The 70,729-nt window shown below is 44.7% G+C and overlaps 4 protein-coding genes, 2 long non-coding RNA genes and 1 pseudogene across 25 annotated transcripts; 3 read left to right on the forward strand and 4 right to left on the reverse strand.

Annotated features, from left to right (window-relative positions):
* Positions 1-17,532: 17,532 nt before the first annotated feature.
* Positions 17,533-21,877, reverse strand: LOC117860803 (sister chromatid cohesion 1 protein 1-like; annotated as a pseudogene).
* Positions 21,710-31,474, reverse strand: LOC117860760 (ubiquitin carboxyl-terminal hydrolase 2). Of its 4 annotated transcripts, XM_034744134.2 has the most exons (12): positions 30,939-31,474; positions 30,542-30,580; positions 30,369-30,460; positions 28,630-30,026; positions 27,707-27,920; positions 26,503-27,587; positions 26,001-26,226; positions 25,632-25,858; positions 25,390-25,545; positions 23,233-23,397; positions 22,074-23,102; positions 21,710-22,005 (listed from the first exon to the last, which is right to left on the reverse strand). In XM_034744134.2, exons 4-12 carry the CDS (start codon positions 29,976-29,978, stop codon positions 21,936-21,938), a joined length of 4,521 nt encoding a protein of 1,506 aa, XP_034600025.1. In that variant the 5' UTR covers positions 29,979-30,026; positions 30,369-30,460; positions 30,542-30,580; positions 30,939-31,474; the 3' UTR covers positions 21,710-21,935. The 4 variants fall into 4 exon arrangements, with proteins under 4 accessions (XP_034600025.1, XP_034600026.1, XP_034600027.1 ...); XM_034744135.2 differs by lacking the exon at positions 30,369-30,460 and having other exon boundaries at positions 25,632-25,852; XM_034744136.2 differs by lacking the exon at positions 30,369-30,460 and having other exon boundaries at positions 21,710-21,994.
* Positions 31,475-40,365: 8,891 nt separating this feature from the next.
* Positions 40,366-43,599, forward strand: LOC117861074 (uncharacterized). The gene is made up of 2 exons (XM_034744539.2): positions 40,366-41,747; positions 43,092-43,599. Exons 1-2 carry the CDS (start codon positions 40,474-40,476, stop codon positions 43,192-43,194), a joined length of 1,377 nt encoding a protein of 458 aa, XP_034600430.1. The 5' UTR covers positions 40,366-40,473; the 3' UTR covers positions 43,195-43,599.
* Positions 43,600-48,076: 4,477 nt separating this feature from the next.
* LOC117860919 (uncharacterized) lies at positions 48,077-51,584 on the forward strand. Of its 9 annotated transcripts, none has more exons than XR_004641594.2 (4): positions 48,077-48,515; positions 48,605-48,619; positions 48,836-49,591; positions 49,683-51,584. It is a non-coding gene; the product is annotated as an uncharacterized lncRNA (long non-coding RNA). The 9 variants fall into 9 exon arrangements; XR_004641598.2 differs by lacking the exon at positions 48,605-48,619 and having other exon boundaries at positions 48,836-49,171; positions 49,497-49,591; XR_004641596.2 differs by lacking the exon at positions 48,605-48,619 and having other exon boundaries at positions 48,078-48,515; positions 48,836-48,985; positions 49,087-49,591.
* Positions 51,585-57,833: 6,249 nt separating this feature from the next.
* On the reverse strand, positions 57,834-59,279 carry LOC117860925 (uncharacterized). Of its 4 annotated transcripts, none has more exons than XR_004641602.2 (3): positions 58,943-59,279; positions 58,386-58,834; positions 57,834-58,297 (listed from the first exon to the last, which is right to left on the reverse strand). XR_004641602.2 is itself a non-coding variant. In XM_034744358.2 (3 exons), exons 1-3 carry the CDS (start codon positions 59,036-59,038, stop codon positions 58,283-58,285), a joined length of 555 nt encoding a protein of 184 aa, XP_034600249.1. In that variant the 5' UTR covers positions 59,039-59,277; the 3' UTR covers positions 57,834-58,282. The 4 variants fall into 4 exon arrangements, 1 of the variants encoding a protein (XP_034600249.1); XR_004641601.2 differs by having other exon boundaries at positions 58,921-59,279; XR_011898443.1 differs by having other exon boundaries at positions 58,386-58,829; positions 58,921-59,278.
* A 191-nt stretch (positions 59,280-59,470) lies between these two features.
* On the forward strand, positions 59,471-63,155 carry LOC117860927 (auxin-responsive protein IAA16). Of its 6 annotated transcripts, none has more exons than XR_011898446.1 (5): positions 59,471-60,012; positions 60,110-60,263; positions 61,003-61,153; positions 62,286-62,304; positions 62,913-63,155. XR_011898446.1 is itself a non-coding variant. In XM_034744361.2 (3 exons), the coding sequence occupies exons 1-3, from the start codon at positions 59,910-59,912 to the stop codon at positions 61,004-61,006; spliced, it is 261 nt and encodes an 86-aa protein (XP_034600252.1). In that variant the 5' UTR covers positions 59,472-59,909; the 3' UTR covers positions 61,007-63,155. The 6 variants fall into 6 exon arrangements, 1 of the variants encoding a protein (XP_034600252.1); XR_011898448.1 differs by having other exon boundaries at positions 62,920-63,155; XR_011898444.1 differs by having other exon boundaries at positions 59,472-60,012; positions 62,286-62,398.
* Positions 63,156-64,526: 1,371 nt separating this feature from the next.
* On the reverse strand, positions 64,527-68,002 carry LOC117862109 (uncharacterized). Its single transcript, XR_004641891.2, has 4 exons — positions 67,537-68,002; positions 66,521-66,934; positions 64,963-65,057; positions 64,527-64,869 (listed from the first exon to the last, which is right to left on the reverse strand). It is a non-coding gene; the product is annotated as an uncharacterized lncRNA (long non-coding RNA).
* Positions 68,003-70,729: the final 2,727 nt, after the last annotated feature.

A 70,729-nucleotide genomic window follows, 5' to 3' on the forward strand; every position in this document is an offset into this window, starting at 1 on the left:
GCCCCTCCGCGTCGCGCCGGGCCGACGACGATGGCACGCCGCTTCACGAAGAGATCATCCTCTTCATCTTCGCCACCTTCCTTGACATCGCCGACCTCGTCCGCTGCGCCGCCACGTGCAGGCGCTGGCGCCGCCTGGTCTCCGGTGATGCCGCCTTCATCTGCCGCGGCTTGCAACGACCAGGTCCTGGCGGCAAGTTCATACCACCGCTCGCCGTCGGCTACTTCCGCCAGCATGATGCTGACACAATACACTTTGTCCCCATGGCTCCTGCGCTGCGGCGGTTCCCTCTCCTCCGGGAGCCAACGTCGCCGTCGGTCATGCTCGTTGGCGATGTGCGGTTCGATACCTCCCGCATCGTGACCTCAAGGAACGGCCTCATCGTCATCGAGCTCCGGCGCGGCAAGCACAGTAGGACCCTCAAGCTCTGCGTCTGCAACCCCATGACCGGCGAGGTGCGCGCCCTGCCGCCCCTGACCGGCAAGGACGGCGTCGGGTACTACGCGTGCACGGTGCTCACCGCCGACGACTACCAGTACCAGGTCCAGAACAGCGACGCCGGCACGCCGCCGCCATCCGCCTCCCACTACCGCCTGCTCATGGTGTACAACCGGCGCGACTTCACCGCGTTCCGGAGCTACTCGTCAGAGGACGGCGGCGGCTGGGGCCCGGAGCGCAAGGTGACCGGCGCCCGGCTCGGCAAGCGGCATATGCGCCTGACCCACGGCGGCGTCGTGGCCTGCGGCGGAAGGGCGGCGTACTGGAAAACAAGCGGCGGCGGCGTGTTCGGGCTGCGCCTCGACACGCTGGAGGCGACGAAGGTGAGCCTGCTGGAGGTGGTGGGAGGCGGCGAGGCGCCGGCCTTCAACGTGCTGAACACCTTGCTGGGCATGGCGCCGGATGGGAGGCTCTGCGCCGTCCAGCTAAGCTTGCCGTTTCTCCAAACGCAGCAGGGTAAGTCGTCGGTAGATACAATTACGATACGTGTTACCAGCTGCGGCGGCGGCCATGGCGGCGTCGTCGACAACGGTATCCTGCAACAGGGCAATTGCTTGTGGATGAAGGAGAGCAGCATCAAGATAATGCATTCCTTTCCTGGTAATGTGCATTCGACCAAGGTGAAGCTGCAGTGGTTTTGTGAGAAGAGTGGGCTCGTCTTCTTCACCGCCGGCAAGAACGACGGTGACCAGAGAGGCGACCTGTATACGCTCAGCCTGAGCACTCGTGTGGTTGAGAAGGTGGCGAGCAACGCCTGGGACGGTAACATGTGGGACAACCTTTATGGGTACGAGATGGATCAGGCGGCATACCTGGCATCCCTTGCTGGGACAGAAAAGGAGGATTAGTAATCGATGCTCCTGTTACTTTGAGTTGCATTGTAGGGTATGCTGGTATCTTTGTTTTTCGTATCAAGACTGAATGTAGTTTGTTTTTCGTGTTAAGACTGAATGTCGTAAGTCTTTGATTTTCGTATTATGATTGATGTAGTGTGATCAGTCCATGATTAAAGTAGATGAACAAAACTCTTTTTGTGTCATTTGAATCTGGCAGTCAGAGTCATGTAGTATTTTCTGGTTTGAAATTTGACAGAGTGAATCATTTTTTTGTTTGATATGATGTTGATTTTTATATGTGATGATGTTGATGTGAATGTTTGACTGCATCTGAACATTTGAAAACATCTACTGCTGTTAATCTTTGAATTTGATCGCCATCTGCTATGAGTCGACTACATCTGAACCCTTTGGCTAATCCTAACCTTCTGGCAATCTGGCTACTCCTCACCTGATGGTTGTTATGAGACATCTCAGTAGTCCAATGTCTAGTTATCTGTTAAGTAGCATATCTGAATAACATGGAGGATATATATCATATTTATGAGTATGCAACTATCTGTTAACTTGCATATGACTCAACATTGGAAGCAGGTATGTATATATATGAGATCGTAATTTAGACCTTGAATCACCTGTTTCTGCAGTTCCACATGTGACATCAACCATAATCAGGGTTGCAAATAGGGTGTATAGTGGCGCGTAGTGGCAAGGATTCTGCTTAGAAATTAGCAATATAGCGTGTGTATGAATGTTTACTTGCTTGCTTATCATGGTTGTGCATGGTCTAGCTTACTAAGAATAGCTTACTAAGAAACACCATGAAACTTTCGTCACAAATAGAAACACCATGAAACCTTTAAGCAATGGTTTGGCCAAAAAGATCCCTACATTTTTTTTATATATTTGTTGAGTTCATTGAATGTTTTCTCAAGCATTTTCATCAGAAAAAAATTACCCCATCAAGCATACCACATTTGCATGAAACTCTGCAGTTATTTCAATGCTATGGTGTTTTCAGCTCATCATCCTGTCTCTTGTCATTTATTTTCCGAAAATATAACTTAAATTGCTTCTTGGGGAAATTCCATCCGTATCTATATAACCACACAAAAATTTCTTGCTTTGCATCTGTCACATCACCATACATAAATCTTCCATCAAACCGTCATGTTGAAATCTAGTAGCATATCTTCTTGACGTATACTAGTGATGTACTGTTTCAGCGACATATATTGTTAGCCAGCAATAAATCAACAAAATACATAAGGTGTTATATTCCTAAACAATTTTAGCGACGGCCAATATTTTCACGCTATAGTTTCATATCACCACTCTTAGGCAACTTTGCTCATAGTCCATGAAACTTGTTCCGACGGCTTATTCTGTAACTAGGGGTGGTAAAGGACCCTCTAATTTAGTCTAGCAAATTTAAGTAGTGGGCTCAATAAGGGTCAGGCTACACTACTAGAAAATGACCTCTCGTCTCGAGCCTTTGTACTGATCCACTTTAGGCCCGGTACAAATGTAGCATTACCGGGCCTAACGGATAGTGCCTGGAGCGTGTCCCGTGAACCCCTTTAGTATCGGTTGGGGGCATCAACCGGTACTAAAGGGTGCCCATTAGTACCGGTTGATGCCTAATACGCCACCCACCCTCTAGTACCGGTTAGTGGCAACAACTGGTACTAAAGGGGTACCCTCTAGTATCAGTTGCTGCCCCAACTTGGTACTAATGTGGCACTGTGTCGGAACCGCCCAACTTAAACTGGTTTAAATGCGCCTAATTGCCGTCGGAACAGCAATTATCCGAAACGCACTTAAAATAGTATAAGTCCGGTAGTCCGTCGAGTGTCCCTAGGACTCCTCGAAAGATCCACGTTACGTCTCATAGCCATACACCAGGATCACTTCCACGATAGGAAAGCATCAACAAATATTACATTTTACATACATACAAGAGGTACGAGTTATTACAGAACATAGTTTGAAATAAACTTAACAGTGCAGGTCAGAGAGATTCTAGGAGTTTAAAACATAAACTGGTCTAGGTGAGAGATGAACATTTAAGTTTTTCTTCTGAGGGTATTGTGAGACTCGTAACAATACCCTAGTTTTTCGGGGCTTCCTCCTCTGCGGACTCCTGCGGTGCTTCTGAAATAGCCACAAGGGATAACCCTGAGTACGGGGTACTCAGCAAGGCTTACCCGACCAACCAATATAATAGTTTTTTTTGGAACTGTATGATAGTTGTTTGGTGTACTGGCTGACTCACCTTTTATCGAAAGAGCTTACTAAAAAGTGAGACCTTAGCTTTATCTTTTAACTCAATTAAGTTATTACCTAACCAATCTAAATGATGATAAAAAGATACTTTTGCAAGCAGTAAGAAATTAAGTCATACAACAAATTAATATGGGAAATACATTGCATTCATGAGGTTATACTACGATGCTCAACAGTGATCAAGTGCATTCATGACCGAGAATTGCGGCGATCCGGATCAATTTACATCCTGCAGGAAAGCACCCTGATCACCAGCAAACTCAAGGATTGGGAATAAGACTACCCAAACCTAGGGACGCACCCCCACATGGGACCCCATGTCTGGCCCGATCTCCATGTGAGTTTCAGGCTACGCCCCTGCCAATCTCCAGCACGTCAAGTACGGGTACGAAATATTCCCGATCAGAGAGTCTACTAACCTACCGGGTTTTACTGGTCCCATACCCAGTAAGCAACCAGGTGACAATCACTTGATCGAAGGTTAAGACAACGATCGGACCTTAACCAAATTAAACCGACAGACAGAACTAACATCTCTAGCTTCTGTCTGCCTTTTTAAACTTCCAAGCTACCTTTCCATAATTAGCATGTATGACCCAACATTTCACCTTAAGGTTCGGTAACCAAGTTACTTTAAGCATCTAAGCATTTCTAAACTTGGGTTACTTACTAATTGTTTGAACAAGTGGCAAAGATGTCCTTAAACAAGGTATGATTATGCACAAGAATGGGTTTCAATCAACTCCTAGACTTAATACATTCAAAATAGGAATTAACCAATAATTGGACACATGACATAATAATTCCAAAGTAGATAGGTATAAATGCACCGGGGCTTGCCTTGATCTATAAAAATGTTAGTACTGTCCGACGGATTGGCTTTGCAGGGGATCAATTCAACGATCTCTTCAAACTCCGAAGATCCTTCTGATAATTCCAAGAATTCCTCTTCAGGTGCTTCGGTGTCTATGATACAGCATATGCATGGGTTAGCGATGCAACTTTTTGAATACAAGACTATACAACTTTCCTTCATGACAAAGTTGCAAGCCAACAAGTGACTACACAATTTATCATGATAAAGTTGCAAGCCAACACACAAAAACCCGAAAAGATTATCCCATCATATTTATTTTCTTTACTAATCCTACCTTAGGCTTTTTCTTTTATTTTTAGAAAATATGATAATTATTTTCTAGCCTCAAAACCTAATTTCCTATGGGTTAATACTAATTTGTGAATATGAAAACATTATTCCATATTTTATGCATTTAATAAAGGTTAAGTATTTATTTAAATACCTTAATAAAAAGGCATTAAACAAATACCTAAGTTTTTATTATTTTTCCTCAGGTATAAGAATTTTAATGCATAAAGGAAAATAAAACAATCCTAACAAAATTGGTTTCACTAATTTTGGACACTCCTAGAAATTTCTGTGATTTAAATGGTGATATACGAATTTAATCTATTATTCTAACAAAAGAAAATCTAAATTTTATCCAAAAACCCCTGGCCCAACTTTTCTCACTCGCCCCCTCTCTACCCTCTCTCACTCGCGCTGAGCTCGCGACTCGGGTCCACTTCCTCCTCCTATTCCTTTTACCCGCCGGCCACTCCTCTTCTGCCGGGCCCCCTGGGCCGATTCTTCTTCTCTCCTCCTTTCTTTACTCCCTGCCGGCCCAACGGCCCACCCTTCTCCCTTTCTCTTTTTCGCGGCACCTGGCCTGCCAAAATGGCCCGTTGGCCTTTTTCCGCACCGGCGCTTGGGCCTACTGGACCCCGGCCCACCTACTCCGTCGCCTGGCTGGCCCTCTTCCTTTCCCTTCTCCTCTGACGCGCGGGGCCTGCTGACACCAGCATCTTCTTCCTTCTCACGCCAAAACCGAGCGCGGCAGGGGGCGGCGCGGCTCGCCGGCCGGCGCCCCACCGGCGATGGGGCTGGGCTGGGGAGGCACCCCCAAGCCACAACGCACCCGTGGGCGGCGGTGGTTCCCCGGGAGATGGCCGGAGCTACCCTCTCCACGGCGGCGGGCGACTTCACCGACGGCCGGCCGTGGCCAAGCACGGCAACGGCGTAACTCGCCTCTCTAACTACCCCTACAGCTTCATAGTACCCCAAAAGCTTACCTACGGCTTACCACAAAGAAGGAAAGCGACGGCAAGGTGAAGCTCACCGTGAGCAGGAGGTCTGACGGCGGCGGACGGGAACGGCGGCGGTTAAGGGCTTGCCGACGGAGAAGATGGGAAACAAGTTGACACGGTTGTAGGCGAGGTATTAGCGGAGGTGTGGGCGAGAGGAATCAACAGGGGAGGCATCGTGGTGGTGGAATTTGATCGGCGGCCAGAGCAAGCTTGCGGTGGTAAAAAAATGGTGGCGCGGTGAAACAGACGAGCGCGGCGGCGGGAGAAGTAATTATATGAAAGATTCACTGTGCGCATGGGTGACACCGTGGCCTAGCGGTAGGCTGGCGTGGTGAAGAGGTGGCCTTAGGTGTTGAGCTGGCGGACGAGCGAGCTGCCGGTGGTGACACGTCTCGCCACCTCTGTTTTCCTTCCCCCCCCCCCTCTTTCTTTCTTCAGAAAGTTCAGATCCTCCCCACGGCCGATTTTGCATCCGACGGTCCCAAAGTCCCTTAGGCAATCTTGGAGATAAACTCGAACCCTTCAATTTATATTTTGGCTCTTACTTGAGATAATCATCCCCACACCGACATTTTTGAGCTTCTAGCTCGGGCAAACTGGAAAGTTCTGAATTTATGATTCAGTTCGACAGTCACTCGAGCATGGTCATTGACCCTTCTTTTGATTCATTTTCAGTGGCCCAAACTCATTCTTCTTAGTCCAACTACTAACCATTCATGCTCTACAACTATCAGAGATCCCATTTTGCTCATAAACACCTATACCTTTTGCACTCCATTCTTCTGAATTTTGCTCCAAACATAGGCACTTGCTGTTGTTTCAAACTTAGCGAAAAAGACAGTTTCAGCAGCTAGGCCGAAAATGGCAAGGTGCTGACTTTGAGCCTTCATTTGAATTTGATCCCTTTACTATTCTTGACCAACAACACCCTATTATTCTTGTCCAAAGATCATACTTCATTGCTGTGTAGTTATCTTTATCCACTTACTTGGAAAATTTGGCAGAAATTGATTTCCAAGTTGGATACTTGCACTGCTTTTCTGAAGTTGCTATTTTTGGACAATGAATAGTACTTCCATGTTTTTATTTTTCAATTGCATTTCTTGAGAGGTTTAGGACTAGGATTAGTCTCCAATATTCATCCCTGAAGTTTTAAACACTCCCAGGCCTTCATTTCATATTTTTGCCAAATTTTTCCGAATTTAAATTCAACAATACAAATTTTGGTCAAATTTGACTTGAATTTGACTTTTAGTCAATTTTTTCTCTTTTTTCTCCACAATGCAGCTTTAACTTTTCTTAGTCACCTTTGATTATTGAAACACCAGGTGTTACAGCACCCCCCTCTAATACCAGTTGCAGGAAACAACCGGTACTAGAGGCCAACCGATACTAATTTCCTTTCTATAAATACCCCTCCTTCTTCCTCCAGCCCGAGCCAGATCCTCCAACTTGAGCTTCACCCTGTCCATGGCAAAATAGGGGGAGGTTTTGCCATATTTGTGACCATCTTTTAGGGATTTCACTCATTCAAGTGTTCTAAAGGTTAAAAACTTCATCCTCCCTTGATACATAGTATAAATACCCATCCTTCTTCCTCTAGCCCGAGCCATAGCTTGAGCTTCACCCTGTCCATGGCGAAATAGGGGGAGGTTTTGTTGGATTTGTGACCATTTGTTGGATATTTCACTCATTCAAGTGTTCTAAAGGTTAAAAACTTCATCCACCCTTGATACATAGTTAGTATACCAAGTTTTATGCTTTAGGGCTAGAGTAATTTGTGACTTTTAGAATAAGGTACAATGGGGAAATTTTTTATTTATATGAATGTGTTTTTAGAGCTCATATTTGTGATTTGTAGAATAAGCTACTAATTTTTGGATGCTATGATTCGTACTAGTCAAAGAAATTGATATGCGGTTAGAGGAATAATTTCATAGTTTAGTACTTTTCAAATATGAGGTAAATAAATCATGGCAAATGTGAGTGAGAAAAATTGTGGTACATAGAGATAATTTGTGAATTTCAAAAACCAATCCATCTATATATACTTAGAAAAATTAGATTAAGTATTTCAATTCATATGCTTACACTTGAAAAACCAATTCATGTGTATATACTTAGAAAAATTAGATTAAATATTTCAATTTATTTGCTTGTACTTTAAAAACCAATTCATGTGTATATACCTAGAAAAATTACATTAAGTATTTCAATTCATTTGCTTGTACTTCAAAAACCACTTCATGTGTATATACTTAGAAAAATTAGATTAAGTATTTCAATTCTTCTGCTTGTACTTCAAGAACCAATCCATGTGTATATACTTAGAAAAATTAGATTAAGTATTTCAATTCATATGCTTCTACTTCAAAAACCAATTCATATGTATATACTTAGAAATATTAGATTAAGTATTTCAATTCATTTTCTTGTACTTCAAAAACCAATTTATGTGTATATACTTAGAAAAATTACATAAAGTATTAGGGTTCATATGCTTATAATTGTATGGATGATTAGAATATCTTTGGTTCGGTAATATTTTGTAGATGGATCGGCAATGGATGTACAAAGCAGACAAATATTCCATGGAGTATATTAATAGTTTGCGTGGTTTTCTCGACCAAGCAGAATCTAAAAATTAGATTAAGTATTTCAATTCATATGCTTGTACTTCAAAAACAACTTCATGTGTATATACTTAGAAAAATTAGATTAATTATTTCAATTCATGTGCTTGTACTTCAAAAACCAATCCATGTGTATATATATAGAAAAATTAGATTAAGTATTTCAATTCTTCTGCTTGTACTTCAAAAACCAATCCAGGTGCATATACTTAGAAAAATTAAATTAAATATTTCAATTCATATGCTTATACTTCAAAAACCAATTCATGTGTATATTCTTAGAAAGATTAGATTAAGTATTTCAATTCATTTGCTTGTACTTCAAAAACCAATTCATGTGTATACTTCAAAAATCAATTCAAGTGTATATACTTAGAAAAAATAGATTAAGTATTTCAATTCATTTGCTTGTACTTCAAAAATCACTTCATGTGTATATACTTAGAAAAAGTAGATTAAGTATTTCAATTCTTGTACTTGTACTTCAAAAACCAACCAATGTGTATATACTTAGAAAAATTATATTAAGTATTTCAATTCATTTGCTTGTGCTTCAAAAACCACTTTATGTGTATATACTTAGAAAAATTAGATTAACTATTTCAATTCTACTGCTTGTACATCAAAAACCAATCCATGTGTATATACTTAGAAAAAATTAGATTAAGTATTTCAATTCATTTGCTTGTACTTCAAAAACCAATTCAAGTGTATATACATAGAAAAAATAGATTAAGTATTTCAATTCATTTGCTTATACTTCAAAAACCACTTCATGTGTATATACTTAGAAAAATTAGATTAAGTATTTCAATTCATTTGCTTATACTTCAAAAATCAATTCAAGTGTATATTCGCCGGTCCTCTCCTCAGGGGCTGGGCGCCTATATCTACTCGGCGCGCCTCCACAGCCTTCGCCAGTCTTCCCCTTGGGGGCTGGGCGCCTAATCCTACTCGGCTAACTTACGCAGTGCAATGAACCAAGGGAGGAAACACCAAAGTTCCAATAACAACCCGCCTCGACGGCACAATGGGCACAAGAAACATATAACAATGTAAGCTTTCATTGAGCTAAAAATAGAAGCCCCAGGCTTTTACAATATCACGCAAAGCGTGTGTGAACAACCCCGGGACTGCTCTACACCTCGGAGCAAGAAGCGTCTAGGTGAAAGAAGTAAAAAAAAGAGCGAGGACAAGACAGCTGCGCTCCTATCCTCTCCCATCCAGCATCCGGCTGGGACAAGACTCGAAATGCACGGTGCTTTCTCCTTATGAGAATTCTTCTAGCATCGTGGCCCCCGGACATGCCCGAAGAGACTGTGGAGGGAAGGAGCATCTGGGCACCTATTACGAGAAATCTTCTAGCATCAGGAAGTATAGCCGAAGCTACCCCTGGCAAAGAGCAAAAGCCTCAAACCAACTACTGCTATAACTCGAGCCATGAGAACTCCAGATGCAGAAGCAGTCCTATTTATAGCTAGGTCGCTGGCTACTATCCAGGAGTGCTACAGCACGCACCCGTGACTACGAAGTAAAGGTACCTGAGCACAAGATGACGGTACAATATCCACGTGAAGCTTATCCTCATCGTTAGGAATCCGGAGCCAGTGCTCACATGCGGCTCATCCTTTTTGCAACAAGACAAGGACAAACAGTACTCCCGTGCGTCCCTCCTGACAAAGCGGCGACCTGTCAATCGAAACTCAATAGCCCCTTCATGGATTCAAAAAAGCCCAAAGGGGCTTGGGGGCTGCTGACAGATCCATAGAACGGGGTCCCCAATGGGCTCGCTTTTCCACAACACTCGGCCCAGCAAGTGGTGCAGCAACGATGCGCGCCTGGGCCGGCCCAGATACGCGATGCTAGGCCAAGACCATGATCCAACTAGCAACTGGCGCCTCTGACCAGGAGGCCTAGTTAGCGCCCCAACCAGTAGGCCTGGTCGGGGCTGGGACCACAGTCCAACTCCGACCGAGTTCCCCTAACCGGGGATATGCCGGACCGATGCAAAACGCTCCTTCCTGACCGACACGATCGGGACCGAACAGGACTACTGATCGGGGACGCCCACTCAGTATGGGCCCGGGGAGTAGGTGAAGCGGATAACGAAAGACACTCAGGTCAACTGCCGTACAGAGCACTGTACCTCACCATGCCCTGCGCACGCAACGCACAGTGCCACCCCGCCATGCCAAGCGGACACTGTGCAACCTACCCGTCATAATGGAGCGGCCGCACGAGATGAACAGGGATGGAGGGTGATGGCCATCACATCCCGTACCCGATGACGTGGGCACTGACAAGATTAGGTAGCACCCATGCACCTTCTCTCTCTCTGACTTGTAAGGTTGTCCCCCTTGAACTATAAAAGGGGGCGCGCCCTCCCTCTCTCGAGACACGAGAAACCTTTTGACTCTCTCTAGCACTTAGCGCACGCTCGAGCCCCCGTCACTCTCTTCCACTCGGACCAGAGCACAACTGGGCCTCGAACACCCCATTCTCCACTCCTCAATCGTTTGTAACCCCACTGCAAACTTCGAGCACCTGGGCTCAGGAATACAATCGACTGACCAACCTCAAACTGGACGTAGGGCACATTGCCCGAACCAGTACAAATCCTCTATTATTGTGTGTTAGGCTATATCCGATCTTACGCGCGGCAAAAACTACGTATATTTACTTGTAGGCCAGATTCTGCACCGACAAAACTACTAATTATGGCTTTAGAATCTCATCGTCCCTTGTTTTTCATTGACAAAAGGAATAGCGACGGAATTATGTATTCGGAAAACCTAGATGAACCTAAATTCTGGGAAAGAATTATGTATTCGGCAAACTGAGCATAACTCACCTGGTAAAATTTCTTGTGGTGTAACCTGTCCAACCGGATTCGAGCTCTCGACTCGGCACAAGTGCTCTCATATTCTAGAAATTATTTGAGTAGTAGATGAAGTGTTCATTGACAACCAGGCACATGTGGCGGCTTCTGCATTTGTGCTGTATTTTGCAAAAAGAAATGATGTATTTGGGGGTGGCCCCTAGCTTGGGATAGCTAGGTAAAGCTGACGCTATGAAAAAAGTTGTAGACACAATCTATGGTCGATTAGGGAAAAAATAATCAAAGATATTAGATTCCACTAGTCCATCAACCGGTGCTCTCGCACGGTTCATATTTTAAAAATTTATTGTATTTAAAAATTATTTAGAAATTAGACTCGAGCTAATAATTAAAATGTTTACCTACTATTCTCTCATTTATTTAATATTACAATACTCATATAGATCTATACCGAAATACTCATGTAGATACCGACGAACGGTTACTCGGTACTTTCCAACTTATAACGACCAACATCTGACGGTACGGAGGGGTTGTGGTATAGTGTATACGGCATTGCACAAATTCCGCAAATAATGCATCAGGATCAGCGCAAAACACTCAGGAATCGTGAGAAAGGAGAGGAAATCTCAAGTCTCAACACCTTGTTACTTACGATTCGAACCCACAGCCCTTCAGCCAGTAAATTAATCCATGGACACCGACTTAAACTAAGTAAACACAGAAATCTATGTTTCACCGATACGCGATACCGTGCGCTGATACGGCAAAATCCCAAAAAACCTGATACGCCGATACGTGTAGTATATATATAAATAAATCATTTTTTCATATTTCCTTCGAAATAAAAATAAACAAAATATGCAAAACAGTGATATATAGTAGATACAAGGTAGATAGATAAAACAGCATTACATCAAGCAGTTCATACATTGATATGCAAAACAGTGATATCCAAAACAGAGCCGCCGCCGTGCTCAGCTCAGCTGCCCAAAATCACAGCCACCGCCACGATCTATCCGCGCAAGGAATGACAGCGAACCTGTCCTGTTCAGCATGACGACTCGAACAGGCAACGACGGCGACGGCAGTGGCGGTGACGGCTACGGCAGGGACGACGGCGGTGACGGTGGGGACGACGGCGGTGACGGTGGGGACGACGGCGGCGCGGCGAGATCGAGGCGGAGGCAGGCGCCCAGTCCCAGCCGCCGGCGCAAGGGACGGCTGACCATGGTGTACCAAACATGTAGGAACATATGCATGATACCTAGGAGTGAATAACCACCACTTTTTGTAGTTTGTATGCACCTCTCTATCACAACAAGTTCCTTTTTCCTGAGAGAAATCTAGCACGATTTTTCCTGAAATTGTACAGCATTAAGGGCCTTTTTGGAAAAGAAGAGACCGGGTTTCCCCAGAAATTTAATGATTTAACTCTAGTTTGTATTGAATCTCAGGGCTTTGTATCCAAAAACCCAGTTTCAAACAATGGTTCAACGGTAAATAGCAAAATCTTATAATACAATTTGCGCAGATCTCATGAAAAATATCTTCTCACATAAAAGTTCTGGTACAGGTATTTTATGTACAGACCCTTAACATTTCTGTTCTTTTCTAAAAGGAAAAACAGGGAGGATGATTGCATATTAATATCAACAATATAATATAATATAATGTTTGTCCTTGTAAACTCAATTCCATGGACATATCCACATCATGTCAGACCTATCTTCCTCAAAAAAGAAAAAAAAGAAAGACATGTTAGTGGTGTTATACCACTTCTTTGCCGGCTCACATGGAGCAATATTGAATTGACAATTTGCTAGTCAAAACATAAACAAAAGCGCACGTACATGTTGTATCACCCTGATTGGACCGTACAACGTATAATTCTTCTGCCAGCCTTCTTTTTCCTTAGGAAAAGTTTATTCAATTTCTTTTCAATCAAAATTGAGGAGCCCCTTGGCCATAGTGATCCTGCAGATGGATCATGGATGCGCAATTGCACATGGTTGTCTTAGTCGAACCAAAAAAAGAAAAAAAAAGGCACATGCTTCTCTTCAGCCTGCACTTGTTCTTCAGTTTCAAGAACATCAACACAGGGTCACCTTACCTTCCTGAATCAAACCGTTAGCTGTCTTGGATTAGCAACTCTCACGTAGTACTGTGGCGGAACCGTCCAAATTAACTTGGCTAAAATACACTTAAGTCGCCTAACACACGATCATGCACTTTAGACAAGCCAACTGGGTCGTCCGTCGGATTTCATCCGATAAACCACATACTCAGGATCGAGAAAGCATTGCTCACACGAAGGTGAGTGGTTACAGAGATTACAACATTCCCATCTCATTAACATAGTTAACAATTATTACATCAGAGTTTTGCGAAATTCACATAGTTTGCACGGTTTCAAACAACGAAGATAAAGCTCAGCGAAAGTCTAAACGTCGATACATAATACCATGGCGAAGCCGACCATGATATCAATTCCCACGATCCACGTTGTCTGAGGACAGTTTCCACTCGACCGTCCAACCCGGAGGGAGTTGGGTTGGCCAAATCAAACTGGCAACCATTTACTCAAAATCAGCACTACCTGAAAACATAGCCACAAGCAAGGCTGAGTATACTAATACTCAGCAAGACTTAACCGTCAGGTGGTAACTACTCCACCGACTTCTAGACATGCAAGGCTTTTTGGCTGGGAGATTTGTTTTGCCAAAAACTTCTAAAGTAGATCCTTACTTTCAAGTTTTAGTAGTAGATTCTAGTTGGTTTAACCATTCTAAGTAAGCACCCATTCTAAGCAAGCATGTGACCAAGCAATTTAATCAAGCATAAGTATTAATCATCATGCTTTGTTCCACTTCTTACTCAGTGCAGCATAGTGATCAAGCAGTCTCAAACTGTGAGAGGCAGATGATTCGAATCGAGTTTTTAAACCTTCCAAGGTGAACCTAACCCCACGACATCCGTGTACCACACCGGGTTCACTTCACTTGTCAGTCATCCCCATCAATCCTCAGGCATGTGGCTGGACCCACTTCCCTTGGCATACAATGCCCCACGGTCCTGGACGACCTCGTACCGTGACTGCACTTGTACCCACATGCGGTCGCAGGGGAACCGAGTTCCAGAGACAGTGGGGAGGTACGTCCACGTCCCGGTTCAATCAGGTACTAAGCTTCCCTATCCCATACTAGGTATGAGATTAGTACTTTCAAATACTTGACCACAATCACCGTCACGGTTTGACCTTAGCATATTTTTCCACTAGACAGACAGAGCAATCCACCAATCCAGAATCATATAGCCCAGCCCCACCCGTCAATCCTTATGATTCCAACAGAAGTAAACAGGCAACTCCTATAACTCGCGAGTGATAGGAAATCACTCGACTTTTACCGTGTTCCTATTTAGCATAGCAACTACATGACTTATCATACTAGTATTCAGCACATAGGTACCTAGGATCATGCAACTAAGGTTTCAAGCAACTCCTATGAACTTAAATGCACAAACATAAGTAATCATAAGTAGTGCATAAATTTAGAAAAATGGGTTATGCTCCGAGGCTTGCCTTCCTGAACTAGGTTAGTGAGAGAGTCGCTGGCAGGTTCTGGGATCTCCTGTTCAGCCTCGATGTGGTGCAGTTCTGCAGATCCTTCCTCGACAGCAGGCGTCAACTCGTAGGTTTCGTCTGCAAGGTTTGCTTCTACACGAGATGCATATGCAATGTTCAAGCTTCACGAGTTTGCGAGCAAGATGAATTTCAAGTTAAATAGACGCATTAAGTGCAACAACCACTACACTTAGATAAACATCAAACTTTATATACTAGATGAGTAATTTCATGTTTTAAAACCTTGGGTGTATTTGATGGTGATTGTGTACATATTTAATGTTTTACAACTTAGACTTCACAAGAAAGGTGGGGGTATACTTAGGTTTGCTCAAGGTTCATTTGGAAAGTTAGCTTCTGAATGTTTTTCTGTACCTCCTCCAAAATTGCCATTTTACCCTTACTATTACCTAATAGTTTTTATTCATTCCCTTTTTGGGTTTAAATTCCATAAATGGTTCCGGTAGCTTCTGATAAGGTATGGCTCTGAAAATTTTACAGAGGCTTCCTAATCACATCAGTGAGCTACCGTAAAATTTTAGGATGCATTGAACTTATATAAAATTAATTAAAATTAAAACAGTACCCTACAGTAGATTGTAAGGATCTATTTTTAACTCAAGTTCCAGTAGCATTTTGGCTATGTTATTTTTACAGGAGGTTACACTAGTGTGACAGAGGCTTCTGTGATTTTTCCATGATTTATGGTGAAGGACATCTATTAACCATATTTTCCTTACTTTAAACTTGTGCAAAAAGTTAAGCATGTTTCATCAAGTTTCATTCAGTCTTTAATAATTTTCCTAGAAAGTATGTCTCATAAGTGATTTAACCCAGGTGGTTTCATATTTTTCTCTGATAGATTACATTACTTATGCAAAAAGAAAGATTTGTCCCTAGTTTTCAAGGATAAAACTAAAACAGTGACATAAACATCTAGTATTATACTAGGGTCCAAAGTATTTTTATAAGCACAAGTTCACGGAAAAAAAGCTAACAAAAGTGGTTTTGCTATTTTACCATTTTTTGTGATTTATTAGATATTTAATGGCTTAAACAAGAAATAAAACTTAGAGAAATACATTTAACAGTGACATGTGCAAAAATATTTTTCTGTGAAACTACACGACTCAAGGATTTCGCGGGTTGGGCGACGGCGAGCTCACTGGTGGGGCGAAGCCACGCGACGGGTGGTGCTCTGGGCAACGCTGGGCGCGCTCTAGGCAACCATGTGCTGTGCGGTGCACGCGAAAGGGCCGGGTTTTGAGGGCGTTTTGTTTGAAAATTTTCAAATGAACTTACAAAACTCCAAAATTAAAACATGTAGCCCTGATGTCACACTTAAATTGTTAGAAAGGGATTTGGGTAAAATTTGTTACAGAATTAGAGATACGAGGCCCCAAGGTTCGGGGGAACGCCGGGCTCTGAGACTTAGCTGATTCTACACTTTGGGGCAAAAATGATGGTTTTGGCTAACTTGGGCTTGAATTTTGAAGGACTTCTCTTAGGAATTTGGCAAAGGTATAAAAGATGAAGTTGTTGTAGAAACTTAAACCTCAAACTCTTATAAAGGGTTTTGCTTAAGTTCTGTGCAAGTTTTGTTAGTAAACTGCATTCCAAGATACATACTTGAACCGCTTTCAGACTTAGCACCATTTCGTAGTTTTAGGCTGAGTTGACTGTTTTGGCCAACTTTGACCTACATTTTGAAAGGTTTTTGTTGAGAATTGGCCCTGGGACCAATAAGTGAAAACTAGTAGAAATGCCCGTGCATTGCTACGGGTCCTTACTTGCTCTCACGTTATTATTCGTTTGTTCCTAATACGTGGCTTCTTTTCACAATTTGTTGGTGCATTGTCGTAGTAGTCCTCTCTTTGCAAGTATAGTAGTAGAAAACATTTATGGGTGGTTTGATGCCATCTGTTTATTACGTGGGACCCACATATGAAAATAAAAAAATTCACCACTTAACCTTTGCTCTATCCATATTCGTCCTCGCCGTTGTCCAGGCAAGCGTTCGTCCTTCCCGTGCCTAGCCTCATTCCCGCTTCGAGCGCTAGGCCACAGCGCCTCTAGCCGCCATGAGCAGGAGTGCGTCCACCTCTTCTTCTCATTTCTATCCACCTCCCTTCTATAATGCACTCCAAATCATTCCAATCAAGTGCAAAATCGGACCGCCAATTGCTAGATATGGAGGCCTTAGTTCCGGATCTAGAGGGGATCGACATCATTGAGGTGGGTGTTCCCAACCAGATGGTGGCCAAGGTGCTGGGGTCATCGACAAAGACGATGATGCAGGAGGAAGTGGTGCTTCCCATCGGCATTGAAGTGGCCACCTCACGCGAGGGCAGCTCAGGAGGATTAACGACGACGACGGATCCGTTGGGCAACGATGCACGAAAACGGGAGCTTTTCTCTTCACCGTGCGATCACCCCGACTGCAGCAACACCGACCGTGCTGCTCGGTGGCCAGCACCCAAGGGGCCATGATCGGCATGGCTAGACGTAGCGCACGGCCCCGTGATGGCCGGCGCAGCGTACAGGAGTGCAGGAGTTGATGCGACCAGGCACAACCTCTTTTCTCGATGGCCAAGCCTAAAATAATTAACTCCCATGACTGCATGTTGATTAGGAAAAAGTTGAGATTTTTTTTCAAAATAATCATAATGGTTGGTAGAAAAAACTACACTTTAATATTAAAACAAATAGTCGGATCATAGTTTAGTTTTTAGACCTAACGTGACATAAGTGAATTTAACTGCGCACCCAGAGAATCAGACATTCAAAGCGCACCAACAACAGCCGCAGGCATGGAGCAATCCATCCACCTTGCCTCTGCTCCTCCTCGGCACCCTGCTCTCACTTATTGACTCGCTCCTCTTCTTGCTTCGCCACGCCCATGGCCGCAAGAACCCAACGCGAGCATGCAAGGGGAAGCTCCCTCCCGGGCCACCGGCGCTTGTCTTTGTCACCAATTTCTTGGTCCTCCGGGAGCTGCGCGCGCCACAGCCCCGTCATCTCCACCCGCCTCTTCCGCACCGCACGCTGGTCTTCATCGCCGACCGCCGGCTAGCTTGTAATCCTATAACTTCCTTGGGCGGATTTTTCCTTTTGCTCCTCAGCCTACAGCTTCCTATCAACATAGCTTAGAACATTCCTGTGACCTAACACAAATCTACTGCCTTATAACTTTGCTTCCTTTCCTTCTCTTCAACATAAGCAATAATAATATAACCTACAAGACCTCCTGTGCAAAATGTAACTGCTGTATAATATTAACACGGATGTGGGCACTGCAAGAACCTCCACAGCAAAACTGTTCACAACATTGCAGCACCAGTTCACATCTTCACTCCCCTGGAGATCAAGATGTCCCCGTACGGTTCCAGCTGAGTAACCTTGATGCAATCTAAAGTTGCCAAAACTGCAGAACAAACATTCCTCAGTAAATAATATGTTCCATTCTAGCAATACAGTAAAATTGAATGAGTGCTATGATAAACTTCCGATTAGCCATTCCTCGTGTAGAACATTTCAAGCAAACTCAGTAAGCACAAGTTATCTGGCCGGCATAGTGTAGGATAGTGTGAAACTTGTCAACAAACATTCCTCAGTAAATAATATGTTCCATTCTAGCAATACAGTAAAATTGAATGGGTGCTATGATAAACTTCCGATTAGCCATTCCTCGTGTAGAACATTTCAAGCAAACTCAGTAAGCACAAGTTATCTGGCCGACATAGTGTAGGATAGTGTGAAACTTGTCAGAACTATTACTTGCCAAGATTATTAGAAAACTGTGGAGCCATAAACTTATAGGTTCAAAGAAAGGGTGCTGAATTTTGTGCCATATATCAGCTGAGTAACCTTGATGTAACGCATGCTTGCATAGCGTCCAAAGTGTAAAGCCAAACTAATTACAAAAACATTGAATAGGCATTAAGCCAACAATGCTAGCATAACTTTTAAAAATCATGTCAGTGCAACCACTATTTACTCGATCAACCACACTATTTGTTTTCTGGTATAAGCAAAATAGAGGAATAAATACCAGTCATTTGATAGAATAGTCGAGCTGGCCTGGCTGTGGTCATCCCTGAAGCTAGCAGATTTAGTGACTCAGATTGCGGTCCACCTGGGGTATTCAAAATGTAGTTTGAGGTGCCTGCATGAATATGGCTCTAGCATCAGACAATGTATGCGCATCTGTTGTACTTCACTTCAACAAACTTAAGTTACCCAGGCTACTTACGACTGGATTGATTCTGCGACCTTGTCGATAGGATCAGAGCGCTTCTCACATGGGGTTTGAGTCGGTTCGGTTTCTTCCAGAACAGAAGGTCTGAAACGAATGTTAACTGTTTAATTCTATGTTGGTTCAAAAAGTTTCACATGCTCGAGAAAACAGTTTCACATGTTTATAATAACAGAGCGAATAAAGGAAAGAAACACAACCAACCAGGAGTTGGCCCAAATCTGAAAGCCTTCTCATCTTGAAGTCCCTCACTTCTTGCTCCAATGGAAAGTCTTCATCAACTGGATCAAGATTCCCCAAGCTTCTTCCAGAGGAATGTTGCCTCCTCTTGGACCTGCTCAAGAACCATGGCATGGCCACTATAAGAACCTAACCAATACAACGAAGGACCTAAGGGAGCTAGATATTTTCTATTTGCCTGACACTTCATCAAGAAGATTCTACACTTCAGTTTCCACACTTACAAGCATATACAGAAGGAGCTTCTGTTGAGATCATGAAAGCATTCTTTAAATAGCCAAGTTCTTTCGGTACCACTTCCTGATGATGGCAATTGCACTTCTGGATCCAATGGTATAAACCCCTGTCCAGAGCCACCAGCGCTCGAACCAGACCTCCGACTTAACCCTGGTAAAGGATTTATGTCATCAACTGTCCATAAGCACGCACAACTTAAACTTATTCATTTCTCAACTCACCAGGACTTCCCTGAGTAACACTATGGTCACTATGCAGGGTATTGTAAGCTCTGTCATACTCCGCACTCACATTTCCTCTGAGTTTTTCAATGCCATCTGTGAAGTCCATTGGGTGAGGTCCTGTTTCCATCTCATATTCTCCTTCAGTCTGCAAATTCAATCACTCATCAGGAAAAAAGCTAATAATAGTAATGACGATTGGCTCATAGGGAAAGGGTGTTATTTTTTAAGAAAATAAAGAGTCTAGAATAACCTGAGGTGGAAATTCATGAGGTGTCGAGTTTCTAGGCTGTTTTTCATGTGATGATGATGGCTGCCCTGCTTTAAGAAAGTAATAAACAGTAAAGGTTTTTTAAATAAGCATTTAGCATGTTAATAGTACAATTTCTTCAAGTGAGACAATTATAAATTATGAAGTGAGCTCAGGCCTGAGGATGAAGCTTTTGCACAGTTGACTGCACTGCATTCCTTCCAGAGCTGCACAAGTGGCTTAGATAATATAATTCTGAGGATGACTTGTCCAAGTAAGACATTAGAGCAACCAGGGGCATGTCCATGAGATCGCTTATCTTGGTTGATCGAATAAAATCAAAATTCTGCAAGTATAATAAACATCATTTTTCTTAATTAGAATGCATGGCACAGAAATTTCCAGGAAAACAGGTTAATCAAACCAAACTTACGCTGTTAACTTTACGCCTTTTTGAGACAAGGCTAGATGCATCCTTGAGCCATGTCTGATATATGTTTCCTAGGATCATAATCTGGTTATTGTCCATAATCACTTGGTCGAGTTTCCTACGTGCTTTCTGCTTCGATGCTTTAGGTGGTTGCTGTTGCTGTGCCAGGAAAAGTGCTAGCTCAGGTAAAAAAGAACAAACTAAACAATCAAACCCTTTTGCATCTATATATTATACCCTAGATGTAATCAGGCTTCATGGATCATATTTACCTCCATCTTTTGTTCCTCTTGATCCTCTAACTTATAGGATTCGTGCTGCCCCTCCTTCACTCCTTTGCGGTCTTGTTGATGAGGGACTTGTGGATGTGGGGGATGACGCCACCGCCGGCGATGGTCCCTTTGATGAGCATGTCCAGCTCCTCGTCCCCGCGGATGGCGAGCTGGAATGGAGATTTAGTTATCGTACTCCGAATTTGAAGAGTCTAACTTGGCCCAAAATAACACATGTACCTTATTAAAGAACAAAATGCTTCTGAGGAGAGCACCACAAAATACTGCAGAAAGGGGATCAGGATCATGAATCCTGACTGCATTAACATTATATTATGAGATAAATAGAAATCCTTCCGGTCTAAAAAGGTCACGCCGACGCCACTCTTGGCCGTCCCGTAGGCTCCAGTGAACATGTAGCAGACTTGTAGCCCTCAAACTTCTATTAAGGGTTTGGCTCAAGTTCATATGCAAATTTGTGAGAAACAGGGCTGCCTATTTGAGGATTTTCACTGTTTTTAACACAGTTTTGAAGTGAGTTTGAAGTGCTACTAATTTTGATTCTAGTTTTTTAACCTCTTCCTCTCCAAACTAGCCAAAGTTCAAAAAAGCAAAGTTGTTTGTTTTGAAAAGTTTTACAACTCTTAGATTGACAAAGATTCAAGTTCCTATATAAAATTTCAAGTTTTAAATTAAAACACAATTTGAGCTTTTAAGGGCAATATGGACTTTTCATGCGTTAGATTGGTGCCTAATCATCCTATTCCAGATTAATCAAGGTTAATTTGGCTAGGGACGTTACAAGTACCAATCTGCAGAGAGAAAGATAATCACATGCCCATACTTTGACAGGCCAATGATTTTGTCAGTTGCACATGATTCAGATGCCAGCAGGCAAATCAGATTCTGGCCCAGCCAGCGCAGGGCCTGCGCGCGTGCACAGATCGCGACAAAAGCTGTTAGGTAACTGCCAAGTTGCAGGAAAACAAAAGGAGCCCGCTGCCCGCCGGCTGAACAGTGAACACGGCCTGACAATTTGGATTTGGCGACAGTGCCATCAAGTTTGTCACAGATGTACCTCGAGTCCTCAAGGCTGGAGTATATGGACATGGGTGACAGTCTACAAGATCCACAGGTGAACATCACAAGCAGCTCTCCATCTCTTCCATCAGCTACAGCATTTTTGTGGTCGGTACGGATAGTTACAGTTCTTGTAACACTCCCAAACTGACAGCGCCCTACATAAGCACCATCCATCAAAACTGAAAAAAAAAACGAATGCAACAACATAAGTAAAGAAACTTACAAGCCTTTCATTGCAGACTGCTTCAACAGTTCAGTCAAAGCTTCCATTGCGTATTCATCAAGAAAAGCAGCACCGGCAAGCTCGGTTTCATCAAGTGATTTCATCAGTTGTACCCGTGGACCGTTACCACGTTCATGCGGTGGTCTATACGCAAAGGAATACCCCGAGCCATGATGAAAGAGATGTCTCAAACACTCTATTAAAAATTCAGCATTATCCTCATAGTATCCTAAAGGGTTTTCAGCCTGCCCAGCCGCACCAGCAGCAGATCCAACCGTAGAGGACACAGGGCCATCATTACCAGCAGCAGATCCAACTGTAGAGGCAGTAGGGCCAGCCGCAGGGCCATCAGCACCACAGCCAGCTGTTACACCTGGCTGTGATTTTTCATTTTTATACTTGAAAATACATCTGAGCATTTTGTTATATTGTATCTGCTCAGTCCATGACTCGCACACATAGTTGTTTAGAACTGTTTTGAATTCTGCATTGATATCTTCTGCATCATGAGACGAGCAGGCACAGAATATTCCTGACCACAAATTTGCCCGGGCCATTGCAGGTTTCAGAAAGGGATGATTTTCTATTAACTCTCGAAGAGCCTCTGCTGTCTCCGTGTTTGACCACCAGCTCGCATAGCTCGCCATCTCACTCAACATTGTGATGAAAGCTTCTAAATAGGGAATTAAAGCCCCATGAACTCTAAATTTCTTCAAAACTGACTGCGCAATCCAATTGAAATCCCTTTCCATTGCACTAATCATTAATGGAGAAGTTTTAGGGTGTATGCGGAAGGACTTTGGTTCTTTTGAGATAGATACCCTATCATCATAAACATCCACATCCCCTATGTCGATGTCTCCCTCCCATGAAAGCCCATCCCTATGACTATTGATCATGTCTGAGAGAAGTTTTTGGACTAGAGAACACTTTTCAGGTAAAGGTGTCATGATACTCGTATGCAAACTGCCATAGACACGCATCATTTCAGTCATAGGAGGCTGTAGACAATTATTTAGCAGTTGGTGCCTGTAGAAACATATACGATATTCTTGAGCTGAAAGCTATACATATTCATATATGCAATGATCTTGAAAGGAACAGTAAGATAAAAACAGACTATATTCATATATAAAGGGAGGGGCGTTGAGACCATTACATCTTGGGCATTTGAATGAATTTCAGTTCCAGACTTGTATCTGATTCCGTTGATGTTGATGCCAACAGCTGCATACGCTTCCTACCAGATTCTGTTAAGTTCGTATCCGAAGCCAACAAACTCTGTGCAAACGTTATGGCCGCTTCCTTCAAGTTCACCGTCAACCTGATGCACAGAAAATGGTGATATAAGACCTCAAGTGTGTTATGCTTAAATTCACATCAGTCCTCCAATATTAACTACAATAATGTTACTGCTAAAATATAAGAAACAGGGAACATAAAAGGGCATGGATTTTATAGATACTAAAAAAATAAGCTGAATAAACTATAAAACAAAGATTTCTCAGATCAAGAGTTACAGTGTTTTTTCAAACAATTTGTCCTTTCAGTGGAAGTGGGTACCACTGAAAGCCAGATCGGGCGGGGTGGGGGGCTCCTTGTAGGGTTCAAATGTGAGGTTCTTTTTTTCTCAAACACGCAGGAGATCTGCATGTCATTCCATTAAGAAGAGAAGGAAAAAAAGATGCACAAAGGAGTGATCCAATTGGACACCTCCCTAAAATGCACTCAAGAACTCAACGGGCACATATGCATGCACACTAGAAGGAAGCGATGCAGATTTTAAACGACCAGAATACCCATAAGCGAACTATGACTCCAGGGTGAGCGACAGTAAAAGAAGCTCATGGAGCACTGAGGCTTCGGCAAGACACCAAGACTACACTCATTAGCTATTGTTCTATGAACCCCAAAGATATCATGCCTTGTTCCATTAAACACGCACTCATTGCGGTGCTTCCAAAGCTCCCAAGCAACTAGGATGATCAAGGTATTCAGACCCTTGCGCAGCTCCTTAGGGACCCTCTTGAGGGCAGCGCAACACCAACTGGAGAAATGTGTAGCTAGCTGTAAGGCTGCCAGGAGCCCAAGTTTTTGGAAGACCAAACTCCAGATTTGCCGAGAGAACACACAAGAGACAAGGAAATGTGAGGTTCCGGAACTTGAAGTGCATGATTGGGGAGCAAAAGAGAAACAGAAAGGAACTATTGACACAGCTAGAAGAAATTGATAGATTAGCGGATAGTAGGAGCTATCTGCTGCTGAATGGCATCACAGATATGATCTTGAGAAAGAAATAGAGAGCATTTATCAGAAAGATTTTTTTGGCAACAGAGAATATGTAGATTATGGGGCACATAGTGGATTTTCTAAAAAACAAGTTGTTTGGATCAGGTGAAGGGGGAGTAATTAAGCTTTCTGAGAATTTGTAGGAACCTTGACCACAGTTGGCTGAGGTAGACAAACCAGAGCTAACTGAACCTTTTACTAAAATGGAAATCAAACAAGCCATTTTTGAAATGAAAAGTGATGCAGCCCCGGTCCATGGTTTCACTGTGTCCTTTTTTAAGAATTTTTTGGAGCTCATTAGTAAAGACAAAATGAGAATGTTCCAAGATTATCATAGGGGTGATCATGACATAAAAGACTGATTTATGGAGCACTGGTAGATAAGGTCAAGGAACCCAACACTATAAAGCAGTACAGACACCTATTTGCTTGCTTAATATGAATCTTGCACAAACATTATGGCGGTTTCCTTCAAGTACTCCCTCCGCCCCATGAAAAGTGCAATTTCTACGATTCAAAAAAAAATCCCACAAAAGAATGCAATTGTACCTATTGGACCACAACAGGGACCCACTTCCATTAGTTGGCTGCTTGATTTTTTTTATTTTTTTCTACTACAACTGCATGCAGCTGTGATTTATTTGCTGTCTAAGCAATTTTATCTCCGTCAATTAACTTGCACGCCGGCATGCACGGCATGATTCACTTGCACCACACCTAATTTTGTTAGTTAACTTGCATGTATGCTCTGATTTAAACGAGGGACATATAAGACAGCCATCCTAAATTAAAGGGATCAGACAATTAATAAGGGTATCTACGGTCATTTGCCACCACCATTAATCTGTCTGAAAAAAATTAAAATTGAACCCTCATGGGATAGAGGGAGTACACCCTCTAACTGTTGCACAAAAAAAGGTAATCTAAGACCTCAAGTGTGTTTTGTTGCTAGATGGTCTGTCGATCAAGATTCGTGTAAGAATGAAGTATGCAAACAATTTGAACAGATAAATGAGTCAAACGGTACCTTTCATATCCATTGCACACATCCATTGCAAGCCCTTTCGAAAATGTGAGAAGATGAGAGTAATGAATATTAAGCTTTCGCGATCCAGAACCCCTCTCGCACATCATAATCAGCTCCCAGTGGTAATATAGACTTGTGTCGCCGGGGAGAATAAAACTGATCGACCATTGTTAGGTTATTAGAATTTAGAATCTGAAATTTAGCAGCACAAGAAAGAAATCACATAAATAAGAGACATGTACCTGTTTAGGAACACACCGACTTTTTGTCCCAATAGATCATTATCCTGATAAGTTTCATTCCGTGCCTGTCTATGTGGGTTCCGGGACCTCTGGTATTCCCAAGGGCGCAATTCATCAAGTGGTGGAGACGACAAATCACTAACAGGAGCCCCCGTTTGGAGCTGAGTCTCCTCAACAGTGGGATTGGCAGAAGAGTGGGGCTCCGTATTGATATCAGTAAGCTGAGACTTCTCATGGGTGAGATCAGCAGAAGATTGACAATCATTAGTCAATAAAACAAGAGAACATTAGTGTGTATTGCAATAAAAGCAACACATATATGATTATCGACAACTATGAATATCTTATTAAAGAGTTTTAGTACCCCACCTTTTCATAGAAAAGTATGTATGGCTCGCTGCTAAGAACTTGATCCAAAGAGGCTTCTAAAACGTTCTCGTCACTAGCATAATACCAAGACTTTGAGTCACCATTATTATTCATCTGACTTCCCATCTTGTTAGCTCTAACATATGCTACATAATGACCTTGTGCCAGTGTTCCTTGGTGCTGCACAACTCCAACTAATCGGTACAGGGAGTTGGCCTCCATAGATCTGCAGCAATGATGATCCCTCAATTATAAGTTACAAAAAAAAAAAACATGTAAAACACAAAGACTCATTACAAAAATACCAAAATATCACATGTAAATCAGATGGTTGCATAATCACTTTAATTGCTCTACAACAATTAACTTATCACTGTGGAAAAGGAACATGAAAACTTAATCACTGAAGAAGCTTACCAACAATGAGCATAGTTATCTACTTATGTAAAACCTAAGCAGAGATAGTTGAACGGTAAAGAAAAAATACAGATATGTTCTGTACCTGTTTTCCATAAATGGTTGCATGTCAAACATCTCCTTAAAGCGGACATCCACTTTCAACTTCTCACTGCGAGAAGAGCAGTACGTGAATCTTTTCAAAGTGACCACTAAAACTTGTGGAGGCCTGGCTATGAGCATTCTTTGCACCGCATTTCTCTTAACAGAAATCAGTTCACCCTTCTCATTTCTTTTAACAGGCTCTTTCTGTTCACAGGTACAATCTGGGCACGGCCATTCTTCATCCATTGCCGATTGCTCAGTTAATAAAGTCCAACAGTCTTCAATTGATACACAACCTCGTGAAGGAATTGCTAATGATATATCTAAGAAGGAATCATGCTTAGTGGAACCGTGTGCGCAGCCTATAGCAGACACAGTAGTAACCAAACTGCCACTAAAGATAGAGGTGATAATGGTTGATACATCATCAACGATATCTATTGGTAGATTCCGAGTTTTAACTTCCTCCACATGTAAACGTCCAAGAAACTGGCGAAGTAACTCATGGGTATCTTCGTGTTGTTTACTCCCAAATCGAGGAAAGACCATGCAGGTATGTTTGAAAAGGTCACTTGGGTCAAGTAAACCTTGTGCAGAGTTCAAAGCACCTGTCTCAATAAACAGCTGCTGCAAAGGCTCAGAAAGGGACCCTCTCCAAACATCATGTGCTAGAAGCTTGCAGCGCAGTGTATCAAGACCAAGAAGGCATTGGAGCATCACATTAAAAAAGCATGAGTTAGTAAGATTTGGCAAGCCCCTTATGACATTACCATTTGTACTCATGCGGTGAGATCCCTCAACCATCTCCAAGGCTAGAGGCTGCGGGGTCTTCACCTTCAGCACAGGGTCGATTTCAATATGATGGAGTATAGCTTCCTTGCAGGGCATCTCCTTTTGTGCTGCCTGTCCCTGCTTATTATTGTTTGCCTCTTCAATCACCTTCATATCCTCTTTAACCAGGTTGTCCATATGACTGAGCACAGCTTCCTGGCATGGCATCTCCTTTTGTGCTGCCTGTCCCTGCTTATTATTGTTTGCCTGTTCAATCGCCTTCATATCCTCTTTACGTAGGTTGTCTGGCGTTACCTGCAATGGGTTACCTGGTTATCGAAGTATTTACAATAAGGCATGACACAATCACAAAAGAAACATATCTACAGTAATTAACAAGCACAATATTTGTGAAAAGAGTCTTAGTCTCCCACCTTTCGGTAAAAAAGCAGGTGAGGCTCGCCTTGAAAATCACGGATCCGGGTTCTTGTTACTTGCTTGTCTATCGCATTAAACCAAACCAAAGCTCCACCTTTCATAGTCGACTTTTCAGCTCTCACGTTTGCTATGAAATGACCTCCGGTCATGTTTTCACTATGCAGGACAATGCCAGCTAGATGATAATTAATGTGGCCATCCACCTCAGATCTGCACATTACAGACCAATTGTAAAACTGCAAATGATTGTTGCTACTCACAAATCAAAGAATATGAGGACTCCAACTTCAAAGTAATCCTCTTCTATAGTATAGAATTCAGAAAACCTTAAAGGCGCAAATGATCTGCCTCATATCATGTAAACGAGAAATAATCCTCTTCTATGTAGTGTTAGTAAAAAAATCCTCTTCTTAGTAGTGTTAATAAAAAAATCGTCTTCTATAGTTCCATTCTGTGAATTGTGATAAAAAAAATACTAATTAACGAGAAAGATCCACATCTACTCTCTTTCGGTAATAAGAGGAATATGAAAACTTGAATCACAGGATAAGGTTTCAGTAAATGGTCATGATCTGTGTGAGCAGCAAATTAAGATTCATGAAACTAGGGATGTATAATGTTCAGAATCACCAACCAAAGCATGTCATTTCATACATTTCTCGGTACGTGTCTATGGCAGTTTAATTGCAAGAGTACTATAGATTGAGGTGATCATCATATAAATAATTTACATTTTATCAACAATTAAAGAATATGCAGACGATGCATTCTTCATGTGGCTAGTAGGAATAACCTAGCTATGCAGAAGAAACTTTCTTCTTCTTCTTCTTCTTCTTCTTCTTCTTTTTGCAAAGTTATGCAAAAGTAACTTGACTGGTAAAAGGAAAGCATAGAGACTTTTGGTAATAGAGTTTAGTACCTTGGGTCCATAAATGGCCCTATATCAAGATTCTCATTATACTGCACATGCCCTTTCAATTTCTCGGATTGATCCTGACAGTCCTTATTGAACCTTTTCAAATGAAGTGCTAATACAGGTGGTGGTACTCTTATAAGAACTCTTCTAACTGCTGCTCCTTTGTTGCAACCACGAATCTCCTCTTCATCCTTTGGACGCTCTCTGTTAGTACATTTCTCACAGATCCATGGTTCAGGATCAGTATACAGCTTTAAGCAGTTTTCAAGTGATATAGGACCATTAATTTCATCCACTTCAATATCAGTGACATCAGCAGGTTGTGCACAATAATTTGCTGGTGGGACAAAAGCTGAAGGCCTACTTGATGAAACTGGAATAGATAAGTAAAAGAACTGCTTGTCTTCAGAAAAACGGTGAGGACATTCATTGCAAGACACAGTAACCGAAAACTGCCCCCCAAAGACAGAGTCAATAACTGTCGAGTTGGCAGCTATAGGGACCCCTGCCCAGGCTTCTTTTTCTTCTTTGTGTAAAGCATCTAACAAACAGCTGAAAGATTCTTCGCTGTCCAGCATTCTGTAATTCGGATATGCTGCGCAGATAAGTGACAGAAGGCCCTCTTGATCAGGTGCACCTCTTGCAGCAGACCAACTTGTCATTACAAATAGCTTCCTAAGAGCTATAGGAATGGTTGCTGTTCTTGGAAACTCTAATTTTAGCATCTCCTTGCGCAGTGATTTCAAGGAGAGCAGATTCTGCAATATCGCATTGAAGGGGGACTCAGTTCCAAGACTCCGTAGCCCTTGAATCCTAAACGTCAAATCAATTTCAGAGGTCCTAACATTCTTATCAAGGTTGGGAATCTTAACCGGTACCTCCCGGTCACATTTGAAGCAATACACAGTTGATGGATCACTATAATTTGCAGCCCACCAATGCTGTGTCTCCTTGGCATGTACTCGACTGTGGCTGTTTGCCTCGATCAGTGCTGCCACACAAAAATGCCCATTGCAGGTCAAACAGACCCACATATCAATCTTTTTCTGCACCTTGGCAGCACCGCTTCCTTTCTTCTTCGTTTTCTTCTTCTTCTGCTGCTGCTCCTCCTCCTCCTTTGGACAAAGTGTTCCTTTCTTCTTCTGCTGCTCCTCCTCCTCCTTCGGACAAAGTGCGCAATGTTCAGAATGGTTTGAAGTTAAAACATCGAGGAGGGCCTTTTCCAGGTGTACTGTGCCCTCATAAGTGTAGTGAGCACAACCTTCCTGAAGATCACACAGTTCACTATCCAAGGGAGACATGGCTTGCTGTTGATGTTCTTCCGGCAGGCTCTTGGCCTTAGATCTCACCATTTTCTTCTTCTGATTATAACTTTGCAAATGACAACTCCTGTTTCAGTACTGCAAGGTGAGAAAAAAAATCAGAACATAGTAGGAGATCAAAGACTTGCCTAGCAAGTAAGCACAAGAATAAATAAGGATACTTAGGTGTGTCAGAAATGCTGTTGCTAAACATTTAATTATTGTTGTTTCCTACTGCTATTTCAGAATATCCCAAAATAAAACTGTCCATGAAACCCACATACGGAACTTGTTGGATAATAATGTCACCATTAGTTTCAAAAAATTCAGTACATGAGCCTAGTGAGTACAATATCTGTGGATTTCATAAAATTAACTAATTTAAATTTCAGATGGCTTAATGGAAATGCTCAATTCCAGTGATAAGATGGCGAATCCTACCACTGCACAAGGTCAGGTATTGTGAAATGTTGATTTTGTGGACGTTTAGAAATTTCCAAATTTCTTACGATATGGTCACCAGGTCCTTTACCCTAAGAAGAGCCAATTCAGTATGTAACAAAAGCCAATCTCTGCATCATTAATAAGACAGTAGCTAAAGTAGGATATTTTACCTTGACCTTCAGTGAGCCAGCAAAGCGGCAAGGAGGCAGCTGTGCAAAGAAAAAAGTTAGGCAATCATCGCTAATGCATTTAGCAAGATGCAAATTAAATGAGCTTTTCGACAGAGAAAATGCAAGACTAGAGCACATGCTAGTGAGTTTAACCAGAAAATACACACTTATGATATTAATTGTCGACAATATGCAGCAAGTAAAATCAACAAAATAGTTAAGCGCCCTCCACTTTTCAGTTCGTCCAATATGCAGCAAGTAAAATCAACAAAATAGCTAAGCACCCTCCACTTTTCAGTTCATCCATGTGAGACTAAAGATTGCATGGTTGAAACAGAAATACTACAATGGATGGCTCAGTACAACGAATCAACCAAAATGTAAGTCTCAAGATTACCTGGTAGATATTGATGTAGAGCAGCAATAGATTGACGTGCTGGTGGATGTGTCCAGGCGGTGGACTAGGTTGCTGGCAATTTTGGAGTCCTGGTCGGGGGCACGTCGTAGAGGGCGAATCAGCGGCGTCCCGCTCGGGGGCGTCCTTCTAGGGGTTGAATACGGGCGCGTTGATGCGGGGGCCGCAGCGTCGTCCTCCTCGGGGCGTGGCTGCCGGCGGAGCAGCGGTGGCGGCGTCCTGTTGGTCGGGGCGGCGTCCTCCTTGGATGCCGCCGGAGCAGGGGTGGAGGCTTCCTGCAGGTCGGGGTGGCGGCGTCCTCCTTGGGGCGTGGATGCCGCCGGAGCAACGTGGCCGCGTCCTGCTCGGTGGATGGGCAGGCAGGTGAAAGCGGCTCAAGATTTGGCCGAGGATTTGGCAGAGGAGAGGCGTGCGGAGGAGATTGGGAGGGCGCGTGGAGGAGATTGGATTTTCAGAGCGGCGGTGGCGATTTGGCGGAGAAGAAGGCGCGCTCGGGGTGGCGGCGGCCGGCGGGGAAGGAAACAGATAAGCTAGGGTTAGGCAAGGCTGGCTGGTGGGCCTCTTACGAAATTTTTTGAGCGCGAGTGTGGGCCGAGAGCGCGCGACGAGCCAATTGGGCCTGGTCCATGTATACCGACGGACAGTTCCAGAAACGATACGACCAACCAAACATACGCATATTAGGCAGTGCCGACCAACGATGCATCCAAATTGATATACCAACCGATAGTTGCTTGGTATAACTTGCAATACTGACTGATGGTCCGTTACCAACATCTAAGGACATAGAGGGGCTGTGGTATAGTGTATACAGCATTGCACAAATTCCGCAAATAATGCATCAGGATCAGCGCAAAACACTCAGGAATCACGAGAAAGGAGAGGAAATCTCAAGTCTCGACCCCTTGTTACTTCGATTCGAACCCTAGAGTCCACCAAGGAAACCAACCAAGGCCCTTCAGCCAGTAAATTAATCCATGGGCACCTACTTAACCCAAGTAAACACAGAAATCTATGTTTCATCGATACGCGATACCGGTATGCCGATACGGCAAAATCCCAAAAATCCTGATATGTCGATATATCTAGTATGCACCCGCTATTCGGTTGCAAGGTACGAAACAGCCTATTCTGTACCGAGTCCCTCCGCGCACCAGCCCCCCGCGCGCTCGACCGATCCTCCGCGTCTCTTCTTTTTTCCCTCCGCGCGCTGGGCCGGGCGTCCCCGCACGACAACAACGGGTTTTTTATTCGGAGGACGGCGTCGAGATGACCTTCGCCACCAACTGCTTAGGGCACTTCTTGCTGACGCGGCTGCTGCCGGAGAAGATGGTGGAGACGGCGCGGGCGACCGGCGTCGAGGGCCGCATCATCAACGTCTCCTCCACCATCCACAGCTGGTTCGCTGGCGACGACGCCGTCGGCTACCTCGACCGCGTCACCCGCCGGAAGATGTACGCACACGGTCGATCTCTACCTGCCATGACCGACGATCTTCCGGTGATTAAGATTGAGATTACCGGCTCTGATTTAATTCATTACTACTGACTGATCTCCAGACCGTACGATCCGACGAGGGCGTACGATCTACAGATTGAAAATGTGCAAAATGAAAATTTTATGACTTGTGATTCATCTCGAATTTAATCACAAAAATTGAGTACAACTTGATATTCCATTAACCATGTATAAACTGGCTACATGATCACGTTTATAAAACTAGTACATTGCTTTTTCATTGACTATTTTGTACACTCTGCTACTTCATTTTTCTCAGGAACCCACGTCAAGATGGCCCTCCGGTTCTGCTGATCTGTGTCAATCTCAGTTCGCTGGACTGACTGGTATCACTATCAACCATCGCTGATACTTCCTCAAATGCTGAGGACACTGAGCCAAAAAAAAAAAAGAGAAGGATAAACACTAAAAGAATCTGGAACTCTATGGCAACAGCAGTAATCTTGAAAATCTTCACCCTTGAATGGCCGGAGATCAATGGCAAGCACGATCAGCAAGAGTACTCCAACGCAGCTGTGGACAGCATGGCAGGCAGCATGGCAGGCGCCAGTGAGGCAGTGACAAAGATACTGCCATGATCGGCTGAGGATGCATTGCTAGCTTGTGATTCCTAACTATTATAATCTGATTGAAAAGAAAAAACAGTGTTGGCAATGATAATCTGAAACATTAGCAGAAGACGAGCTGAAAAAACACTATGATTGTTTTCTGGAAATTGGCGCTTCTAGTTCATCATCAAGCTTTTGTCTGCCTGTAGTAGCATATTTTCTTATTAGCACCTTGGGTTCAAAATTAGCGAAAATTCTACTTTGAGTGGTACATCACACCAGGTGGCAAATTTCTCAGCAAACAAATCTGAACAAAGATGAGTGAAACAAATCTGAACAAAAGCTGCACGCCCCTTCATTCATAAGGTTCATATAAAAAACGTCGCACAGAGGAAACCTTACTTAGGTTGGTCTCAGGGTCTAGGTCATCTTCAAGGGATATCTCATGTGTAAACTGGTCATCTTCAAGGGATATCAATAAAGTGTAGCATTTTAAACAAAATATTAATGGGAGCACATTATATAGTTCAGGGGCAAGGCAAGACCCTGTAAGTCAGAGACTATGTTACTATAGTTTACATCTACAATTAAAGAAAGGTCAGCCTTACACCACACAAAAGCTGCACGCCCCTTCATTCATAAGGTTCATATGGCACATTCTTCCTCCATATGGCACATAGAAAGAATGAATTCTGAAGCAGAACTACTAGAATAGTGGCATCCATAGTAGAAGAAATCCACCTGTGCTAGCCAGCACACAAGGACAATAAATCCAATTACTATACAATTTTTCTACTGACAAATAATTGGTTGATATAGAACTGCTGTACATTTCTGACTGGCAGATTAGTATCGAAGGAACAAGAGAAACCAGACAAACAAGGCAATCAAGAAACTTTAACAAAAACAAACTAGAATCAATATACTTCTTACCTCTTGACCAGGCTCAAGTTTAATTGTCATAAGCTTGTGACCAGCTTCTTCAAAATCAACACTAGACATAATAGTTGACCGCACGCACTCCTAAATAATATAAATATATTGATGGCAAGATTTTATGCATTGGCTCTATGGAATATGACCCGTGCAGAATCATTATTGCAGTTCTGCAGACAAATTGCATGTGCACTACCATGATATTTTTAACCTTTACCACAAGTATTATTTTTTATTTTTAATCAAACAACACATGATGTATAAAATCGTTTCACTAAGAAATACAGTACCAGAGGTACAACACCAAAGATATTTTCCGCAAGTATTTTTTAAAATATTTTCTACAAGTTAATTAGGAATTAACCTGTTTTTCTAGACTAGCTAACAGCAGCTTGCACAACATTAATAATCCTCTAAAAGCAACCCTCACATAAGAAAACTATGTTACACAATAAATTTGCCCTTTTAAGTAGAGAAATTGCACAGGACAATGTTACCATATTTACTTTCATTCACATGATGACATAATAGTTCTACAGATACATCAATATTCATATACTCCTTAGCATCCGAAACCAAGAACATGATAAAAGCTGAATATCTAGGCATCCACTGTCATCTAGTTATAATTTGTGGGTTCACAACAATACATCTTACAAAGTTAAACCTAGATAATTTCCATGTTTCACCGAAACCCAGATAATCACATGGTTAACCTAAAAATCCTCATTGTGTCCAAATATTTAAGGCGCGATGTAAAATACATTCCTCTTATATGACTTGATAAATTAACCACTATGTCTTAGATACAAAACATGTGGGAAAAATGATACTATTGCCTTGCTGGAAACTGACACATTTAGAAAGGGTTTTTACAAGTCGTTCTGGGCGTGGAAGCGTTTTTGCCAAAGGAAGTCGCTCTGGGCGATGGGGCTGATTGTTGACGCATTTGCCCCTGCATGCGCATGCGCCGCTTCGTTTGCCTCCCGGTTTCCAGACGTCATTTATTCATTGCCTCGCTTCCAGTCGCATCCAGCCCGTTCAGCTGCCGCGAGCGTCAAAAAAAATAGCCGCTTCGTTTGCCTCCCGGTTTCCAGACGTCATTTATTCATTGCCTCGCTTCCAGTCGCATCCAGCCCGTTCAGCTGCCGCGAGCGTCAAAAAAAATAGTGCGGCCAAGGGATTCGAACGCTGGACCTCCAGCCTCAGTCCACAGATCGCTTACCACTCAGACTATGAGGAATTGTTGTATAGGAGACATCCGCAGTCCTATTTAATAAGGGCAAAGAAGGAAAACTCCCCCCTAATTAATCACTCTTTGGCACTCCTTGGTAAGCGTAATCCTGTCCTAAACGACTTCTAATTGCGATACGGAGGGAGTATGTTTGCATTCATACGAGATAATCCTAAAAGGCATACATACACTAGCTACAGGAAAGAAGAAGCATGTACCAGTGTACATAATAAAGATTTCAACAAATTTTGCTCTGACTCAGGAAGCATATCTTGTATTTTTAAACGAGTATATCTTCTTATTACCTCTAATAGCAGAAAACAATTAGCAATTCTGATTCCTGAAGAGGCGCATTATGATCACCACCTCCATCAACCACCGAAATTAGTACAGGATACTAACTAATCACTCATTCACTCAGAACATGAAAGGGAAATTAGGATATGAAGAATCAAAATCTCTCATCCTGTGTCCAATATTGGTTCAATGTTGTTGTGCTTCGTCCTACATATGACAACACACCGGCAGCATCGAAGCAAAATCCTACTACGGCATCGCCGGCACCATTACGGATGCATGCCAGGCAAATCAACTACTTGAAGCACCAAAATTCAGCCTTTGTGTCTTGGGGACGATGGTTGTGAACCTGGAGAGCGGCCGAGCGGGGGCGGGGCTGCGGAACGGCAGGCTCCGCTCGGCCTGGTGGGCGGTGCAGGTGGCCGGAGGCCGGACCATGAGACGGATGGCGGCGGCGCTCGGCCACGAGTAGGACGGCTCAGGGGGTGGGCCAGATCGGCTCGGACGGGCTGAATCTGCACGACCGAGAGGCGTGTGTTGGGACGGTAGGAGGGCCAGCTCGGCCTCGAGGCCGGCGGGGCAGGGCGGAGCGCGACGCACGGGCGCATGGGGGCGGGTATGGGATGGGGCTCCGGTGGTTGGGATGGGCGACCGGATGCGCGCACAAGAGAGGAGGGACGTACGTGGGTTCTTACCGATGGTGGGCGAACGACAACAGGGAGCGCGGCTGGAGTTTGGAGAAGACGATGGCGGAGATGGCGTTCTTGCGACGATTTTGCGAAGCTAATTTGCACCTCTTCCGTGGCACATGTGGATGCAAGCCAAGGAGGGGTGGGGGCGCCAGCCGGTTTCCAGCTGCGCCGCCCGGATCTCGTCGATGCAGGTCGAGGTCGCAACGAGGAACTGGAGGGGGAACAACACCGGCAGGTGGTGGCGGCGGCAGCGAATGGTGAGCGGGGGCGAGAGCAGAAGGAGAACTGAACAGGACGAATGGGATCTGAATGGACGACCCACATTCGGGTTCGGGGGAAAAAGGTCAAAAAAAAGGAGAAGCGGGGAGAGAGAAAACTGGCGGTAGGGAAGGTGCGAGCTGGATCTAGCAGGTGAGCTCGGGTACGGAATAGCTTATTCCATACCAGGGTATCATATACTATAATTATATACACACACAAGTGTATATATATTGTTGATGATAGACTAGCCTTTTATATTCATAGCTAACTATTGAAGTCTATGGTGCATTGTATTAAAAATACAGCCTCAAACTTAATCATTCCCATCCTTAACTTCGTTTCTATTTACGGAGCCAAACAACAGTTGCGCCATCATGGATGTCATACATCTTGATGCCACTCCCATCATAGGTCGCCTTCTACCGCGGCATTGGGACTCCGAACGGTGGTATGTGCTCGCCCCCGCTTCCGTCAGAAGGCACAAGTTCCACGTGTAGGTTCCATGTAATAAACGATGGCATTAAACCACCCACAAATATCTTCTACTACTATACTTGCAAAGAGAGGACTACTAGGAACGACACACCAACATATTCTGAAGCGAAGCCAACATATTAGGAACAAACGAATAATAACGTGAGACCAAGTAAGGACCCGTAGCAACACACCGGCATTTCTACTAGTATATATATTAAAACAAGTAAAGTGCGCTAGCAGTTCTTAAACTTGTCGCGCTGTGTCAAGCCAGTCCCTAAACTCGTAAAACGGCCAATCAGGTCCCTAAACTCCGTTCGGGTCTCATTTTGGCCCCAATCGGGAGGAAAAGCGAGAGAATAGGTGTCGTGGCTTTGCCATCGTGTGCAGGTGAGAGAAGCCATGCGGTGATGCAGACGCTGACTCACCCTTCTTCCTCCCCCACCACCAAGATCTCATCTTTCTTCTCCACCTCTACCTCCCCAACCATAACGGCCTTCTCCTCCTCGACATCTTGCCCCCAGGCGAAGCTGAGCGCTGCGCGGTGGGGGACGATGGCGGCCGCGGGGACGGCGCTGAAGTAGGGTGATGGGGCCGGGGCTGCATGGCTCGGGCTCGGGCAGAGGCAAGCACCGCGCGGTCGCTGGTGGCGACGGCGGGCGCATGAGCTGCTGCTCCTCCGGCTGTTGCTGCTGGGAGAAGTCGTAGAAGCGGGGGGGGGGGGGGGGGGGACAGCCCATAAGGCCTCTGGAACCCTCGCTCTTGCCCCTGGCCCCCTCTCCCGGGGTTGATGTCGACACGCTCGCCCCGGCTCTGCAACCGTCCGACGGCAGCGTGTCCTGCTGGTGGTTCACCACCACCCGGTCGCCGAGCACTGACGACGGCAGCACCAGCAGCAGCCCTGGGCTCACTGTCCTTGCGCCGTCCAGGAGCGAGCTCTGGTCCGCACTAAGGAGCCGCACCTGCTGGAGTAGCGCGGCCTATTTGTTGCACGCCTTCGCTGCGAACCCCAACGCGAAGGCGCCCAGCATCACCACCCACGCCACGCACCTCACCGTCGGGCAGCCACCCACCGTCTGCGTCGCTCCTGCTCCGGTCGATGAGCGCCTGGCATGCCGTGAAGATGAGCACCTCGCCGGCCACCGATAGGATCTCCACCAGCTGCACCCGCTTCCTGATGAGGGCTTCTTGAGCACAATGAAGAAGAAATGGAATGCCACGATCGCGATGACCGCCACGGCATGCGCGCGCGAGACGGCCGCCCTGACGATGCGTGCACGCCGGCCACGATGCCCACCGCCACGCGCTTCACCGACTCCAGTAGCATGAAGTAGATGCGGAGCATGTCGAACACCTTCTGGATCACGGGCACCTCCACGTCCTCATCCTCATCCTCCAACACCGTGATCTGCCCCCTCCTCCTCCACCTCCCGCACCACCACCGGCACGCGTCACGACGAACCTGGCAACGGCGATGGAGATGGGGCTGGATACAACCGGCGGAGCCTGGAGCTAGCGCAGCCACTGACTATGTAGATAGCCACACCATACCGGTGTCATGGGTCCAAACCTGTTTGGGACCAAAATGAGGCCCAAACGGCGTTTAGGGGCCTGGTTGGTCATTTTGCGAGTTTAGGGACCGGGATAACACAATGAGACAAGTTTAAGGAGCACCAGCGCACTTTACTCTATTAAAGCTCTTAGTTTAAGGTCCTGTTTGGTTCTCTAATCCATGGACTAAAGTTTTAGTCCGCGGATTAAAAGTGGACTAAAGTGGTGTTTGTTCCTTGGACTAAAAGCGACTAAAGTCATTAAATGCTGTGGAAAGAAGACCATTTTGCCCCTAGCCCCAAACTACCTCAACCATCCTGTTGCCCCTGGCACCACAATCTTCTGGCGCCAACTCCCTCCTTTCTGCTCTTTTACTAGACAAACCTCATGGAACACAAGCTTTCTCTTCTCACGGTGCTTCTCATTGGCGGGCATGAAGAACATCCCTACGGCGTACTCACCTGGCCGTGGAAGCTCAAAACCAACGTCTTTGGTTACCTGCCATAACCTAAAAATGAAAAAACACACACCCAAAGTGAATCCCTCAACCACAGAAAGCTCTTCTCACTCGTTAACAACTCCAACTAAACTTGCCTCTCTGAAAAAGGCATGCAACAATGCAACAAGGATGCCAGCACCATCGCCGGTGTTCTTCTCGCAACCGCAGGTGCCACGGTGGGACATTCTCTCGAGCATCTCGATGGCATCATCGATCTACAGTTGAAACAGCAGCCAGGGCAAACAACTCAGACATGGACACGATGTTGAACATCAGTTAGCTGCACTGCGGAAGAATCAACTCCAAGCAGCGCGCACCTAGTCGTGTAGGTGCTCACGGTTTTGCGGCTAGGCTCGGTGGAGAGCTTGGCGATGAAGCCGACGCCATAGGAATCGCGCTCCAAGGATGGGTCGTAGAGCCCGATGCTGCTCTCTGGTATCTTCAACATCGACCTGACGCACGCCGCCGATGCCACAACCCCTTCATGGCGCCGCGCCGCTTGCTCAGCCCATGGCAAGGCCCGCACGCGCCGCTGTGCAGCGGGGAGCGGCGCGCCGTGGAGAAACCGCCCGCCCTTCAGCGACACGTAGCCGCCGCCGCAGTGTATCGCCCCACCATACGCCACTGCGGGAAAAATTTGGGGCGAGCGACGGGTGGCGTCGGAATGAGAGGGAGGGGTCAGATCCGGCAAGGGAGCTTCGGGGGTGGCGGATCCGACGTGTGGAGCTTTGGGGGTGGCGGATTCGGCGAGGGAAATGGGACCAAGCGGTGTGGGTGGCCGGAACTGAGCAGATGGTGGGCGACGTCAGGGAGGGATGAGCAAGCGTATGCCGGTGTGGGAAGGCGCGGCCGCCAGCGTGGAGGGGGAAGCGAGCGTCGGCCAGGTTCGGGGGAGAGAAGACAGCGTGGGAGTCTGGCGGCGGGGGTGGGAGGACCGGTGGGGAGGGTGCGGGGGTAAGGGGCATCAACAGAACATTTTAGTCGGTTTTAGGAGGGCATGGGAGGGCTAGAGGAGTTTAGTCACCTAAAGTTTTTTAATCACCTTTTAGTCTGGGTTTTGGCTCTTTAGTCACTTTTAATCCAGATTTTAGTCCTAGAGAGAAACCAAACACCACTAAACCTTGCGCTCAAAAGACCTAAACTTCTTTCTTGGACCAAATCCCTCTCTATCCTGGCCCATACCTCCTCCTTCCCTCTGGAATCCACCCCAGAAAACCCTAGCATGGAGCCACCACTTCTCTTCCCTCGGGCCTTTTTAGCCCAAAAGCTTCCCGCCTCTGCTAAGCCGGGCCAACAGCCTATGAAGCCCACCTATCCCACAAAGAGCGAAGCGGCGGGGTGGGCCTGATGCGGTGTATGGCGAAACATTGGCAGCGAGCCCAGCAGAGGCATCACTCGGCGTTAGGGTTTCTATCTCCATTTCGGCAGCCAAGCCGCCGCTCAGATCCGATCCCCTCCTCACCTCCGCGTCGACTCTCCCCGCTCCGCCCACACACCAGATCTTCCCATGGCCGACTCGTCCGTCAATCCGTTCCTCAGGATCCCTCCGCTTATCCACACCGAGGATCCGGGTTCTCCTCCTCCTGAGTCGATCCTCCTCGACCGATACGGCTACCTCAGCTGTCGCCTCAACGGCACTACCGCCGATGGCTTCACGGCGGACGGCAAGAGAATCCAGGTCACCTTCTGGGCGGCCAGCCCGCCGCGGGTCTCCTGCTTCACTGTCCATTCCCCCGACGTGAAGCCCTCCGCGTTCGACAGGTTGCCCAAGGTCATCTACTCGAAGGACGACCTCGTCCTGCTCCGCATCCCCATCCTCCGTCAGGACGACAGCCGCGACGCTAAGAGCTGCCACTACTTCGTCTACCAGGCCGGCACCGAGAACAACCGGCCGTCACTTAAGATGTTACCCATCCCGTGCGACATCAAGTTCTCCAACAACGAGGTTGTGCTTTTGCGTTGCCGCGACCAAGATATGTTCTACTTCGCCCTGCTTCATAGGATCATCGATCCTAAGAACAACGGCAAGCGATTTGATCTCCACCTGTACAACTCCAAGACAGGTACATGGAACACTGAGAATCAGTTTGTTGATTCAGTGAATTATGTGAATTATTCATATCCAAACATTGCGGTCACCATCGGAGGTGAGTTCGGTTCAGTGGGCTGGGTCGATCTCTGGCGGGGCATGCTTATCTGTGACCTTCTCCGGGACAACCATAGTCTTCGCTATATTCCATTACCATTGCCACTGGTGCCCAAGCTGCTCAAGGGTTATCCGATGTGTTTCCGGGACATTGTTGTGGTTGGAGATTGCATCAAGTATTTCGAGATGAGTTACGACGTCAGACCAGGCTCTGGACTCACGTCTGCAACTCAAGATTTGGTGGCTGCAACAAAGAAAATGAAAATTTCAGATATTGGTTCTGGGAACAACTGGGAAGAGGACTGCACTTTCAAATTTTCTGACATCCCAGTGGACAGCCCCAAGTTTGCTCGAATGCTGATGCTGCCTAATCTGAAACAGGTTAAAAATACAAAGCTAACCTTGATGAGAGACTGTGCGGGTTACCCTGCTCTGAGCTTGCATGATGCTGATGTTGTTTACATCATGCACACACCTGATCGCGATGAGGACAAGGCATTGGTGATTGCACTTGATATGAGAAAAAAGACTCTAAAAGATGTGGCTGATTTTGGCTCTGGAAGGCCTCTGGGTTACACTTTCACCTACCTTCAAAGTGGGATCTCCAAGCATCTGAACATTTGGTCCTCCTCCAGGTAATTTTGCTTGCATTCTCTGTTTTGGACCAACATGGTACATATAAACTAAAACTAAAATATTCCAGCAGCACGAGTAGGTGCTTTCATTCTGAAGCTGCGGTATCCATTTGTTATCTGGCAGGAGCATTTGTTTTAATTATGTTATACTACTAACATCATGGTATACTGTGTAATAACGCTCATTTTGCTTCCGGTCTTCATTATTAGTCATTATTTATTCATAGCAGTGCTCCTAGTCCTAGTGTTCTTTAGATCTGTCTGGTGTATTGTTATTCAATTAACTATTTGTCTCTCGATTGTTAATATTGTACCTGCATCGATAAATCGTACTATCTTTTACATTTCCATCCGCAAAATTAGCACTTATAGCTCCCCCGCCACTACATCTACATTCTGGAGCTTCTTTTTGATGAAGTACAAGGGATTGCTTCATTTCAACATTTAAAGAAGTCTGTCTCAACTGTACTGCATTGTTCCCTATCATGTCTAGTAAAACCCTTCTCCCAGAAGTTTCTGCTTATCGTGTGCTGTGCCTGAAAGATCATATGGTTCAGCAGTTTGTCCATGGGTACCAAATATCTATTATCCTATATCATAGCCAGGATTCATCTTTCATGTGTTCCACCTTGCATGCCATGTTGTGTAACTCGCCCTTATTGGTCATGGTTAAAATGGTGCTAAATGTGCAACACTAAAACAATGCTTGCTTCTGGAATGTGCACATGCCTGCTACCAGGGGTGGAGCCAGAATCAGCTCAAAGGGGGTGCTGAGACTCTATAATTGAACTAAGTTCATGTTTTATGTTCAAAGTTTTAAGATAAAACAGTTAATATTAAATGGACTAGCATGTGCTGAGGGGGTGCTGCAGCACCCCCAGCACCCCGTGCAGCTCCACCCCTGCCTGCTACATATTTTTCCTTTTCGCTTAAGATTTATTAATTTTTATCAGAACCAATATGACTTCAATTGAACACATCACACCATCTAAGGAGCCAAATAATCTTTGTAGTTAACTTCTTTGAGGGGAAAATGTTAACACACCATTGCTCAGTTGTCTCATTTCCATAATTCAAGCACACGTTGCATGTTGCCTCACCCTTGCTGAACAGAATTTCTTGGTCATTATTGCCAAAATGATACAAAAATTTGCACCAATGAAGCAATATTTTCTTTCGGTACATGAACATGCTTGCTATGTAATCCTTGCTTTTGCTGTTTAGGTTTCTGTTAGTACATAGACATGTTTGCTATAGAATTCTTGCCTTTTCTTATCATCTATAATCATTGTTTTCACACCAAGGGATTTTTTTAACTAAGATGCACTCTTGTACATGAAACAGATCTGGGAGGAATGCGGGTGAAACAAGTAGGGATGGATGTTTGGGGCCATGCAAGCTAGAAGTTCTAGGGGTGAACGCTGAACCGCAGCCAACCGCAACCTAAGTCTAAACTTGGAAGCAAAGCACAAAGGGTACTACTTAGCATGGTGATCGCTAAATTGGTGTGCAAGTTGAAACAAAGCCCTTCACACCTCACCCGTGGTGTGATGTCTATGAGGTGTTGCATTATTGATGGACCTGTATTACATTAGCTTGCATCGTGTCAACTATGTTTGCGGACTATATTTGTTGGTCGTCGAGGACTATGTGGCATGCTAGCCGTGTGAGGGCTGTTATTTATGGATGAATGCCTTTTTTTTTGAAACACATATTTCACTACTTATTTATGGATGCATGGCCATTGTCAACAATATCTAAGCATCTTCCGAGGGTCCTAGGAGTGCTGCTGACCCCTTTGCATGATGTATGGATGTCTGCATGGTATAATTCAACTAATTTGTTTGTATCATATATTTGTTATCATATATTTGTTTGTATCGTATAGTTCACACCTATAATTATACTAAAGTGGGAACTTCATCCTGAATGAGTTGGTACAATTGGTGTATATTTTGTTGCTTTGTATCGTTCGTATTGTTTGATTCATACATGAAATGGTTCAAAATAATAATGATTCTTTTGTTTGGTTAGATGAATTGTACCATCCTGGTCATGATGAAGCCATCCCACTTAATACATTATTTTACTTATAATAGCGAACCATATAATACAAGCAAATAGGTTGAACCAACCATCCAGAATCATCCATGCATTAATCATGTGATGCATGTAACCTAACATACCTTTAATCCAACCGAATAAACAATCACTATTTATCTTTACATGAAACTAAATGATACAAGTAACCAAATACCCTAGTGCCTCTTTGGCTATGTGGCTCCCGACCTCCTTTAGCCTCATCCCTGAGGAACTCGTGTTTTCATTATCTGGTTGCCGTGTCTCTTTGATTACGTGGCTGCCGACCTTCTCTTGTGCTTTTGCTATCCGGTTGTTGAGCTCCTTTCTTTGAGCCTTTGAGGGCTTGAGGCTGTAGTGATGATGTGGCCCTATTCTGCCAACTAGAGCTTGAGACGCCCCTTCGGCGTGCCATTTTTTCCATCTTAGTTCAGAACTTAGACTACTAGAGTCTGAGTCACGCCTCCAGCGTGCCACTCATTGGTTCCATTTTCAAGCAAACAGACATGCCAAGTTTTGATATTTTACATTTTATTTCATGACCATGGTGATGGTGACTCATTTAATAGTTGTAACTCGTATATTATTTGAAATATCATTTTCAAAACATTTCCATATCCTTATAATAATTTTTTGCAACATTTCCATAATTGTACCGAAACATACTGTTTCGCATCATTTTTCGTGCACTACCTAAATGCTCCAAAATGCTCCCAAACATCATCTAGGGTCTAATGGAGTAGATTGGATGCATTCCTAGCGGAAAAATCCGTCAGAAGTTCGCTACCCCGAAATAGTGCATTCGGTACGGAAACGCACCCATTTCGCATCATTTTTCGTGCACTAAGCATGTTCCAAAATGCTCCCAAAGATCATGTAGGGTCTAATGGAGTAGATTGGATGCGTTCGTAGCGCAAAAATCCATCAAAAGTTCGCTACCCCGAAACAGTTCATACGGGTACCAAAACGCACTTGTTTGGCATCGTTTTTCTGCACTATCGAAATGTTCCAAAATGCTCCCAAATATAATCTAGGGTCTAATGGAGTAGATTGGATGCGTTCGTAGTGAAAAAATCCGTTGGAAGTTCAATATCCTGAAATAGTGCATTCGGGTACCGAACGCATCCGTTTCACATCATTTTTTGTGCACTAGCGAAATGCTCACAAACATCATCTAGGGTCTAATGGAGTAGATTGGATATGTTCGTAGTGAAAAAATCAGTTGGAAGTTCGCTACCCCGAAATAGTGCATTTGGGTATCGAAATGCACCCGTTTCGCATCGTTTTTTCGTGCACTAGCGAAATGCTCCCAAACATCGTCTAGGGTTTAATGGAGTAGATTGGATGCGTTCATAGGGAAAAAATCCATCGGAAGTACACTACGCCGAAACAGAGCATTCGGTTACCGAAACGTACCCGTTTTGCATCGTTTTTTATGCACTAGCGAAATTCTCCAAAATGCTCCAAAAAATTGCTGACAATGGGCTATTCTGCCACATAAATTCTCCAAAATGCTCCCAAAAACTGCTGGCAATGGGCTATTCTGCCACATAAGGAGATTCAAGCAAAAAAAAAATGACAAAATGTCAAAGAAGGTTTGATTCAAAAGGCATTTCAACACATTTCACGGTTAAATGTACACGGTTCAAGGAAAATATAGGTGCACATATAGGTTGTATCACTTGTATCTCCAAACGAATTCTCCATTGAACCGCACATATATATGAAGTTCAAATCTTAGGATCAAGCTGCGACAAAGATGAACAGGGGAAGAGGAATAAGCAGTTCAGCGATCCCACCGGTGTCTCCGATGACAGGACGCCCAATGAGTAGATAGTAGCAAGCAGCTCTCGGGCCTGCCTTTAGCTGAATCATAAAAGCCATGACTATTTATGACTGACAAGCTAGGTCAGAAATAATGCCATTTATGGACCGAATGCCTTTCTATCCTGGCCCATACCTTCTCCTTCCCTCTTTTCCAATAGCTTGAATCCAACCCAGAAAACCCCAGCATAGGGCCACCACTTCTCTTCCTCAGGCCTTTTTAGCCCAAAACCTCCCCGCCTCTGCTAAGCTGGGCCAACAGCCCATGAAGCCCGCCTCTGCTTCCATTGTGCTATCTATCCTGCGCCGACTACCGTGTTTTTATCAAACATTATTGCGGTTGGCATGTAAAAGCAAAAATATATGTACATACATTTTAATAAGAATAAGCCAACTCAAGATGCATGGATGGTGATGCCTCTAGCTAAAATAACCTTATCTTGATCTACAGTTATGATCATAACTTAATGTATTTTGAGAATTGTACACCTGCAAAGACACATCTAGAATCACGTTTCAAGCTTGTGCTTAGCCAAGAGATGGTGTTTGTTTTATAGTGTGTTATCCCCTCATGAAAAAATGTTCAGATTATTTTAAGCTGGTTACTGAAATTATTTTCTCTCTAACTGCGAACGGAAGTCACCAAAGGGAACATTTGTGAGGCCATTATATCATGCAATGGGGATGCTTTTGTTTTCTTCCATTTTGCTTGTTAAACTATACTCTGCAAATGCAATAGGGACAGTCTTTTTATAGAAAATTTACATGATTTAGGCTAGACTTGAGGTTGCACTGTAACATGTCTTAATGATCTGATATGTGGTATGATTCCTGAATTGCAGTTTACTCTTAAGGTTCTGTACCTATTTATCTGTTACTGTGTTATGTTCGTGCTCCTATGGTACATATGTATCCTGGAAAAATGGATTGATGTGTGTCCGCTCTTTGTTGAGACGTGCAGATAACCGGTCCCTTTCTTGTAATAAAAAAATCATATCAATCTACATCGATCTTGAGGTTATAATGCATTCTTTGACATGGCAGGTAAATGCACAACGTGTTCTATCACTCATGGTGAATGCATGAATATGATGGAGAAAAGAGGGCTGCTGGATTTGGCCCCCTATAATCCCACTGCTATGCCAAGGTTCATGGCGTTTGTGCCATCGGAGGTAATTGAGGATAGGATAGCATAGCTATAGCTATCTAGCTTTTATGTTTGAATGTGATTATTCTTAATTACTGATTATGCATGTTTCTGGCTGCTTAGCTCCAAGATCCTACTGGTGGCAGGATAATAGGCGATAGACATTAGATTTAGCGGGGTTTGTTCTAAAATCATTTGGGGATAGAAGATTTTCTCCTATCCATCTACTCACTGTCCTTTTTATATAACTTAATGGAAGAATCTCCATGATGCTTGATTTGTATTGCACCTGTAGTACGAATGAACATGAGATGTCCTGCAATACTGTGTTGATCATATGTGATTAGATCTTGCGCCCCCCTCCTCTATCCGCTGCCCCTTCCCCACCCTCCGACCACAGCTTCAACGGTGCGGACCTTTTTGTTTTTTAACCCTTTTCGCGAAAGATTCTCACAAATAGTCCCCTGACGGAACCAATTCCAAAAATGGACCCTTAGCTTAGCGCCATCCACGCTGGCGCCAAGCTACAACGTCTCGGCGCCAGCCATCCTGGCGCCAAGGTCTTTGCGCAGCGGCTGACGCGGATGCGGACGTGGCGGGGGCTTGGCGCCGTAGATCTTGGCGCCGAGCTATCTACGCCGTACCTCTTCGCGTTTCGAACTAAAGAAGTATAATTATTCCGAGAAGTGTGCAACAAACTAAGCTGTGGTTCAACTGGTTAGGAGGTGGGTTTCTTATCCTAGAGACCCAGTGTTGAACTTTTTTTTCTACATTTTATTTTTTTAATTTGGAAGGCAGGGTCACCCAACATGTACAAACTCTATTATCCTAGGATACGAGATTTCGTAAAATAAAGTTGCACCGCTTGTTTACCTGTACAACAGAGAAACCAGGATAAGGAACCCACCTCCTAACCAGTTGAACCATAGCTTAGTTTGTTGCACACTCCTCGGAATAATTATACTTATTTAGTTCGAAACACGAAGAGGTACGGCGTAGATAGCTCGGCACCAAGATCTACGGCGCCAAGCTTGGCGCCAAGATCCATGGCGCCAAGGCTTGGCGCCATCATGGCTGGCGTCAAGCTCCCACCACGTCGGCATCCGCGTCAGCAGCTGCGCAAAGACCTTGGCGCCAGGATGGCTGGCGCCAAAACGTTGTAGCTTGGCGCCAGCGTGGATGGCGCCAAGCTAAGGGTCCATTTTTGGAATTGGTTCCGCCAGGGCCTATTTGTGAGAATCTTTCCAAAAAGGACTAAAAAAAAATAAAAAAGTCGGTCAACGGTGACCCGGTCTGCCACGATGAGTCGACGATGGGAAATCTGAGCCCCACCCGCGTTTCTGCGACCATGGATCTCCAGGTGCGGTGCCGGCGGCGGCTCCCATCGGTGAGAGCCTCGGCGGCCGCCCAGCCGGTGAGGCGGAGGCTGCCCATCGCGACGGAATCCCGAGCTCGAGCGAAGCCGACCGGATTAACCCTCGCCTGTCGCCTTCGTCTGATCCAAATACTAGCGGGAATCTGATTGTTCCGAGATGCTTCGGCTCCCACCGCTTTTGTTAGCCGCCGGCGGCGCGCACGATTGCGAAGCAGCGCAGGGCCCCGGCCGTGAGTGGTGACGAACTCCTCCCCTGGATCTCGGCGTTCGATATCCATCTCGTCACAGGGACAGCGGCGGGCTCTCTTCCAGGCTGCAGCTCCTCCGCTCCCTACCGTGCCAGGTTAGTAAAATACTAGTTCTTCCGTGCATGCCAGCTGATTAAACCAAAGGGAAAAAAGTCTCACATCATTTACTTTTGTTTTCTCGAAGGTCTAGTGAGATATGGTATGTCCTGGCAGAGAGATTGCTGCATATTACTTTTGTTTTCATATTGTTGTCTGGACAATTATATGTTGGTATGATAAACATTGTAAGATTTTTGAGTAAGGCTATTTGATCATTTGTGTTCAGTAGGCAAACCAATGTTTGATGTTTTTTCCGTTGATCTGATTGCCCGCAAGGAATTGGGAGTTCGTGGGCATGAGTATACATTTTTTGCAGATGAACAAAGGCCGATGCTGATGCACGCTCAGTGTTTGCGTAAAGGCTCTAGCGACTCTGAAGATCCGCGCAGGCAGAGCATCGCTGGTTCGTTTCACTTGTTCAATGTGGCTGCAACTTAGCCTGCAGGTGTGCGAGGCTGCAAAGGAGGTACTATTTCCCCTTTTATTCTTGTTGGGTAATGTTTAAAAATCACCATAATATATTGTCATGAATAAATGGTGTTCCACATTCGTCGTCTGGTGGAGCAGCAAGCACTGGAATCTGCACCGGAAATGTTGTTTACCTGCTATACCACCCCATCAGTAAGGCTGGGAAAATGAAATTTGCTCCCAGGTGATTCAGGCAGACAGAAGCAAAGTGAACAAGTTACATCTCAGTATATGACAGTACACCCACTTGCCTTTGATTTTGTGATGCCGTTACTGAAGGCATAGTCGTAATTCTATCTGGTATATTGGATTCTAGTAAACTGGACACCATTTTACATTAACTTCTATGCCATTGTTGTACATGTCTTTGTCGGAAATACTTGACACCATTGTGGTAATTCTACTATATTGGATTCTAGTAAATTGGGAATCATTTTACAGTGACTTGATCACAGCATTCTGGTAAAAGCCCGTGGTAAATTGATGATTAAATTTTTGTAATATTTTAGATTCTAGAAAACTTGGATGGGAAGAGATACGACAGGGACGGTGGCGCGCCCGTGACACTGGCAACCTCACCGTGGCTGCAGGTCTTCCAGGCATGGTTAGCTGCTAGCTGCCCTGTCTTTGCTTGTCCATCACTGGCTTGTACGTACTCTCACGAATCTTGCATATCGTGTATGTATTTTTTGCAGATTAACGAAGGGTGATGCTGATGCACGCTCTCTGTTTGCGTAAATGCCCCAGCAAAGCTGACGACCCGAGCAGGGAGCATTGCCTGTTAATATATCCGTAATCTGTGCAGGTCAGAAGCAGGAGTAAGAAAAGGGTCCAAATCAGAACTGAGATGAGTTTGAGATGCTACATCGTGCAGGTCTTAGCTTCTCACTTCATCTCTTTGCTATTAGGCTCATGAATTTCAGTTCTAACAAAATAATAATTTACCAAGCTGCATAGTACACAATTCTCATAATTTGCTAGACCTTTATTGACCTGTACAGTACTAAATTAAGCATATAATTTACTACTTTTTTTTTAATTTTGCTGATTTCATCAGGTTTAGCCTATTTTTATTTGTCTGATTAGCTGCGTGTAACATTGGGAGTTCATGTTGTAGCCAAATATTCCTTTCAATGATATATAACTCTTATAGTAAATTAACAGGCTGCATAGTACAAATTCTCCTAATTTACTAGACCTTCATTGACCCAACACCGTAGTAAATTTACTACTTTTCTGAACTATGTCGATTTCACCAGGTTATACAGTTGTGGTTGATTTATCTGGCTTTGGGTTCTAAATTGCATGAAATTGAATTTTCAATTATGTTGGAACATGAATGTTAAAGTAAATCCATGGATTCATGTTAAAATACTTATCAGTCTTTCTCATAAATCGTAGTCAGTATTTGACGTCAATCATTGCTGTGGTGCAGAACTTTTACATATAAAGTATGTGGTAAATTAACCATATTTTTTACTAGTATTTATAGAGTTCTGGTTGTTTTTATCTGGTAATAAATATTTGAATTATGATGGAACTTGGTAAGTTTTATAGTAAATTCATGGATTCATGTTAATATGAATTATGTTTCTTGTAAATCACCGTCAGAAAGTTACATCAACCAATGTGGTGTTACTGTAATTTTGACAGACAAATTATGCGGTGCATTTCTGTTGGTCAGCTTATTTCCTTCTATTTACAATTCTCAGTTCTTGATTAATGTAGCCACAGTACTAAAATGCTCGTCCTTCTGGTTTGAAAGAGAGAATCCCCACCATGTTAATTTTATCTTTCAAGTGATTACTTATTTTCTGTTGCGAGCAAATCGATATGAGGACCTTTTACTCCGATCTGATCCTTTTTGACGCAGGCGGCAGCGTCAGACGTTTAGGTAGTGCAAAAAGATCCACATGAACCCTACTGCACAGCCACCTTATGATGTCCATGCTCACCCAAAGCGAGTTTCAGGATCATCGTGCCTAACCTGCAACTTTAAGTACTATTCCGGTATTCCCCAATTTTTCTTCAACGCGTGATACTTGAAATGTTTTTTTGCCGGTAAGTTCTTGCTTTCTCAAATTTGCATTTTGGGTTGGTGAGCCTTGAGCTTTAAAATACACTTCAGTTTGCAGTCATGTCCAATTTTTATCATTGTGTGCAGCGACAGCAAACAAACACTTCACATTGACTTAAATTTATCTGATTGCTGGGCGGCATGCAGCTCCTGGTGATCCTGGAGATGCCAACGGCGTGTGCTGCAATCAGGGTCTCGTCGGGCAGCAAGCACCGGAACTCTTACTACCACCACATGAATGAGGCCGGGAAAATGAAATGTGCTCCAAAGAGCTTCAGCTTAGAGGAAAAGCAAAGTGAACAATATAGTTGCATTTTGGATTGTTTTTATTTGTCATATGCATCACGAGACACAAGGAAATACAAACAATTGTCATCCGAGCAGCCGCCACTCGCTTTCTGCATCACGCTAAACCTACGTTTGTGTTACATCATTCTAAGATACTGTTGTAATTCCGGTATATTGACTTCTAGTAAACTGGACATATCATCATTTTATAGTAACTCCCCATATTATCAAAGACCTTGGTACTAAATTGATGACACCGTTATGGTAAATTGATGATGCCATTGTAGTAACCCATCATATGGGTTCTGGTACATTACTGAAGGCATTGTAGTATATCTAGATTCTAGTAAACTGGGCAATGTTTTATAGGAATAGTAACGTGATCACTCCTTTTTTTGGCCCTCTTGTAAATGAAATGTTTATTTTTGTATAAAATACCAGTCCATGTATTCTCGTAACCTGCCTGGGTATTCTCAATTCTGGATGTAGCTGTTTTGATTAAAATGACGTAACCTGCAAGTAGGATGCACATGCATGGTGTTCCGGACTGAGCTGTCTTGATTAGACCAATCGAATTTTCTCTTCCAGCGTTGACGACGCTAGCTCCTAGTCCGGCGCAAATTAGCCCTTGTTCACTTTGTGAATTTGGGAGGTGCCAAATTACTGTAGCAACACTGTAGCGTTTCGTTTGTATTTGTGAATTATTGTCCAAATATTGACTAATTAGGCTCAAAAGATTCGTCTCGCAAAGTACAATAAAACTGTGCAATTAGTTTTTGATTTCGTCTACATTTAGTACTCCATGCATGTACCGCAAGTTTGATGTGATGGGGAATCTTCTTTTTGCATAGTGCCAAAGTTGGGAGTTTTGTAGGAAGTGAACAAGAGCTTACGTAAAGATGCACGGGTCCCTCGCTCCTGGATGCTCGGCTCGCTCGTAGCGGACTCACCTAGACCGGCTTGGAGCGTGGGAGGTGTGGACCCTGGCGGATTTACTGCTGGCCAATCCTAGCACCAACAGGCGCACCAACCGAGTGCATCTAGACCCGCACGGCGACGGCGAGCGCGTTCCCGCAATGATTGTCCCTCTTCAACTGGATCGGCGGTAATTAATTCTGCAGCTCGGCTCCGCCCAGGTATAGATTTCCATTTGTCCCGCGGCCCGTGGGCCGGCCCACGGCACGACATTTTGGCCCGGCACAGGCACGGCCCAGCACGACGGCCTTGCAGGCCGGGCCGGCCCGGCCTACATCACGGGCCGGGCCTGGGCCGCTACCTCAGCACGTGGGCTGGCCCGGCACGGCCTGGCCCATTTGGCCCGTGGGCCAGCAACGGCCGGCACGGCCTGTTAAGGCCTGCTAGGCCTGCCTCGGCCCGGCCAAACGGCCGTATATAAGGCCTCGCGCCGGCCGGCGGAAACCCTACCCCCGCTCCCTCCCGCAACCCGCATCGAGCCGTCTCGCCTCTGTCTCCTCGCCTCCTCCCTGCTCCCTCCCGGCTCCTCGCCTCCTCCCCTAGATCCTCCGCCGTCCTTGCCCGCCGCCGGCTCGCCGGTGGCCCCTCCGCCTCCCTCCCCCCCCGTAACTGCTCCTCCACTCTCAGATCCGGCGTCCTCGCCCACCGCCGGCTTGCTGGTGGCCCCTCCGCCGGCTCTGCCTCCCTACCCTGTAACTGCTCCTCCCCTAGTCCCCTCTCAGATCCGGCGTCCTCGCCCGCCGCCGGCTCGCCGGTCACCCATCCGCCTCCCTCCCCGTAACCCCGCTTCTCCCTTAGCCCCTCCGGCCCTCCGCCTCCCTCGGTTCCTCGCCTAGTCGCCCCCTCCCCCCGACCCTCGCAGATCCGCCTCACTCCCTGGTTCCCCACCGTTGCGGTTCGTCTTCTCCGGCTCCGGGCTCCGGCTGCGCAGGTAAACACCACTCCTCTCGTTCCTCTTCTTCTTCCGTTCTTCGACACCTCACAGATCCGCCTCCCTCACTTTCTTCTCTTTCATCGTGTAGGTCTCCTACAGGGGCCGCGCGTCGTTGAGGAACGGAGCCGCCAAGGCGACGACGTCGACGGTGGAGGGCTCGAGGGTCTGTTCCGGTTCCGGGTGTGCTCGAGGATGGACGACGACTATCCAACCTGCCTCAATGATGAGTTGCAGTTGATGGGGGAGACCGGAGATGATGATTCTGATTTGGAGGCAGATCGGCGGGCGCTGCTCGGTGGTGCCGTCCCCGATGCTCAGCCAGGTCCTGGAGCTGGAGATTCTCCAGCACCTGCTGCTGCTGGCTCTGGTGCTGGTCCGGGCTCGGAGAGTACGGGCAGCAAGAGGACTCGTTCTTGCACCTCTAAGGTGTGGGATGACTTTGAGCCTCTGTACGAGGTAAAGAACAACAAGAGGGTAAGAACTGGTGCTAAGTGCCTACATTGCAAGAAAATTTATTCTGGTAAGTCTGCTAGTGGTACTGGACACTTGCATAGGCACCTTCCAAAGTGCCCAGTCTTGCTAGGTGCTTCACGTATGGCTCAGTCCCAACTCAAGTACAATCCTGATGGCTCTCTCCATATGTGGGAGTACAATCCTGATGTTGCTCGTATCCAGTTGTGCAGATTGATTGCTAGACTAGACCTTCCTTTATGCTTTGGTGAGTCTGATGCTTTTGAGGAGTATATTAATATTGCTCATAATCCTAGATTCAGTTGTGTGTCTAGGCAAACCACCACCAGAGATTTTGTTAAGTATTTTGATGAGCGTCGTACTAAACTCCTGGATTCTTTGCAATCTGTTTCCTCTGTTGCTCTTACATCTGACATATGGTCTGGTAATGCTAAGAAAGATTACCTTAGTGTGGTTGCTCATTATGTGAATGCTGATTGGCAACTAGAGAAGAGGATCTTAGGCCTTCGTTTAATTGATGTTTCTCATAATGCTGATAATATTGCTGAGCGCATTACAGCTGTTGCTACTGATTATGGTTTAAATGATAAGATATTTTCTATCACACTGGATAATGCATCGGCAAACACTGCCGCCATTGGTAAGTTTCATCCTTCACTGACTGGTTACATGGGTAGACTTTTTTTTCATCAGCGTTGTGCTTGTCACATCATTAATCTTATTATTAAGGCTGGCCTTGATATTTTCAAGCCTATGCTTAGTTCATTTAGAACTGCAATTTCATTCCTGAATTGTTTTAACCAACGTATTGCGGCATACAAGTCATATTGCATTGCTGTTGGTGTCCGTCCTCGTAAGTTTGCTTTGGACATGGATGTTAGATGGAATTCAACTTATCTCATGTTGAAGCATCTATTGCCCCATAAGATCACATTCCATCAGTTCATAACCACTCAATATGGTTTGGTTGAAGGTCAAACAATTCTGACAGAATTACACTGGTATATTGCTGAAAAGATTCTGATATTTCTTGAACAATTCTATGATTCTACTGTTATTCTGTCTGGTGTTTACTATCCTACTGCTCCATTAATCTTGCATCATATTCTTGAGATAGCTGGGCACCTTAATTTCTATGCTGATGATGCTGATCTGAAAGATGTTGTTGCACCCATGAAGTCTAAGTTCTTATCTTATTGGGCTGATATACCTATGCTTTATGCCTTTGCTTTTATATTGGATCCTAGAGCTAAGATTACTGGTTTTAGCAATGTACTTCAGCTGATGTCTCAGCTAACTGGTAAGGATTATTCTAGTTACTTAACTGATGTAAGAGCTGAATTGTCTACAATCTTTGGCAAATATGAAGCTAAGTATGGTTCTGTGAGGATGCAGAGGGCCACTCAGCCAGGCCCTGCAGGTAAGAAGAAGACTGCTTGGGGTAAGATCTTTGGTTCCCAGGCTGCTTCATCTACTTATTCTGCTGCTAGCCTTGGTGCTGGCCTGGGTTTTACTTCTGTTTCCTCCTCCCTGTCTAGGAGACAATCTGCTAGTGCTTTGTTGCAAGCTGCTCAAACTGGTGCCTCTCTTGCTGCTGCTTCTGAACTGTCTGCTTACCTAGACAGTGACACTATCAATCAATATGATGATGACTTCAACATATTGACCTGGTGGCATGAGCATAAGTTATCATATCTTGTTCTGTCTATCTTAGCTAGGGATGTTATGACTGTGCCTGTCTCTACTATATCTTCAGAATCTGCATTTAGTACCACTGGCAGGATCATTGAGGAGCGGCGATGTCGTCTGACCCCTGAGATGGTGGAGATCTTGGCTTTGATCAAGGATTGGGAGCAAGGAGATGCAAGACTACAGCATACCGTCGATGATACCGAACTTGAAGAGTCATTTGAGGATTTGTATCTTGATGAGTAAGTTTTCTACTCTCATTTACTTCTAATCAGTATACTTGTTATTTGTTACCTCTAATCCTCCTATCATTTTTTGCAGAAGCTAGATGCCTGCTGCCCTCTGTCAGTGTTCAGGAGCAAGTTAGAACTCAGAAGTGAGAAGCCTTGTGCTGTTGTGCTTGTGTAGATCTTGTGACTTGTGAGTTATGAGTTGTCAGTTGAGTTGTGAACTTGTGTGATTGTGTATAGTGTATCTGAACAATGAACTTATGAGCTGGCTGTACTCTTTTTTCCTTTGTAGGGTTTTCTCACGAGGTGTGAGTTTTTACCTACAAAGGTTTTTAATGAGGCAGCAATACAAACAGCTCAAAATAATATTCATATTTGTTTGTGTTATTGTGATTGTGAATCTGTGTGAATCTTTGTGAATTTGTGAATCAGTTGAATGATTGAATCTATGTGAATCAGTTGAATGATTGAATTTGTGAATCAGTTGAATGATTGAACTTATGAATTTGTGTAAGTTTCTGTGAATATGTTGAAAATGTGAATGTTTTGATAAATTAGATGCTGGTGAAGTGGTGAGGGGTTTTTCTTAAAACGTTACACGGGCTGGCACGGGCACGGTAAGGCTGTTAAGGCCCGCCGGGCCAGCGGGCCGGCACGGCCTGCATAAGAAGGATGCAGGCCGGACCTGGGCCGCTCTTTCGGCACGCAGGCCGGCCCGGCCTGGCACGACAGATAGGCGGGCCTAAACAGGCCGGGCCTATTCGTGCCCGTGCCAGGCCGGGCCGGGCCGCCCGTTTGGCTATCTATACGCCCAGGTCAAGCCTGCTGCTAGCAGGCTGACGCTAGGTGAGCCAGCTCCAGCTCTCCGCATGGTGCGCAGGCTCATTTATACTCCCTCCGTCATAGGTGAGCCAGCTCTCCGCATGGTTCGTAGGCTCATTTATACTTCCTCCGTTTCAAATTGCATGTCGTTTTGATTTTTCTAGGTTCATAAATATTATTATGCACCTAAACATATACACTATATCTAGATGCATAATAATATCTATGAATCAAAAAACAGCTAAAACGACCTACAGTTTGAAACGGAGGGAGTAGAGCGTAAACGCACAACAAATCTTAATTATTTACATTGATTTGATTTTGTTCACGGTTATTTCGGGAATTCGGGTTCACGTTGCCGCGTGCATTGCTGGCTTCGCAGTTCGCACCCACCATTAGCACGACACACCACACACATGCATGCAGGTAGTTTCCGGTAATTTCCAGGCAGCGCCAAAGCCCTGTGCATGCAGGTGGTTGACTCGTTATCCGCGTCCACGTCAGCTTGCAAGTGTAGAATATATGGATTACAAGAAAGCAAGTTTAGCGTACATGTATATTTACGTTTGTTAATTTGACATAAAAAGCCCGTAGCTACAATAGTTACCACAATTTCACGAAAAACTGTTTTGAGGAACCAGTTACTATATTTGCGAGTCAAATTTACCAATAAATACTTACAAGATCCCGCAAAAAAAATACTTATGAGAATTAGAATTGCTTGAGATGATAATTAGGATAAGTTACTATATTGGTGAGTCAAATGTACCAAAAAAAATGTTTATGGGAATTTGAATTTCTTGATATGATAATAAGGATGAGTTACCACAATTTTATATTTAGTCTGATGAACCAGTTACTATAGTGAATTCGAGGAACCATTTACTATATTAACACGAGAACCATTTACCATTTACCATGAATTAGTTATGGACAAATCCAATGGCTCTAGACAATAATTTAGATGGGAATAACCACAATTAGCATCAAAGCGGTTCTGATAAACCAAGTACTATAAGATGGAACAAATTTACGAGAAAGTATAATGGCACCAGACGATATATTTTCAAAACGGTGTCATCAATTTACCACAAGGTACTTACCAGAATAGCGTCATCAATTTACCACAAAGTACCTAACGGAACAGCGTCATCAACTTACCAAAAAGGTATTTACAAAAATAGTGTCATGAATTTACCAGAGTTCTTTACAAGTGTAGCGTCGTCAGTTTATGACAATGGTAGTTACCAGACACTATTGTAATCAATTTACCAGTTTCTTTAAGTTCTTTCATTCAGAATCAGAGTCCATATTACAAGAAAAGATTACTTTTACAATTTAGTTTCTTATACACAGTTCAAAGCCAAATAATATATGATATATCTTTCCTTGCCAAATTGAGTAGACTACAAATGACAGTACATGTACATCAACAGTAAATAATATGAGAAATTTACAGAGCTTTCTTAATACTTTGAAATCTGTAAGAATAACTTTCTACTCAAAGCAAATCTATCACTAGCTAACTGGCACCAGTAGATAGGTCTTTGCTCCCATTGACTATATCAGAAAAGAGATTTGACAAAAAAAAGAATTTCATGAGGGCTGTCAAAAATGGGATTCTTGAGCGTATGAGTAAAGACCTGCATCTGCATGGCGCAGCATTCAACCTCATCTGTAGTTCAGGTTTGAACTCTTTTCTTGCTCCCGCTGCAGACCTGCACAGAGAAACGAATGAACTATGCTCTGCCCGTGCTGGTCTTCAGCTTTGCTGGGGTATTTACGCAAGCACAGAGCGTGCATTATCATTCACCCTTGGTTAATCTGAAAAAAAAATCATACATAACATGCAAGAATCGTGTGAGTACAAGCCAGCAATGGACGAGCAAACACAGGGCAGCTAGCAGCTCACCGTGCCTGGGCGACTTGCAGCCACGCTGAGGGTGCCCGCGGCCACGGGCGCGCCACCGTCCCTGTCGTATGTCTTCTGTCCGCACACAGGCCGTGGATGAGCTGCGTGATGTATAGCAGTTCGGCATAAAATCCTCGCACGCCGTGATCTAGGGGTAGCAGCCGCGCGGTGGAAGGGGCCAGCATTAAGCCGGTAACCACCGCTCGAGCTGCACCGCGGCGACCGTCGCGACGAGAGAGGGAGGTAGTGGTCGAGGCGTCGCAGAGCCACCGTGCCGCCCGGACATGCCGCGGCGCTGCTGCCAGCATCACCGCTGCTCCCGCCGACAGGGGCTTCCGCCACTGCCTCTCCCACCTCCAAGATCTGCCTCTCCAGCGGCCACGCCAGGATGTCGATTGACGAGCTCAGGAGGGGGATGCCAATTCGCCACAGTATACCACCGATCTAAACTGAACAAATAAAATTAGGATTGGAAACAAATGAATCAATTGGAAGATCAAATCAAATAGGGACCCGAGTTTTCTCCGAATCAAACCAGGAATTGTAACAACGCATACTGGTGCATCCATGGTTGCACTCTTGCAGACGAACGGGGAAGGGGCGCCGCCCTGGTGAAGGTCCCTCCATGGCTTGCCGTCGGGATCTGACACCATCGCCGGCCGTCGCGAAGAAGGAAGGGGCTGCTGCCGCCTGCCGGATCTTCGTAGGGCCGTCGCTGCTCCCACCGATTGGAGACGTCACCACCGGACAGCCGACGGGGAATCCGGAGGTCAACGGGACTGGGCGTGATTCCGGTGCCGCACGATTGGCTCCAGACTGTATTGACCGAGTTGGGACCACGTGTGCAAGCCAAGCTGGCTGGAAGTGCGCGGTGCGGTTCGGTTGGTTGGATCCGGCCAAGGCTATTCTATGGCTAGTTATAGAGAAACACCTCCAACCGTCCAAATCGAGATCATCCGCCCCACAATCGACCGAGCCGGCGAGCCTAGCGACGGAGTCGAGCGTGAGCCGGGAGTAACGAGTCTTTAGGCTCATCCAGCTCGTCATGGGACCGCTCGTCGGCTCCATCCTCAATCTTATCCGCTTCCGCCGTTGCCGCCCAAAATCCATCGGCTCCCCGTCAGCCATCCCGCCCGCCCCCACGCACGCAGTCGCCGCTCAAAATCTCGCTCCCAACTCCGGGCAGATCCCCCTCCCTCGCCCCTACCGATCTGGAGTCGGGCCAGCTGGCCTGGCCCACCTCCGCCCTCCCGCCCCCTCCTGCCGCCACGGGATATGGCGAGCGGCGGCAGCCCCCGCCGGTCCCTCCTCCCGTGCCGCCCGCCAGCCCCTCCGCCCGGTGGAGGGGTGGCCACCGGTGCGGTCGTTCAGGAGGAACCTGGCGTCCACCAGGTATTCGCCGCAGTCGTCGTCGGCTCATCATCAGGACGGCGGAGTTAAGGGAGGCCGCGGCGCCAAGGGAGGCGGCGCCGGCGAGGGCGGGCACAACCGCACAAGGGTGGCGGCCTATTCGTGAAGATCAACATGGACGGAGTGCCCATCGGGCAGAAGGTGGACCTCACGGCGTACGGCGGCTACGCCGAGCTCTCCGCCGCCGTCGGCAAGCTCTTCCACGGCCTGCTCGCCGGTACGTACTCCATCGCCGCCTCGTTTGTTCCAAGAACCGTGTATGCGTGCTCGCGTTGTCTGATCATGCGAGAAAAAAAAATCCCTCGATTGCGCAGCCCAGAGGGACCCAGCCGCCGCCGCGGTGGGCCGGCGCTGCAGCGAGGAGGCAGCGGGGGAGGAGGCCGAGGAGCCCGTGATCAGCGGCGAGTACTCACTGGTGTACGAGGTCGAGGAAGGCGACCGGGTGCTGGTCGGCGACGTCCCTTGGGAGTAAGTCTGAAAGGGATCAAAATCAGCTAGCATGTCTGTCCGCATCAGTCTTGATGTCGATTTCGTGGAATTCTAGGCTGATGGTCATAGTCAAAGTAATATGACAGTATCTTAGTTGCCATCATTTTCGTTGTGTTTTGTGCAACAAATCAGTCTGTACCCAACACATTTTTTGAAGGCAATGTTTATTGTTTTCGGTCACACCAATACAATTACGGTGACTGCATATCAATTTGTATTGTCAAATCAAGCCTGTCATTATCCTGAATCCTTCGCACTTGATAAATCACCTGCCACAGTTTGGGCACTAGACGTTTAATTATGGTAAATAGCCGTTGTCCTAGTTGTAGTAAATCACTTCATAACTATCGTCCATAGACTGTTGAATTACGTAAAATTCTACCATTTTGCATTGCTAAATTGTGTCTTCAAGCATCATTTTGCTTGCTTGTGGTAAATCACCTGTCACATTATCATTGCTACATGTTTATTTATAGTAATCACAGTTATCGTAAATTGGTTCCTCAATGCTATAATTTGTGTAAATTGGGCACTTCATTGTAGTAAGTATGAAACAACGCGTGCTATCGCTTGCATTCTCGTAAATAACCCTCTGTCCATTTTTTTAACTGTGTCCAGAATATAAAAGAAAACATATAGCACATGCTAGTTTAGTTTCTCGTAAGTGAATCACCGATTGCAGATTAGTAGCGTGAGGAATTGGGAATTACGATTGCAGATAGGCACTGGAGCACAGATAACAGAGTGACAGGGAGACAAACTCATAAGACAGAGGCCCAGGAGCAGATTTATTAGGCAAATGAGCTTGTGATCAACAACAGCATCATAGTGGTACCTGCCAGTTGCCATGCTCTAGATGATTTCGTAAGGTTGGTAAAAAATCGACTTGTATGGTCATTATTCTTGTTTTCCTTCTTTTATCCAAAGCCGTAGTATAGTAAATTTGATTATATAACTGAACTACAAAGCACTAGTATAGGGTGAACATTTAGTGAGTTTTGTGCAAAATGATTTCTTGTTTCCATGTCTTAGCAGCTAGTATATCACATAGATATGTGTTCATGGATATGTTATCTAGTCTTTATCCTGCAGTAATCATGTGGGACAAGATGCACTGGAAGTGTTGATTTTTTCCCTAGCCTAGCAGTTCTGCAGCTTACTATTTTCAGTACCCTTTCATATGTTTATAGGACTATTTTGATAACTGTTCAGGCACCATGCCCTGTTATGATGGCGAACCTGTTCATATTGTATCATTTTCAGTACTAAGGGGGTGTTTGGATACTGGATGCTAAACTTTAGCAGTGTCACATCAGATGTTTAGATGCTAATTAGGAAGACTAAACATGAACTAATTATAAAACTAATTGCAGAACCCTATGCTAATTCGCGAGATGAATCTATTAAGCCTAATTAATCCGTCATTAACAAATGGTTACTGTAGCACCGCATTGTCAAATCATGAACTAATTAGGCTTAATAGATTCGTCTCGCAAATTAGACTCCATCTGTGCAATTAGTTTTATAATTAGCTTATATTTAATACTCCTAATTAGCATCCAAACATCCGATGTGACATGTGCTAAATTTTGGTGGGGTGTATCCAAACACCCCCTAATCTAATACTGTCATTGGGAACTCTATGCATCATGATCAAACTGAAACTGTTTCAATTTGAACAGTGACAATTGGAATAGTAATTGATATACTTCCATATGTAACATATGTTTCTGCCATTTTAGTAAATTCCACTGTAGTAACTTGATGCCATTGTGGTGACTTGAGATGATGGTTGTCTTTTTCATATTTTTGTCTGAACAATTATGTTGATATGATAAACATTGTACGATTTTTTAGTAGGGCACTCTGATCATAGTGTTCAGTAGGCAAAACAATGTTTATTAGTATCTGATCATCATGTGATTACCATACTTGGTTCAATCCTGCTTGCTCTCATTCATGTAGTTCATTCGTTCTAATTTTAAATCACTACATATGCAGGAAAAGGAGCCCAATTTAGGTTTGTGCTGCTCTTTTAATATTTACCGCTCACTGAACACCAGCCAACAAGTTTCCAGCCAGAACTTGTGATACAACTTAATCTATATGTCATGGTATACCATACTTTTGTGTTACATCTTTTAACCATTGTCTATTTGTCTTACATCATACTCCCATGGTCGAGCAATTTGGATTATAGTAAATGCAGTTGTGCTAACTTGACAGTTGACACCACCGTAGTAGTTACGAATTAGTTCCTGGTAAATGGGTCATGCTGTTATTGTAATTGGTCCATTTTTTTTTGAGAAACATAGTATAGTAACTAGATTGTGCCATTGTGGTAAATTGATTATAGCATGCCATTGTTGTAATTTTGACCATGTAAGTATCAATTTTTGTAGTTCTGGTACGAGGGATTCTAATAAACTCGATATTATTTTATAGTAACTTGATTATTCCAATTGTGGTAAATAACTTTGTGGTGAATTGATGATGCCATTCTCGTAAAAATTGGTGGTAAATTTGTTTATGCCTAATCTGCATGCATATATGCTATTAGCCATCTAAACACTTGTTACAGATGTGAAATGAACTTACTTTTTAACTATTCTCCTTGTTATTATGAAGTTTTCAGTTGATGAGGTCTTCTGGCAAGTCCTGGGCAAGATGCGCTCACTAAGGAGCAGCTAATAGGCACGGTTGAAATCTGATTTCAATATCTCTGGCCAACTAGCTGCAACAAAACGAGAGAAGCTCCAAATAAATGATTTTCTCAAATTCTGGGTGTAGACATATGTATGTATGAGCCTTCTAAATTATTGTACAGTGTTTAAGCCAAGTCGTTCTTCAATGAAGTATGTCCCACCAAAATAGCTGTGTGTTCAAATTTAAACCTTCCCTCTATGTTAATGTATCATCGTAATCCACCAAATAGATTCCAGTACACAAGCCATGCATTATCGTAATTCATACCGCTAAAATAGTAGATATATTCAAATTAAATCATCTTTCCTAACTAATTATAGTAAACCATGAGATAACTAACTAGTATTGTCGTAAAAATTGAATCATAATAATCTAGTACCGTGATCCACGCATTCTTGTAAAAGAATTCTTTATTTCTTTACAGAAAACAGCCAACCCAAGTATTCTCGTAAGTTTTTTAACGTGTAGACAAAACCAAGCCCAAGTATTCTTAAGTATTCTTGTAACCAGTATACGATACACTTGCATGATGCAGTTCTGATAAGGAGATTTTTTTTTGAACGTCAATGTAGCTCTGATTACGTAGTAATGGCTAATGACTGTCGTTTCTCCAAGCTTTGATTACACAATGACCGGCTCCGTCGCTCAGGCGCTTGCCCTCAGCTCGCTCGTCTCGTAGGAGCCCGGATTAGCAGGGAGGTGGACCCTCGTAGTAATTCCAATCATGTACTGCCAAGTGCTCTGGCTATAGAATAATTATTCTATGGCTGGCTTTAGAGTATGCTCATTTAGAGTATGCTCACCATGTAATCCTATATAGGCCTCCGACTATTCGTTACCCAGGGTACAGAATAGATTATTCTGCACCCGAGTCCACCCGCGCACAGCCCCCGCACGAGTCTCCGCACCTCCCCAGGCGCGTTTTTTTTCCCTGCGAGCGCGGTGCGCTCCCGCAACCGTCTGCACCGTATTCTCCGCCAGTATTCCTGTTATTCCACGCAACGCTGTTGCTCGGCATCCTCCGTGCGCGCCCAGCGCCACGCCGAGAAGGACCTCGCCCGCCTCGCCTCCTCCGTGCGCAACGCCGCCAAGTACTTCCCGCAGCTCGCCGGATCCTCCGCCACCCTCGCCGAGGTCGAGGTCTCCGGCGTGCTCGCTGAGTCCGTGGCCGCCATCGCGTCGGCCTCTGATGCCGTGTTCTCGGCCGTCGAGTCCATCTCGTCGGCCGCGACCATCGCCGTCGCGTCTTCGTCCAGGAAGCCATCAGCGAGCCTCATCTCTCTAGTCACGAGGAGCAGCAAGGCGGCTGCTGCCTGCTCCGACGAGGACAAGGAGATGGCAGCGCTCGACAGGTTGGAAGGACTCGACGAATGCATCGCCAACAAGTAGTATTTTTTTTATCCCGAAGGAATAACACGTGGTTGCAAATAGTAACGTGATAAAAAAAAACTATAGGAACCTAGATCGAATGTAGTAGCATCACAGATAATTATGCATTTGCATATAGGAACCTGGATTCAGCATCACGCTCCCAGACACAAGTAATACAATTGTACAACAATTATAGCACCTAGTGATCATTACAAGGAGTGAAAGGAGCCAGTAGGTCTTGTACATGCAATTGCTGCACTAGAATACTGGATAGACTTTCCTGAGGAATGATAAACATTGGACCATGGATCACAGAGTTCTCACTGTTGCGAGACCAGAATTCCACACAAAAAAATCCCTGTAGAACTGAGCATGCAGTAACCAATGTACAGATCCTGAATCTACAATCTAGCCAATGATTGGCATACAACTTCATCATCTGAGAGCTTGTTGTTATGTCTTCCATAGTGCAAACAGAAGTCAAGCATACTCTGATGCAATATTGGAGCTGCAGGCAGATAACGGTAGTTCAGAATAAAGCATACTTGCTAGCTAAAGATACTATAGGTTCAGCAGAGTCACACGCCCAATAGGAACATACTATGTCCTGTGGCCACATCATCGCTTACTGCTCCATGTTCCACTGCACCCGTAGCCGCACCTGATGGATATGAGATGGTGAAAGTTCAATGTCATCTGTAGGTGAATATGAATTTGTTTCAGAAACACGTCATGGCTTATATTCAAAGCAGGCAAAAACATTCAGGCAGCCAAAAAACATATGTTTGCTGAATCCAAGTTCCTTTCGGGTACATGTCAGCCACAATACTTTTTTTAAGACACTGCAATGTTCAATTTCAGTATATGATTGAAACTATAAAGATTAACTCTAATAGTCAGCTTCTGAAAGTGGAGTACAATGATGATGAGATTAAGATTATATTCATGTGTTTGGATTAAAAAAATCAGGCTAATACCACATGTGCACTATATTTAAAATATTGCATCGTAATTTTAAGAAAAGGCTATCACTAGTTGATAAATGGAAGAAACAGCTAGAAAACCATTTATAGCTCTATTATATATATGTAAAAACTTACTATACAGCAGATTGAACATATTAAGTAATAATTAAGCTATGATCAGCACAAACAGAGTGCTTCATTTCTGCATATTCTTTCACCATATGGCACATACAATGATACAAAGAATGAACTCTGGAGATTCAGTTAAATATAGTGACAGTCCTAGCTGAAGAAAATCCTCTTTTAACTAGACAACACATAAGCAGGAAATTAGTAATGAATAATAGAGTAATCATGTGAAAAAAGAACTTCATGATGCTCACGTCACTAAATTAGGTTCCTCATTGCAAATAACAAATGTACTGGCAAAGACACCTATGCTGATGTACTCATGATCTGCACTGAGAATTGAAAAAAATATTACTAATTTTTCAGACTACACAGTACACACAAGTGCCAGAGATAACTGAGAACAAAGAAATCAAGTATTGAATGCAAATGGCAATCAAACTGACATTTCGAAAAAAACAAATAACATTGCTCACAAAAAAAATAATTGTTTATATATTATAATTACTAATGCACTAAATCTGAAGGACATATGGTTGTTCACAAAACAAATGATTGCTTACTAAACGTCTGTTCGTCTCCCCAACGTCAGTTTTGTGCAACGTGGGGTGAACCAGGTGAAAACCCCATGCGGAGGAGAGGACCTAGCTTGAAGTGGTTCTTGAAGGAGTTTGCAGAACATATCTTCACTCACATGAGAGTTTAGGAGTAGGAATCAATTAATCACTCAGATGATAAGAGAAGGAAAATTAGAATACCAAAATCAGAATAGGAAATCTATGCATCACTGGCTGGTTCCTATCAGCATTCTTAAGAGAAATAATAGATCTAACTGGAAAAATTATAAATCCAATTCAAAATTGATTACACGCTAAGCCCAACATATCCAGACACAAATCATGATATCCTATTCATTAGAAAGATGATAGCTGTGTTGAGGAGCCTGGTCACAAATCCCATTATCAGAAATTATCAAACATAAGAATAATTGTAAAGTTCAACAAGCCTAGAGAGCTCAAATTATGGAATATGAAAAATAAGAATAGGGATATGAAAAATAAGAACCTCTCGTGCTTTGTCCAGTACGGATTCGATGTTGCTGTTCTTGGTCTTGCACAAGATGATGCGTCACTAGCATCAATCATGCGCTGGCTGTCGCTAGATTTGTGCTGCCCGCATCATTAAGGATCCCTGCCAGCAAGGCTGTCAGGCAGCTTGCCCACCGAGCAAGCCATCGGTTGCACCATGTAGCAGTTGCTGCGCAGCAGAAACAAGCAAATCGACTGCTTGAAGCATCAATGTAAGCACAAAATGGAATCAGCACTGGGATGAAGAAGTAGGGTCTGGGACGGCGGGCCTGAAGTCTGCAGTATCTCTCCGGTCCAGGTCTCTCTTCCGCATTTGTCATCCTGGCCGCGCCTTTGTACACCCTTGGAGCTCATTGCTCTCGGCCTCTTACCTAGCCCCTAAGGCTTCAATCTGCAGGCATACAGAAGAGAAATGAGTTTGAGAATTTAATAAGTCATTCGCGAGATCAACGAATGGCAACAGCATCCATGAACCGAAGATTCACTTGCAAGATAAAAAACAACAAAACAAACAAACAAGGCAAGGCAAGAGTTGTCTGTTTCTTCTACACTAATATAGAACAATTATAATTCCTACATTACTGGGAGATTTCATTGGAGGATTGCAATTGGACTAGCGAGAGTGTATACATGTCTAAGAAAACATATAGGTTGTATTATAACACTAGCAGCATCGTAGAACATCTGGTTTTCATCAATTAGTTCAGACTTAGAAAAATAGAAACTCAAACCAAATATTCTGTCCAGCTCAATTGACATTTACAGGTTACAGAAACAAGAATCCAATAATCTGGATCACAAATTCACAATATAAGCTCCGGCACCGACCCATGATGCAGAATCTCAGGGAGCAACTCAAATCGACTATGTAGATATGGTTCTGACTTTCTGACCAATCGAATTGTCCACTGAACCACACACGTGTATGCAGAACAATGAAAGATCGAGCTGTGACATCGAGGAAAGGGGAAGGGGACTGAGGAGTTCAACGACCTCACCACTGCCTCCAATGAAAAGCCACCCGATAAGAATGTCGTAGCAGGGAGCTGCCGGACCAGTCCTTGCCGGATCCGTGCGAGATCCAGCCGTGGGCCTGCGTGAGCGAGCTCCGCAGTGGACCTGCGGGACCTCCAGCCTGACGACCTTGGGACGGAGGGCCTGTGGGCAGCAGCGACACCGGCGTCAAGCTTGGGGCAGAGATGGGCTTGAGCGGGGGTGTAGCTCACACAGCGGCAGCCGCGCTCGAGCGGGGGAGGAGAGGACCACCTGTGGAGTATGACGAATCGGCGCGGACTGGCTCGAATCGGCGAAGGACAGGCTCAAATCGGCCGGCGGCACTTGGGCTCGGGAGATGAATGGGCGGCAACGCTCGAGGCCTTGAGCTCCCTTCTCCAGCCACGCTGCGAATCGGCCGGGGGATAGGCATGCTCTACACGAGCAGAGGTCGGGGCGGCGCAGATCGTCGATGGAGCGAGCGACGGATGCGGGGGATGCCGAGCGGTGGCGGCAGCGAGGGATGGCGACTGGCGGTGACGCGAAGATCAGAGGACGCGACGACGGCGGAGCGCGGCGTGCTTAGGGTCTGGGAGCGGCGGCGGCGGGGGATGGCGAGTGGCGGCGGCGGGGAGGGATGGCGAGCGGCGGCGGCGGGGGATGGCGAGCGGCGGCGCGCGGCGGGGGATGGCGGGCTGGGGCGGTTCCTGCTAGGAGAAACGGGTACGGGAGGATGTTGACCCACGTTCGAAGGAGCTGATAAAAAATAAAAAAACCCACATTCACGTCGGACACACGATCCGGGAGAATATGCTTAACTCCTATTCGGGTTATTGCCCTGGTGCGGTTCGCACGGCGTGCCAGTCAATCTGACCTGTTGATTGACAAGGAAAGAAAAGTATTAAACTACTGGGGCTTTGATTGGCTAAAGTTTCGATCTGTCTTGAAAAGCGTATCAGCGAATCGGCCGATTTACTGTAGAGATGACCGGCTATAAACAGCCGATATCCGTGTAGCAATTGTGAGGAAAAACTACTAGAGCAACCTAAACAACACTACAAAAGCAACACTTGGAACACATCTAATCGGCTATTGTGATGATAAACAAAATAATAACGAAAAGCCGACAGTTCGTGTTTCAAGCTGGATAACTGATGATAGAACTAAAACAACAGGTAAAACTTATAATCCTAGTTAATATCGATAACTGGTGAAAAAATCTAAATGAAACAACAACGATGCGTCCGAAGTTAAAGCTTAGATATTACTCGATAAGCGGAACTTACCAATCGGTCGAAGATCGTGTCGATGCAGCCCCGCTAACTTGTACAAACTCGTGAAAAAGAAAAGGTTTTGGCGAAATCGCCGACTCGAAAGTAAAGTATGAAGAAAAAGTAGATTTGTTGTATTGATTGATGTTGTTGTTTACAAGCCTCACGAGGCAGCTATTTATACCCTGTTACAACCAATTTCTTAATCGACTAGGATCTATTTCTAATTTTAAACGATAACAAATATTTACAAACACAACTCGTATCGGAGTTGGTTACTATCTTCCCTCGGTCCAACCTTCTTCTTCAGCCAATCTTCATCCTGACCCACCTTAGGCTCATACTGACTAAGCCATTCTGACTCCTAATCGGCCAGCCTCTATCGACTCCTTCCGCCAGTCGGCCGAAACACTGTAGTCCTAATCAATCGATTCCTAACTGTAGCTTCTAGCCGCATCGACTGCCTTTCTTCTCCTTTGATGCCGATTCTAAATACGTGTCAAAATCCGATATCAACATATATACATGCATCCGCTATTCGGTACGAGGTACGAAATAGCCTACTCTATACCCGAGTCCCTCCGCGCACCAGCCCCCGCGCGCTCGACCAACCCTCCGCGTCATTTTTTTCCCCTCCGCGCGCTGGGCCGGGCGTCCCCGCACGACAACAACGGGTTTTTTATTCGGAGGACGGCGTCGAGATGACCTTCGCCACCAACTGCTTAGGGCACTTCTTGCTGACGCGGCTGCTGCCGGAGAAGATGGCGGAGACGGCGCGGGCGACCGGCGTCGAGGGCCGCATCATCAACGTCTCCTCCACCATCCACAGCTGGTTCGCTGGCGACGACGCCGTCGGCTACCTCGACCGCGTCAACCGCCGGAAGATGTACGCACACGGTCGATCTCTACCTGCCATGACCGACGATCTTCCGGTGATTAAGATTGAGATTACCGGCTCTGATTTAATTCATTATTACTGACTGATCTCCAGACCGTACGATCCGACGAGGGCGTACGATCTACAGATTGAAAATGTGCAAAATGAAAATTTTATGACTTGTGATTCATCTCGAATTTAATCACAAAAATTGAGTACAACTTGATATTCCATTAACCATGTATAAACTGGCTACATGATCACGTTTATAAAACTAGTACATTGCTTTTTCATTGACTATTTTGTACACTCTGCTACTTCATTTTTCTCAGGAACCCACGTCAAGATGGCCCTCCGGTTCTGCTGACCTGTGTCAATCTCAGTTCGCTGGACTGACTGGTAGCACTATCAACCATCGCTGATACTTCCTCAAATGCTGAGGACACCGAGCCAAAAAAAAAAAAGAGAAGGATAAACACTAAAAGAATCTGGAACTCTATGGCAACAGCAATAATCTTGAAAATCTTCACCCTTGAATGGCCGGAGATCAATGGCAAGCACGATCAGCAAGAGTACTCCAACGCAGCTGTGGACAGCATGGCAGGCAGCATGGCAGGCGCCAGTAAGGCAGTGACAAAGATACTGCCATGATCGGCTGAGGATGCATTGCTAGCTTGTGATTCCTAACTATTATAATCTGATTGAAAAGAAAAAACAGTGTTGGCAATGATAATCTGAAACATTAGCAGAAGACGAGCTGAAAAAACACTATGATTGTTTTCTGGAAATTGGCGCTTCTAGTTCATCATCAAGCTTTTGTCTGCCTGTAGTAGCATATTTTCTTATTAGCACCTTAGGTTCAAAATTAGCGAAAATTCTACTTTGAGTGGTACATCACACCAGGTGGCAAATTTCTCAGCAAACAAATCTGAACAAAGGTGAGTGAAACAAATCTGAACAAAGATGAGTGAAACAAATCTGAACAAAAGCTGCACGCCCCTTCATTCATAAGGTTCATATAAAAAACGTCGCACAGAGGAAACCT

This window comes from Setaria viridis, chromosome 6 (assembly GCF_005286985.2).
Source record: "Setaria viridis chromosome 6, Setaria_viridis_v4.0, whole genome shotgun sequence".
Classification (NCBI taxonomy): Eukaryota; Viridiplantae; Streptophyta; class Magnoliopsida; order Poales; family Poaceae; genus Setaria; species Setaria viridis.

What these genes read in the sequence shown, in the direction of transcription:
- LOC117860927 (XM_034744361.2), top strand. Translation starts at nt 59,910, where the DNA reads ATGGACGGAGTGCCCATCGGGCAGAAGGTGGACCTCACGGCGTACGGC. An exon ending in CTTCCACGGCCTGCTCGCCG is followed by an intron (nt 60,013 to 60,109) that starts GTACGTACTCCA and finishes TCGATTGCGCAG; the next exon opens with CCCAGAGGGACCCAGCCGCC.
- LOC117860760 (XM_034744133.2), bottom strand. Translation starts at nt 29,978, where the DNA reads ATGGTGAGATCTAAGGCCAAGAGCCTGCCGGAAGAACATCAACAGCAA. An exon ending in GTCGGTGTGTTCCTAAACAG is followed by an intron (nt 25,546 to 25,631) that starts GTACATGTCTCT and finishes ATGGTCGATCAG; the next exon opens with TTTTATTCTCCCCGGCGACA. An exon ending in TTCATTCAAATGCCCAAGAT is followed by an intron (nt 23,103 to 23,232) that starts GTAATGGTCTCA and finishes ATGTTTCTACAG; the next exon opens with GCACCAACTGCTAAATAATT.
- LOC117860925 (XM_034744358.2), bottom strand. Translation starts at nt 59,038, where the DNA reads ATGGTGTCAGATCCCGACGGCAAGCCATGGAGGGACCTTCACCAGGGC. An exon ending in GTGCAACCATGGATGCACCA is followed by an intron (nt 58,830 to 58,942) that starts GTATGCGTTGTT and finishes TGTTCAGTTTAG; the next exon opens with ATCGGTGGTATACTGTGGCG.
- LOC117861074 (XM_034744539.2), top strand. Translation starts at nt 40,474, where the DNA reads ATGGCCGACTCGTCCGTCAATCCGTTCCTCAGGATCCCTCCGCTTATC. An exon ending in AACATTTGGTCCTCCTCCAG is followed by an intron (nt 41,748 to 43,091) that starts GTAATTTTGCTT and finishes TACATGAAACAG; the next exon opens with ATCTGGGAGGAATGCGGGTG.